Below are 72,089 nucleotides of genomic sequence, written 5' to 3' on the forward strand. Positions count from 1 at the left end.
AAACATGTAATCACATACTAGAATCTCATAAAAGAACTCAGTAGACAATTCTGTGGGTAGTTGATTCTGTGTGTAGTTTTCTAAAATCAGATTCTGACGAATCATTGGACGAAAAGAACTGGCCCTTACATGCCTGTGTACCGAAGGAATGCAAATAGTCAACAATATTTACATTTGTTATTGTCTTAAGAATACGCTTAATGAGTACCACGAATAGAACAGAAGATTACCTAGTAGGGCACTACGAAAATTTATTTCGAAAGCTTGAAAAGACGTCGAATCAAACCAATCTGCTTTCGCAAGGCAGGCATAAACACCACCCCCTAAACCATCAATCAATCAGCCTGATTACGAAGACTGCAGGCTAAACGACTAGAAATAGTGCCGTCTTAACAGACGGCTGCGATCATCCCGCGGTGCAATCTCATCCGCCCACAGCAAACCGGAAAACCACCCGGGCAAAAAGTCCGAAACCGACAGCAGCGGCGGAGCCACGGCCACCCCTGTTTCTGTTTCAGCAACTTTCTCCAAGAAAAAACAACCCTTCTTCTTTCCCCACTTGCACTCCAAGCTCCACCCTTAATTACTCGCCAATTCCTCCAGCGCCACGAGTATATATACAGGCCTCAGCCTCACCTTCGTTCCTCACCAAAATCCACATCCAACGAGCTGCAAAGCAGAAGCAGCAACAAAGGTCAAAAGAGCGATCTTTCTCTTTGAGTTCCCGCAGCGATCGAGTGTAAGTTAATGGCGACCGCCGGGAAGGTGATCAAGTGCAAAGGTTCGTCCACGAAAATTTGCTTGGTCAGCGAAGAAACTCTGGCAGTGCTGATTGGTTTGGTTCTTGGGTGACTGCAGCGGCGGTGGCATGGGAGGCCGGGAAGCCGCTCTCGATCGAGGAGGTGGAGGTGGCGCCGCCGCAGGCCATGGAGGTGCGAGTCAAGATCCTCTACACCGCCCTCTGCCACACTGACGTCTACTTCTGGGAAGCCAAGGTATGTCCGCGCGCGCATCAGGCATTCAGACCGTAGTTTTCAGGTTTTCAGGTTTCTCAAGTGTGTAACATGGGCCAGTGGCTAACTTGGCGTGGCTCTGCTTCTGTAGGGGCAAACTCCGGTTTTCCCAAGGATCTTAGGCCATGAGGCTGGAGGGTACGCATCTTCTCTGTCTCTATCTTATTCTGTTACCATTTTGCTGTTAATTTGGTGGGATCTTGAATCTTATATTATACCCCTTCCGATCCATATTACTCATACTAAATTGTACTAAAGCAGCGACACATAATATGGATCGAAGGGAATAGTTTATTCACGTTAGCTTTCTAGTAATTCTTATTTTTTAAACAAGATTAGCTTTCTCATTATGCCATCCTGGATCTTTATTTGTTAGTGGTAGCTAACTATATACAGCAAGTATCAGTATTTTATCGCCATGTTATAAAAACAACATCTTAATAATCATGGGACAGCTTTGTTACACAAACTCCCTCAAAGTGCTTTGCTTTGTAGAATATATATTTTTATTTTTATTTTCTACATATTTTATAGTTTATTTAGAGTGACTAATTTCCTTCGCTGCTGTCAGTTCACTCTTTAGTTGGCATTTTAATAATTAATACTGTCTTAGTCTTAACAATTAAAGTATTATTTTTTTCCAAAATTTACTTTTTCCTTACAGTATTGTTGAGAGCGTCGGAGAGGGCGTGACCGAGCTCGTGCCAGGTGACCATGTCCTGCCGGTGTTCACTGGCGAGTGCAAGGATTGTGCTCACTGCAAGTCAGAGGAGAGCAACCTCTGTGACCTCCTCAGGATCAATGTCGACCGGGGCGTGATGATCGGCGATGGGCAGTCCCGCTTCACCACCGGTGGGAAACCGATATTCCACTTCGTCGGAACCTCTACCTTCAGCGAGTACACCGTGATCCATGTTGGGTGCCTAGCGAAGATTAACCCCGAGGCGCCCCTTGACAAAGTTTGTGTTCTCAGCTGCGGTATCTCAACTGGTAAGGCATTGCTCTGATTGGTACTCTCTCTGTATTTTAGTCATCTAAACGCTTTTATATTAGTTTACAAAGAAAGTATTTCCCGATGAAGCGCCATATGCATATTGCCTCATTGATAAGTTACTGAAAAGTCATTTTTTTTCTTCAGGTCTTGGTGCGACTCTCAATGTCGCAAAACCGAAAAAGGGTTCGACGGTGGCAATTTTTGGTCTTGGAGCTGTAGGCCTTGCTGTAAGTGACGAAGGATATTTATCTTCCACAATGTACTAGTACTACAGGTTGATTAGAATTATTCCCTACCACCATGACTGATTGATGTATGTGTTCACTCGATCAGGCCATGGAAGGGGCCAAGATGGCTGGGGCATCAAGGATCATTGGTGTGGACTTGAACCCTGCAAAGTACGAACAAGGTACAGTCTGCTTCTATCTACAGAAAGAAAAACAAATCCATTTGGTGAATGTTGGTTTGTGGACAACACACTGAACTTTAGCAACATGTCAATTTTCAGCTAAGAAGTTTGGCTGCACAGACTTTGTAAACCCAAAGGACCACACCAAGCCAGTGCAAGAGGTCCATCAAGTTCTCTGCCTGAGCATACATCAGTCCCTTAATTTGTCCATGGGATGGAAAATCATTCGTCGAATGCTGACAATTGAATTGTTCTCCAGGTGCTTGTCGAGATGACAAACGGCGGAGTCGACAGAGCAGTGGAGTGTACGGGACACATTGACGCCATGATATCCGCCTTCGAATGCGTTCACGATGTATGCTCTCGATGGTAAAGCCGTAGATCGACTAGGCATAGATAGATCCGGTGAAACCTTTTACTCACCTAGTCCCGAGCCCGAGGAACTCCCTGCTCCGGCCATCAGTGCCGGTGTAGTCGTCGGTGGCGTGAGGGAAGAGGTGTGGTCGTGGGTGGTGCTTCCCGTGAGCACTGCGCTAACCCTAGATCGGAAGGGGATTTAGATGGGGAGTCTGGCGGCGTGGTGAACCTCTACCGTGCGCCCCGGTCCCCACCACTTTATATATAGCGCAGGTCACAGGGGGCCACCAACCATAACGGGTTGGGCGCCCCCGATCAGGGCGCATAGATCAAGGGCCCGGTGGACCGTTGGGCCCACGCGGAAGAGATCAACCTAACACTCGAGTCTCGACGCAAATATAGTTTGATCATTGTGAGCATTGATGTGTCTTTCTGCTTTAAACTGAAATTCTGAAATTTGAATGTAGGGGTGGGGCGTGGCCGTGCTGGTGGGCGTCCCGCACAAGGAGGCGGTGTTCAAGACACACCCGATGAACTTCCTCAACGAGAGGACCCTGAAGGGCACCTTCTTCGGCAACTACAAGCCGCGCACTGACCTCCCGGAAGTCGTCGAGATGTACATGAGGAAGGAGCTGGACCTGGAGAAGTTCATCACGCACAACGTGCCATTCTCGCAGATCAACACGGCGTTCGACCTCATGCTCAAGGGAGAGGGACTTCGCTGCGTCATGAGGATGGACGAGTAGATCGACTGATCGAGCTTCTTCGTCACATCCCTCGCTGCTTTCAGATTTGGTGCTCGAGAAAAACGAACAAAAAAAGTTTGTAAGATCTTACCTCCGGTAATAATGTATAGTGAGCATGTGTTGAGCTCTTTTTTGTCACAAAGAACCAACATGTATGTGTTTTGTCACAAGGAACCAACATGTATGGTTTGATCTTTATTTTCAGTGTGTCGCGATCGCGACGCGACCGTTTGAGCAATCTGTTTGGGCGTACATGAACATTTTCCACAGTGTAATAATTTGCAGTTTCCCACATCGGCATCTTCATTTTTAACTGCAAATCACCTTCTGATGTTTTATCTTCTTTGCAGAAAGTTATTTTTTTTTACTTATTGATGGTGAAAACACTAAATTATTTCAAGTCCAAATTCTACGGGAACAGTTATGATCATAAAGTAAAATTCAGCAAGCCTGCCGGATGAAGCTCTAGGCCACAAAGACCAAGAGGAACTTGGAATGAACTTGGATGCCTGTGTGTGCGCGGCGCTTTATTTGTAGAGAGAATTCCTTATTTAACTCTATGCTTAAATTTTATGCCCCATTTAACATCGACAAATTATTTCTTCCCTATATAACAATAAGTCTAAGTTTTATGTTTTTTATAACACTTTTGTTCATTTTAAGCATAAATAACATTTGAAAAGACCATTTTGCTCCTCATATGGTATGCTTGTGTGTGCGCTGCTGTATGTGCGTGTGCGTGCACACATGCTTGCTGCTGATGTTGCGTCTTTGCTGCTGCATGTTTGTGTGTGCGTGCGCGCGTGTGCTGTTGCATTGATATTGTGCGTGCTACTGTCCAGCACATACACATATCATATGAAGGGCAAAAGAGTCTTTTCATATGTCATTTTGGCTTAAAATGAACAAAAATGTCATTAAAGGGCATAAAATTTAAGCTAGTTGCTGTACAGGTAAGAAAAAAAAGTTCAGTATCAAATAAGGAAACGAAATTTAAGATAGTTTTAAATAAGGAATTGTTGCGGGACGAAAGCCATTTTTGATAGACCTCATTATAATAAGTATTTTGGATCCAAAACTCTCCCCTGGATAGAACAGAACTCTCATTTCTCGGAGGGCTTTGCGACAGTCAAACATAGATTTTTGAGTTTTGCTTCGGTACACCCCCTTAAAGGTGTGCACGAATTTTAAAGTTACTTTAAAAGGATATTGTCATATTAACCTGTAGATCAAACATTACTGAATACAATGATTTGGACAGGAAGTATTATTCAAGAGGTACATTTTAATCTCCGCCTTTAATCTGCAACAAAATCCGTACAAAAACAGGTTTGAAACATTATGTAGACCAGAAAATATTTGGAAAACGTTATCTTTCAGCCTGCTGATCCCGCTCCTGCGTTCGTTTGTAACTCTGATTAACACGTGGCCATGTGATTGTGAGTAAAACTGAGGAAAGGAAAGAGCAAAGGGACGCGACCTCGTGAGCGTGCTACGTGTCGTCGATTGCCATGGTACTCGCGAGAATCGGCCGGCTTGATGGTTTTAATTTCTTTTTTGCAGCAAGTACTCCATTGCAATGGCGGCCAACACCCGCTAGCCGCAATTTTTTGCAAAATGTTTCTGCAACAAGTGTCATGTTGCAAAAAAATACTACAACATTAACTCTATTGCAAGGCTTCTGCAACACGACCATTATTGCAAAGATGTGGACACGTAGAAAATATTCTTCAAATATTTCTGCAACATAATCTTTGTTGTAGAAAGTCTTCTATAAAAAATCTATTGCAAAAATAATAATTTTACAAATGTATCCGCAACACTATATTTGTTGGAGACAATATTCTATAACAAACTCTGCTGGAAAAAAAATACAGGTATTTCCGCAACATGATCTTTGTTGCAAAAAATATTACATAACAAATTTTGTTGTAAAAAATAATAATTTACAGACATTTTTACAATATGATCTATGTTACAAAAAAATCTGCAACATAATCTATGTTATAAAAGTTAAAATACCCTTTAGCCATTTAATGACACTAAATGCGGTTAGCGACCCGACCAATCTTTTAAAAAGATAGTTCGGCAAACGTGTAGGAGCGACCAAAATATTTACAGTTATTCCTTAAGACGGAGTTGCATAGACGACAAGTAACTCTGCTCACAACAGGGTTCCTAATTTCAATGAAATTTCATAATTTTTGATGTGATCCGAATACTTTTAACCCTGAAATTTTGATCCATATTCAAATGTATTTAAAAATAAATTTAAATTAGGTTATAATTAGTGAATTTTGAAAGTGAAAACCCCTAAATATTTTCCGAAATATGTGAATACGTTTTGTTCGACAATGTCTGACATTTCAGAAATTTCGGCAATGCCTGAGATTATTTTGTGTTCAAAAACCTTGGCTCGCGTGCTGACGGTGGATGCAAAAGGAAGATGACACTCATTTTTTTTCAAGGCTGTAATTTCTTATTCTTATATGGAAGTTTTCGTAGAGGCTGGTTTAATTTAACATATAGCCTTGGGTCTTTTCCGCAAAAGAAGGCAACAACTATGAAACGAGCATCCTTCTTCTTCTTTATTTCTAAGAGGAAAACGAGCATCCCTCTTTGTTCTTCGAGAGAACAATCTCAATCTAATAATAAAGCAAATATAGTTTCTGGTCGTCCGTCATGATATTTTTGTAAAAAAGTTTCTCCATTTTCAGTTAATCAACCCGCAATCCTTTTTTAAATGAGAAAAACGTTTCGTCGTGCCACTTTTACAAAAAAAAACCCCGACGTTTTCTGAAATCAACCCGCAGTCCGGATTTAAGTCAGAAAACGAATCTTTTTTGCATTGTTCCGAAACCCCCCTGATGTTTCAGGTAATCAACCCGTCCTCCGTATTTTAATGAAAAAAAACCTAACTTTTCAGTTAATCAATTCAAATTTTATCTAAAACAAAATTATCCATATCTTTTAAACCGTAGCTTCGATTTTAACATGTTATATCTGAAATTTGATTAAAAAAATATGTAGAATCTAAATAGAATGTTATTTTTAGCTGTTGAATACTTATTAAATATTATTTTTAGTGCAAACTTAATCTGTAGTGTACGGTCTTTTTTCCCTCTCTTTCCGACGACTACGAATTGCAATAAACATCCATTTAATTAAAACCAAATTGAAAGAAAAGAAAACATCGTTAACCACACATGCTCACCTTTGAAAAACCTCATGGGGAGAAACAACATATTTTTCATCTTATTCCTAATGATTGTACATTCAAACGGGTTTTCGTTGTGTGAGCACTAAAGCCGTCGTCGGCAACACAAATGTGATGCCATGTGAAAATATATTGCGTTTAAAGTGTGTGTTATCTTCTCTTCCGTTGCAACGCACGAGCTCTTCCACTGGTAAACTTAAAAAACGGACAGACGTCAATCCTATATACACTTTTGAATCTCCTGCGGGGGAGCAACTGAAAGTGAAAACCGACAGCCAGCAATCCAGCATGCATATGCTCCAATCCGGCAGATGTCGAGAACCACCGACAACATTTCAGCTGCCCATTTGGATCGCGGACTTGCAAAACGACGAGACGAGGTGGACGCCCTGCTGTTTTCGCAGTTGGTTTTCCGCCCCGGTTTTTCGTCACCAAGTCAGCCCTCTCCTGGCCTAATCGTCGGTTTTTTACTCTGTCCTGGCCGCCGTTGACCCGTAGCCCCTTGGTCGTCACGTCACTCCGATTTCGATATACCACACGGGGCCGAGGTTTGAAACCGGCGGAGACGCGCGCAGACAGGCGAACGGAGGCCGGACACCCCTGTTTCGGTCGCCCTGTCCAAGGAAAACAGCCCATCTTCTTTCCCCACTTGCACTCCAAGCTAGCCTAATTAGTTTCGTCTGATTTTGATTTTGGTTCATGTTTGAGGACGGGGATCTAAATTTGCATGGCTGGTTGCAGCGGTGGTGCCATGGGAGGCCGGGAAGCCGCTATCGGGCGAGGAGGTGGAGGTGGCGCCGCCGCAGGCCATGGAGGTGCGAGTCAGGATCCTCCACCGCACTCTGCCACACCGACGTCTACTTCTGGAAGGCCAAGGTATCCACACAGCTACACGATTGTATCTCATGGTCGGGTATGGCGACGAAGAGACACGGATCAATGGATAGATAATTAACTTTCGATCTTCTGCTTGGATTTGTGCAGGGGCAAACTCCGGTTTTCCCTAGGATCTTGGGCCATGAAGCTGGAGGGTATGCGTCCTCTCTGTCCCCGTCTTACTCTGTTTCAGCTTTGTTGCTTGGAGGAATCTTGGATCCTAAATCATAGTAGTTTATTCATATTGGCTTCTAGTTTTAGTCGTACTGATTCATGGTCTGTCAGTGATACTAGATTGATAACTATATACGGCAAGTGTCCATATTTTATTGCCATGGCATAAAACAGTATGACTAATTATAGTCATCCTGAATACTGATCTGTCAGTGGTACTAGATTGATAACTATATAAAGCAAGTATCCACATATTTTATTGCCAATGGGATTAAACATATGAAGAATCATGGGAAAACGTCATGCATGACACAAGCTCAAATTATAAAGTGATTTGTACAATCATATAGGTTTGAACTAGTTAATTTTCCCATGTCCTGTGTGCTCCTGCTCTCCTCATTATATCTTTATCACATTTAATTTCGCAGAAAAAAATTCGTGACATATTTTGAGTTGCTAATTTCCTTGCCAGTTATCAGTTTTATTAAAGTGGAATCTTTCTTCATTTTAATGAATAGTAGTATCCCTTGTGTTTTCTCTTTATAGTTTATCTTTGCTGGTATCTCTTTTCACAAATTGCTTCTTTGTCGCAGTATTGTCGAGAGCGTTCCGGAGGGTGTGACCGAGCTCGTGCCAGGTGACCATGTCCTCCCGGTGTTCACCGACGAGTGCAAGGAGTGTGCTCACTCCAAGTCAGACGAGAGCAACCTTTGCGACCTCCTCAGGATCAACGTGGATCGTGGTGTGATGATCGGCGATGGGGAGTCTCGCTTCAGCATTAATGGGAAACCGATCTTCCACTTTGTTGGGATCTCCACCTTCAGTGAGTACACTGTGATCCATGTTGTGTGCCTCGCAAAGATCAACCTGGAGACGCCCCTTGACAAAGTTTGTGTTCTCAGCTGTGGCATCTCAACCGGTAAGAGATGGCTCCTCATGCCATTGTTTCCAAATGAAACACAATGTTTAGGGTGCCTCCATTAGTTGCTGAATTGTCATTTTTTTTCTACAGGACTTGGTGCTACCCTTGTTAGGATACGAGTTGCATAGGATAAGGAAAGTGGTTTAAACTTGTTTCTATCTCTTCCTCTCTCTCTTATCTCATGTAACCTCTTGTGAGGATCTCGACTTGTATCTCAAGGCATTGCCCATATAAATATATTGCGGCCCGAGACAAAGGGTTCTACGATTCATCATATGGTCATCAGAGCCCTTCCTCTTGACGTCTAGCCACCGAGAAGAAACCAATCCCATCGATCGTGTAGAGAGGCAACCATGTCAGGCACCACGCTCTCCACCGCTGCATCCACCCCGCTCACACCCACCACGCCCACATCCACCTCCAGCAGCTCGCCCTCTCTCGGTCCACCTCCATCGAAGAAGCTCACAAGGACAAACTTCCTTCTCTGGAAGGCTGCCGTGCTACCCCAGATCAAGGGAGCATAGATGGAACACTTCCTCGACGCCGCAAGTCCGGCGCCCCCTGCCACCATCACCATCACCAAGGATGGGAAGGAAGAGCATGTCTTCAACTACGCCAGATCAATCTGGTATGCGCAGAAACAACAGGTACAAGGATACCTCATGGGATCTCTGTCTCGAGAGGTCCTTGCTCAAGTTGCAATGCTTCAGACGTCGGCCGAGGTATGAACCTCCATCCATGCCATGTTCACTGCGCAAACACAAGCTCAGAAGATCAACACAAGAATGGCGCTCACCAATCTGCAAAAAAGTAATCTAACCATGGCAGAATACCTTGGGAAAATTAAAACCCTTACAGATGAAGTTGCCTGCGCCGGTGCACCGCTCGGAGACGCTGAGATCATCTCCCACGCCATAGCCGGCCTCGACATCGACTACAATCCCGTGATCTCAGCTCTGGCTGCGCGGGTTGAACCTGTTACGGTTCAGGAGCTGTACAGCCAGCTTCTGAGCTTCGACGCCCGTCTCAGCATGCTGCAAGGAGCCAACCTGCGCCAGTCTTTTGTCAACGCCGCTTCACGCGGACGTGGCCGTGGGCGTGGACAGCAGGGGCGCGGACGCGGAAACAACAACGACGACGGGCGCGGTGGCAACCAGGGTCAGGCTCGCCCTGGTGGTGGTGACCGTGGCGGCGGTGATCGCGGCGGTGGCTACAACAACGACGGCTACAACAACAATCGTCGGCCTAGATGTCAGCTGTGCAAGAAACCGGGCCATGAAGTCATTGACTGCTGGCACTCGTATGATGAGGACTTCATGCCCGACACACGGCATGCTGCTGCAGCCACCCGAGAGCACGGTGGAGCTGACGATGAGACGGTATGGTACGCCGACTCTGGTGCTACAGATCATGTCACGAACGAGCTAGAGAAGCTTGCCCTCCGAGAGAGGTACCACAACAATGATCAGATTCACACCGCAAGCGGTGGAGGTATGGACATTCTTCACATTAGTCAATCCTCTATTAATTCCCCTAGCCTTAAACGTGATCTTGTCCTTAAAGATGTTCTTCATGTTCCTCAAGCCGATAAAAATCTAGCTTCCATGTCTCGTTTGACATCAGACAATAATATTTTCTTTGAAACTCATCCTACCTATTTTTTCATCAAGGATCGGGCAACAAGGGAGCTCATCCACCACGGTAGATGCATTGGAGGACTATACCCCATCACATCAAGAGTCTTTGATCGAAAGCGTCGTCATCAAGTTCATTCTGCCATTAAGCCCTCATTAGACAAATGGCACCAAAGATTAGGGCATCCTTCTTCAAATATAGTCAAGCAAGTGTCAATAAAGGCAACCTTGCGTTGTCACGTAGCTTCGAAAGTGAGTCAGTCTGTGAAGCTTGTCAATGTGCCAAGAGTCACCAACTTCCCTATCCTTTGTCAAACAGTGTGTCTCATGCTCCTTTAGAGCTTATTTTCAGTGATGTATGGGGTCATGCAAGAGATTCTTTTGGTAGAAAGAAATACTATGTCAGTTTTATTGATGATTATAGCAAATTCACATGGATATAGTTGCTTAAATTCAAGTCTGAAGTCTTTTCTGTTTTCCAAGAGTTCCAAAAACTTGTTGAAAGACAATTTGACAAAAAGATCCTTGCAGTCCAAAGTGACTGGGGAGGAGAGTATGAGAAACTCAACTCCTTCTTTCGTAGCATTGGCATTGTTCATCATGTCTCATGTTCCCATGCACATCAACAAAACGGTTCAGCCGAACGTAAACATCGTCATATTGTGGAAGTTGGCCTATCACTCCTAGCTCATGCATCAATGCCACTCAAATATTCGGATGAGGCTTTTATCACGGTCACCTATCTCATAAATCGCTTGCCTAGTCGAGTCATTAGCAACACTACTTCCTTGGAACGTTTGTTTCATCTAAAAACCAGACTATAGCTCTCTCAAAAATTTTGGGTGTCGTGGGTATACGTCTGACAGTAGATGTATGGGGTACGAAAGGATGGGCAGAGCCTTAGCTACGACGAGGATGTATGAGTTCAAGCCCCTCTACGGTGGAGGTAAAAGCCCTACGTCTCAGTGCTCTTGGGAGCTTAGTGTCGAGTGGATTATAGGATTACAGCAAGTGCCAACCCCTGCACCAGTGGGGAAGGGCGGCTTATATAGAGTGCGTTGCCCTTCATAATGGCCGGTGGACAGGGGTGGAATAGTGGCGAATAAATGCCTACGTTACAGGTAACGTAAGCCTTAAATGTTAATAATGCTGTATGAAAACGTATGACCGTTGCCCTCCTGGGAGGTTACGATGTATAGAGTGGAATCCAGTCGGTACGTTAAATATGCTCCGAGTGCTCGTCGCCGACTGGATGATGGAGGCGTCCTTAGTTCAGTCGAAACTGTCTAAGGGCCTTGCCCTCTATGAAGGGTAGTCCTTGGGTAGGACCTATAGGACAGGCCTATGACCCTACCCTGGGACTATAACCCCATCATTAGTCCCCGGATGGATAGGGGTTGGAACGATGAAGTGATGTCTGGAGTATGGAACCGACTGGTATGGAGGTGACTTTAGCGTTGTTTGCCTCGATCCATTCTATCCTTTCAACCAGTGATCCGAGTGAATATACCAGTGAAACGAACCGTCAGGGACCGAGTGCTTCCGCGGAATCTTTCGACGTGACTCGTCAAACTGACAACGCCAGATTTTCCTGGATCTTCAAATTTCGGTTGCCGCGCGCTCAGCGGGGATGACGACATCGCCATCGAGTAGGTTTTGCCTCCTCGATTACCGCGCCTTTATCTTCTCCACTAACCTCGCAGTAGCCGGTTGGGGGGATAAGATCTCGGGTCCACCTGTTAGTGACCCAGTCGGAAGCCTATTTAAGCCTCTCCGGCGGGATTTCCTGTTGCGCTGCTCATCTGCCTCGCATTAATCCCGCTCCTCCCGCAACTCTCTGCATGCCTCAAGCCTCCTCCTCTGCGGATCCGTCGCCTTCGCCATGACGAAGGGGCAGACCAGCAAACTCGAGTCGCAGAAGAAGAAGAAGAAGAAGAAGGGGGCGGCCCCTACTCAGCAGCGGCAGCGGGCGCTGCCGGCGGGTTGGATCCAGGGGGATTTACTCCCCTCCTCGGTGACGGAGGACGACTTGCTGGAGCTGGTGGAGCATGGCATGATCGTCAACAAGTCCTGGAGGCTGTCGGAAGGCGAGACGGAGCCGGCGTCGAAGGAGGGGAAGCGCGTTCTGCTGCTCAGCCACGTGTTCCGAGGCTTCTCCTTGCCTCCCCATCCTTTCTTTCGAGGTATCATGACTTACTTTGGGGTGCAGCTCCATCATTTTCCTCCGAACGCAATAGCCCACCTTGCTGCATTCGTCACCCTTTGCGAGTGCTTTATTGGATGCCCCCCCCACTGGGGGCTCTTCAAGTACGTCTTCTCCGCTAGATCCCAAACCGTCAAAAAGCTTAGCCAGTCGGACGATCAGAACCATATTCTCCAGCTCTGAGGGGGATTTAGGTTTCCAGAAGAAAACAAAGAGTACCTACCCCCCTCTCCAGTTGTCCGAGTCAGTTAGGAACTAGCAATCGTCCTGGTTTTATTGCCAGGATATTGCTTGTCCGAATGCTTCGAGTGGGTTGCCACCTTTTAGCCTAGACCATCCGGGCCCTCCCAGGAAGCTTGCGCTCTCTAAGGGGGAAAGGATCCAGATCCAGCCTTTGGTCGACGCGCTGATAGCCATCGTCCGCAAGGGAGTCACCGACACGGACCTGCTGGAGACTCTTCTGGGTCGGCGCATCCAGCCGCTGCAGGCCCGACACCACGCCATGTGGCACTACGCGGGGCCTTCGGATTCCACTCGGTCTCATCCAGAGTGTGTGAGCGGGGAGACTGTGCGTGCGTGGGTCAGCGGCATCACAGGCGCGTGCGATAACCTCGAAGGAGCCCGGCGGGTGAAGCCCTTCCGCGCCGACAATCCTCCTCCGAATGAGGTGAGCACATCTTGTCGAGTGCTTTTAATCTTCTTAGATTTATTTCTTTTCTTGTCCCGCCGACTGCGTTGCCGACTGTGTTTTGTGCAGGAGTGGACCAACTGGTATTCTACCATCTCGAACGGGAATCCAGCCGAGGAAGAGGAGGGCAGCCAGGAGGGCAGCATGGATAGCGCCGAGTACGTCTCCGACAGTGGGGAGACGGAGGGGGAGACGAAAGAGGAGGAGGAGGAGGAGGATGGGGAGCAGAGCTCGCCACCTTCACCACTAGAGCACCGAACTAAGTGCCGTCACGATCCCGCTGCTCCGCCGGCTCCTCCAGCGGCCCCGAGTGCTCCGCCAGCCCCTCCCGTGGCTCCGAGTGCTCGGAGTGTGAAGAGGACCAGGGACGCTGCTGCCGAGCCCATGAACCAGCCGTCTAAGGTGGCCAAACCTAGTGGGCCCAAGCCTCGGAAAGCTTTGCCTTGGATGAGGATCGCTGTTCCAGTCGCCTCAGCGTAAGTGTCTTGTTCTTCCATCTTCCTTCAGTATCCGATTGAACTCATGCTTATCCGTCGAGTGGATTTCACTCAACAGAGCTGCTACCTCCGCCACCTCTCTGCCGCGCTAGCACGATGATCCCATGGACACGGATAACGCCGCCACGTCCCAGCAAGGTACGTTGTCACGACTCTGAGAGCTGCATTACTGTTTGGTGAGTGCTGTCCTTGGTCTTGACCTTTTTCTGCAATTTCATTTTGTTCAGTCGGGCTTCCTTCGGAGGTGATCCATCTGGAGGACGACGACCAAAGGGGGTCGGAGCCCGTTTTGGTGCCTGTCCCTGGGGTTATCCCATCTACTGCCGCTCCCACCATGAACGTGCCACTGACTGAGACGGGGCCGCCGACTGAGACGGTGCCCCTCACGGCAGAACCGACTGGAGCGGAGCTCGGGATTCCCAGGGAGTCTTCTGCCATGCCCGCGCCGGGTCCATCGGCTGTTCAATATGACGCCCGACGCCTCCCCGAAGACCAGGTGGGGGCCGCCAAGGACGCCATGGTGCAGGTGGAGCTGATGGCGGGTGACGCCAAGGGAGCGTATTACTCCATCGCGTCTCTGTATAAGAAGAGCTTGGAGCTTCCGGACGACATCCGAGTAAGTGCGCTAGTAAGTGTTTATATTCCTCTTGGCACCCACTGGGGGTTTCAGCGATACGCTGGGATAAAGTAGGATGCTTTTGCAGTGGTTCAATCCGAGTGAACCCAGTGGGTGTAGTCCCCGAGACTTCTGTCGAGTGCTTGCACCGGCAGTTGTCTTTATATGTATTTTCCGTAATCTGAACAGATCAGAGCTGATCTGCCCGAATGGTACCAGTGGGGGCACTCCGAGTGCACCCACTGGGTGTAGTCCCCGAGAGTAGTGTTACTCGGGTCGAGTAATAGTAATCTCATAATGTTGTTTGTTTGCTATGGAGCTCGATAGGGCCGACCTGTTCGAGCTTCATACCAGTGGGGTCACTCTTAGTGAACCCACTGGGTGTAGTCCCCGAGACCGCTGTCGATTGCTTGCATCGGCAGGGGCCTGAAGAATTTTGGTCTTTGAATGTTTTGTCGTATCTGACGGGACTTTTTACTTGTTGAATGTGGCTGATCCTCCCTTTGTGTCTCTTTGGCAGAAGACTTGCGAAATGGGATCTGCGTACAATGCTCTGAAGGCTGAGAAGATTCAACTTGCTGTGGACTTGGAGGTGGCTGTGAATGACCTGGCTGGTGTGAAGGAGGCTCTTGCTGACCGAGAGAAATCTTTGGAGGAGTCTCGGGAGACGAACAAGGCATTGCTAGCCGAAGTTGAAAAAATGAAGAGTCAGAGATCTGAATGGATGGGCCAGCTGAAGGTGATGAACACTCGGTGCATGGCGCAGGAGAACTACATCAGCGACTGGGCAAGGAAGATGGTTGCACTGCTTGGTGGTAAGTTGCTGTTGAGTGCTTCTTGACTTTGGAGTTCACTCCACGCTTACTTTCTGCTTGTCTTTTCTTTGCAGACTTCTGTTGGGACGTTGAGACTGAAGCAGCCGACATTGAACGATCGCTTGTTCCGAACGTTCCACTCGGCGATGAAGCCAACCGGGACATGCTCCGAGCGCATATTCGCCTTAGCAGGGTGGGACCTTTGATTGACCGCCTGAGAAAAGTTGTTGGCCGAATCGACAAGGAGTTGTGGCCAGAAGACGACTCCCGGAGTGAAATAGATGGGCTGATGACTCGGCTGGAGGACGTCCCAAGCAGAGTGCAGGCATGGAAGAAGTCTGCCGCTCGTTGTGGTGCGGACGTGGCGCTATCTTTGGTCCGAGTGCACTGGAAGGAAGCTCGCGAAGAAAAGCTGAAGATGTTGCAGGTCGCCAACACCAAGAAGCTTCGATTCGAAGATTTCATGGAGACCTTCCTCGACACAGCCACCCGCATTGCAGACGGAATCGACCTTGACACCTTTGTGGAGTCTGCCAGTCCCGGCGACGCTTGAAAAACTTTATGGTGAACGCACATTTACCTCGGTATGCCGAGTTGTATCTGTATTAAACTTTGGCCACTTCTGTTGGCCGTCACATTCGTGGTTCGGTGTGGATAAGCTTGATTCACACCGAGCCGACTGATCGTAGTTCCAACTTTGAATTCGAAACGGATCTTTTGCTCTTCTTTTGCTAAGTTTTTTTTGACACGATTTTGGCTCGTGGTTTTTGTTTGGCGTCTCTTGGTGAAGCCAATGGCAAACATGCGGAGCATGTAGTTGTCAGTTGTCTTCACATCCACATGAGCCTCAATGAGGGTCTGCCAAGCCTCCGAGTGCGCACTCTGAGCGAGCTTTTACTTAGGCGACTCTGGATCGCGGCTAAGTCTCCGAGTGTGACTGTTAGTGTGCACTCGGAGCTAGTTGTTACTTAGGCGACTCTGGGTCGCGGCTAAGTCTCTGAGTGTGACTGTTAGTGCGCACTCGGAGCGAGTTGTTACTCATGTAGTTGTCAGTTGTCTTCACATCCACATGAGCCTCAATGAGGGTCTGCTAAGCCTCCGAGTGTATCTCGAGTATACACTCGGAGGAAGCTTTTTACTTAGGCGACTCTGAGTCGTAGCTAAGTCCCCGAGTGTGACTTTTCGTGCACACTCGGAGTGAGTTGTTACTCATGTAGTTGTCAGTTGTCTTCACATCCACATGAGTCTCAATGAGGGTCTGCTAAGCCTCCGAGTGTATCTCGAGTATACACTCGGAGGAAGCTTTTTACTTAGGCGACTCTGAGTCGCAGCTAAGTCCCCGAGTGTGACTTTTCGTGCACACTCGGAGTGAGTTGTTACTCATGTAGTTGTCAGTTGTCTTCACATCCACATGAGCCTCAATGAGGGTCTGCTAAGCCTCCGAGTGCATCTCGAGTATACATTCGGAGGAAGCTTTTTACTTAGGTGACTCTGAGTCGCAGCTAAGTCCCCGAGTGTGACTTTTCGTGCACACTCGGAGTGAGTTGGTACTTAGACGACTATGGGTCGCAGCTAAGTCTCCGAGTGCAACTTTTAGAGCACACCCGGAGCGAGTTTGTACTTAGGCGACTCTGGGTCGCAGCTAAGTCTCCGAGTGCGACTTTTAGAGCAGACTCAGAGCGAGTTTGCACTTAGGCGACTCTGGGTCACAGCTAAGTCTCCGAGTGCGACTTTTAGAGCACACTCGGAGCGAGTTTGTACTTAGGCGACTCTGGGTCGCAGCTAAGCCTCCGAGTGCGACTTTTAGAGCACACTCGGAGCGAGTTTGTACTTAGGCGACTCTGGGTCGCAGCTAAGTCTCCGAGTGCGACTTTTAGAGCACATTCGGAGCGAGTTTGTACTTAGGAGACTCTGGGTCGCAGCTAAGTCCCCGAGTGCGACTTTTAGCGCACACTCGGAATTAGTTTTTTAGACCGGAGTCTGCAAACGCGGAAGAATTTTGAGTCGGCAAGAAATCAATCTGCTTTGTATTACTTCAATGATACTTGTTCTTTACATTGTCCCCGTTGGCGGTTATGTGTAGAAGCGCTTCAGGAGATCTCCATTCCATGCTCGCGGCTCGTCCATTTCCCTGTCGAGGTTGTAGAGTCGATATGCTCCGTTGTTCAGCACCTTAGAGATGATGAAGGGTCCTTCCCAGGCGGGAGCCAACTTGTTTGGTCTCTGCTGATCCACTCGGAGCACCAGGTCGCCTGCTTGGAATGTGCGGCTCCTGACGTGCCGCGCGTGAAATCGCCGTAGATCTTGTTGATAAATTGTTGAACGGATCAGTGCCATCTCGCGCTCTTCTTCTAGAAGATCCACTCCGTCTTGCCTGGCTTGCTCTGCTTTGGCTTCAAAGAAGAGTTCGACTCGTGGAGAGTTGTGAAGCAAGTCACTCGGGAGGACTGCCTCTGCTCCATAAACGAGGAAGAACGGGGATCGCCCTGTAGATCTATTCGGAGTTGTGCGGAGGTCCCACAGCACCGAAGGCAGCTCGGTGACCCATGCGTCGGCGGCATGTCCAACTTCTCGCAGGAGTCGAGGCTTCAACCCTTGAAGAATAAGTCCATTCGCCCGCTCTGCTTGCCCGTTTGTTTGGGGGTGCGCCACGGATGCAAAATCCACTCGGATACCTTGGCATGTGCAAAAACCTTTGAACATGTCCGAGTCAAAGTTTGTGCCATTGTCGGTGATTATGCTGTGCGGAATCCCGTATCTGGCGATGATGTCTCTGATAAATTTGATGGCCGTAAGGGCATCAAGCTTCTTGATAGGCTTGGCTTCAATCCACTTGGTAAACTTGTCGACTGCTACCAGCAGATGGGTGAATCCTCCTTGACCTGTTCTGAATGGTCCGACTATATCTAATCCCCATACGGCGAATGGCCAAACAAGAGGAATTGTCTTCAGCGCAGACGTGGCTTGTGGGACTTGTTTGAATAGAACTGACAGCCTTCACAACGGTCGACCATATCTTTTGCCATTTCATTCGCCTGCAACCAGAAGAAACCAGCTCTGAATGCTTTGGCGACGATTGCCCTTGAAGAGGCATGATGACCGCAGGTTCCCAAGTGAATTTCTTCCAAGATTAACTGTCCCTCCTCAGGGGAGATACACCGCTGAAGGACGCCTGAAACACTTTCCCTGTACAACCGGCCATCAATGACGGTGAAGGACTTCGACCTGTGGACGATCTGCCTAGCTTGGACTTCGTCTTCTGGTAACTCTTGCCTCATGATGTATGCAATGAACGACACAGTCCATTCGGGGATGACAGCTAGAATCTCCATGATCAAATCAACCACAGCGGAGACCTCGACTTCAGTCAGATCTGTTGAGCTCTTCGGTTGTACTGGTTCTTCTGTAAAAGGATCTTCTTTCACCGAGGGGAGGTGTAGGTGCTCGAGGCAGACATCACTCGGGACCGGTCTCCGAGTGGATCCAAGCTTTGCCAATTCATCTGTTGCTTGGTTTTTCAGTCGGGGAACATGATGAAGTTCCAGACCTTCAAACTTCTTCTCGATCTTCCTTACTGCGTTGCAGTATGCAGTCATGGTGGGGTTCCTTACGTCCCATTCCTTCATCACTTGATTAACCACCAGATCTGAGTCGCCATAGACCATCAGGCGAGGGACGCCGAGTGTGATGGCCATGCGCAATCCGTAAAGGAGAGCTTCGTACTCTGCTTCATTGTTGGAAGAATCAAAATGTATCTGCAACACATACTTGAGTTTATCACCTTTTGGGGATGTGATCACTACGCCGACGCCGGAGCCATTCAACATCTTGGACCCATCAAAGAACATGGTCCAATGAGCCGAGTAGATGTGAGTCGGTTGCTGTTGTTCTACCCATTCTGCTATGAAGTCAGCCAGAGCTTGAGACTTTATAGCTTTCTTGGCTTCGAACTTGATGTCGCAGTATAGCATCTCCATTGCCCACTTTGCCACTCGGCCTAATGCGTCCCAATTGTGGAGAATTTCCAAAAACGGAGCATCAGATATGACAGACACCGAGTGGTCTTGGAAATAATGAGCCACCTTCTTTGCAGTCATGTAGATCCCATAAATAAGCTTCTGATAATGGGGATACCTCTGCTTGGAAGGAGTCAGGACTTCGGAGACATAATATACTGGCCGCTGAACCTTGTACGCTTTGCCTTCTTCTTCGCGTTCGACTGTCAGAACGGTGCTGACGACTTGATTTGTAGCCACGATGTACAGAAGAAGGGGTTCTTTACTGAGCGGGGCAGTAAGAACCGGCTGGGTGGAAAGCAGGGCTTTGAGGTCGTCGAATGCAATTTGGGCTTCGTCTGTCCACTCGAAGGTATCTGACTTCTTCATGAGTCGGTACAGAGGTAACGCCTTCTCACCGAGTCGAGCGATAAACCTGCTCAAAGCCGCTAGGCAACCTGTGAGGCTTTGAGCATCATGTATCCTTACCGGCCGCTCCATTCGGACAATGGTCCCGATCTTTTCGGGGTTGACATCGATCCCTCGTTCGGAAACGAAGAAACCGAGTAACTTCCCGCTGGGAACGCCAAATGAACACTTGGCTGGGTTGAGCTTGATATCATACCTACGCAGGTTGGCGAATGTTTGTGCCAAGTCAGTCAGCAGGTCGGAACCTTTGCGTGACTTGACTACGATATCGTCCATATATGCCTCCACATTTCGACCGATCTGGTCAAGGAGGCATTTTTGGATCATGTGCATAAAAGTTGCTCCTGCATTTTTCAAACCGAATGGCATAGTGATGTAACAGAAACACCCGAATGGGGTGATGAAGGCTGTTTTTAATTCATTCGGACCATACAGACGGATCTGATGATAGCCCGAATAGGCATCAAGGAATGATAAACGCTCACAACCCATAGTCGAATCAACAATTTGGTCAACGCGGGGGAGCGGGAAGTGATCTTTCGGACATACCTTATTGAGATGCTTGAAATCGATGGACATATGGAGAGACTTGTCCTTCTTGGGCACCATGACAACATTAGCAAGCCACTCGGAGTGGTGTACCTCGCGAATGAAGTTGGCTGCCAAAAGTTTAGCCACCTCCTCTCTGATTTCCTTCCTCTTGTGCGCGGCGGACCGACGCAGGTGTTCTCGGACGGGCCGAGCAGCAGGATCCACATGCACTCGATGCTCAGCCAACTCCCTGGGTACACCTGGCATGTCAGCGGGCTTCCATGCAAAAATGTCCCAGTTCTCACGGAGGAATTGGATGAGCTTGGCTTCCTATTTTGGATCAAGGGTGGTGGAGATGTTTGTGGGAGCAGCGGCGTCGTCCGTCGGGTGGATGCTGACTTTCTTCATGTCTCCCGCCGACTGGAGTGCGGACTCGGAAGCTGGCTTCTTCGAACGCATCAGGTCAGCGGGGTCGGCTGTCTTCTTGTACTCATCCAGCTCGAGAATAGCCATCTGCTGATCGGCAATCCTCGACCCGTGCTGCAGACACTCCTCGGCCCGCTGCCGATTGCCTGTGACCGTAATCACGCCCTTGGGACCTGGCATCTTGAGCTTCAAATAGACGTAACATGGACGGGCCATGAAACGCGCATATGCCGGACGGCCCAGAATCGCATGGTATGCACTCTGGAAGTCCACCACCTCGAATGTCAGCTTCTCCTTGCGGAAGTTCTTGTCAGAGCCGAAGACGACATCCAACGCGATCTGGCCGAGTGATTTGGCCTTTCGTCCTGGGACGACTCCGTGGAACTGCATACTGCTCTTGCTAAGTTTGGACATCGGAATGCCCATTCCCTTGAGAGTGTCGGCGTACATGATGTTCAAGCCGCTGCCGCCGTCCATGAGGACTTTGCGCAGCTGAAAGTGCATGCTATGCCCCTAATCGTCTTTTGGTGTTAATGACAACACATACATAGGAAACTAATCCTATTTGTTGAGTGTATCTCAGGACGGCAAGTACTTTAGTAGATTGAGATTTATGTGCCAAAGGTTGCCTGAAAAGATTGGTGATTTATATTTCGAGAAGGCTCGGGATTAAGAAGAGATGCTGTAGAGTAGTCTTTTGAGTTTACTGATATTGAGTATAGGGATCCCGCACTATTAAGAGGGGATCACAGGTTTTGCGATGAACTTGCTCATACCACATCTTTACTTTCATACCAAACACCACATACTCTCCTCTCTGTCTTCAATTCAAAACACGTACATTGCCTCGGACATCCGGCTCCCTCCGGACGTCTGAGGGCCGTACGTCCGGCTGGCTTCGGAAATCCGCAGCCCGTCACCAGTAGTTTGTGAGGCATATAACTCGGAAATCCGGCTCCCTCCGGACATCCGAGGGCCGGACGTCCGGCCAAGCTCCGGAAATCCGGAAGTCTACACCAGTAGAATTTGTGTTCTATATCTCGGAAATCCGGCTCCCTCCGGACGTCCGAGCGCCGGACGTCTGACCCCCATCGGAAATCCGGAAGCCACCACCACTAGAAATTGAACTGCATAAGACGGATTTCCGGTCCACTCCGGACGTCCGGACGCTGATAAATTCGAATAGGTTATGTCGTATCTACAGGCCTCGGACGACCGACCCCTGTCGGACGTCCGGTCGCTGATAAATTCAAAAGAGTTCCAGTCGTGCCTACAGGCCTCGGACGACCGACCACTGTCGGACGTCCGGCCCCTCGCGGACGCCCGGACTTCCGGCATGTGTCGGACGTCCGGACCCTGTGTGACTTAATGCACCTCCAACGGCTGGATTTCACTCCACACTATGTATACTCTTCTCCCACCTCGTGAAAGGGGGTTCAACACAGCTAGAATACATTCAAGAACACCTTTCCTCTCACTCACTCTTGTCTACACCAAATCCTAGATCCCAAGAGCATTTGTGAGTCCCTTTGAGTGTTGTTCCAATCAAAAGATAGATCGTCTCCCTCTCCTCCTTCCCACCAAAGTGATTTTTGATTTGAGCAAGTTTTGAGCAATCCACGTGATCTTGTTACTCTTGGAGGTTGGAGACTCCTAGGCGGTAGGAGTCTTCGGAGAGGAATCAAACCATTGTGATATCCCCCGGAAAGTTTGTGAAGGTTTGGAAGCCACCTCAAGGCTTACCACTAGTGGTTGAGAAATGCCTTCGTGGAGTTATCTCAAAGGGAGAATAGGGTGAGCCTTCATGGCGTTGGTGTGCCTTCATGGTAACATCCGCCCCTCTAACGGTGACGTAGCTTCCCTCCAAGGAAGTGAACATCGGGATACATCCTTGTCTCTCTCGGAGTTTCGGTTATTCCTAACCCTAACTCTCTACTTGTGTTAATCCTTAGTACATACTTGTATTTGATTATTGTTTACCGCTTGCCTTGCTTCACTCCTAATAGCTTACTCTTTGTCATAACAATTATTAGACTTACACTCATATTCCGCACTTTAGCCTAAAATTGCTAAGTAATTATTAAAATTTGGATTTGTACCTATTCACCTCCCCTCTAGGTCCATCTCGATCCTTTTCAATTGGTATCAGAGCCTCGTGCTCTATTTGTGTGGCTTAACCGCCCTAGAGCGAGATGGACGTGGATCCAGCTACGGTAGCTCCAGTGCAGAGGGACGGGACTTCCGCGGAAGTCAAGTCTTTCACCTCTGAGGACCTGGAACGGGCCCTTGCCAAGCAAAAAGAGGAGCATGATGCTTCTCTTGAGGCCATAATTCAAATGAGACTAGCATCACTAGCCACGGGGACAACCACGTCTCCGAGGGCCTCAGGGCCCCACGTGCACGGTACTTCATTTGGCCAACCTCCTCCGGAGAGGAACCAAACCAGTGTTCCATGGCTTTATGCTAGATCTCAAATTGAGAAACCTAAGTACAATCCTGGAGGAAAACCTCCCTTGCTTGATGACAATTCTGATTTTGCTTTGTGGAGAGTTGGTATGCAGGATCATCTTAGGTACGCCAATGATGAGATGCTGGACATCCTCGAGCATGGGTACAATCCTATTGATCCAAGATGCCTCACGCCCAGAGAAATTTATGACAAGCATCTCAATGACACTGTGATCATGTGCATAAGAAAAGGAATGAATGACAAGCAACGAAGACCTTACATTCACATCACAAGTGCCAAGGAATTGTGGGACAGCATCATAAGGACCAAGACCGGTACCTCCACTCTTCGGCTTGCTCAATATGAAATTGCCAAGGGGCAATTACAGAATTTCTGTATAGAAAAGGGTGAATCTCCCAAGCAACTACTAGAACGGCTCATGACTCTCGCCGCAGACATTGAGTCATGTGACTGTGACAAGACGCAAGATGGTTTCAATCTGACCAAGAGATTTCTTGTGGACAAGTTACTTCACGCTCTTGCTCCGTATCACCATCAAATGGTATGGGACATGAGGCAGCATCATGGTTTCAAAGAAATGACTCCGGATGACATCATATCCACCTTCCAATTATTTGAAGAGTCAAAGGCAAATGCAACAAAGCACCTAGCCATGCATGGCACTTCAACATCAAAGATCAATCTTGCTTTGAAAGCCAAGCATGAGTGTGACGAAGAAGAAAGTGAAGAAGAAGAGGGTGATGATGACTGCGAAGATGGTGATGATGTTGACTCTGATGAAAGCCCATATTTTGAGGACATTGCTCTCTTTGTAAAGAAGTTCAGTGCAGGGAAGTTCAAGGGAAGATTCCCAAAGAAGAAGGTAAGGAAATGCTATAACTGCGAGGAAACCAACCACTTCTCCAATGACTGCCCTTATGAGAAGAGAGAAGACAAACCAAGGTTTCCAAAGACCTTTGTAAAGAAGAAGTTGCCAAACCCTATGAACTCCAAGTTCAAGAGGACAGATGGAAGGGCAATGCTTGCACAAGAAGAATCAGATCTAGAAGATGTTGGTGGAGTTGCCGGAGTAGCTCAAGACACACAGAGCACCTTGAGGCTAGTCAACAAAAGTGGTGATGTTGTTCACTACAACTATATGAAGGACTACAAGGGAAACACTCACAAGTGTTTGATGGCAAAGACTGCCATGGGAGATGGGGAAGACCAAAGCTCCCATGATAAGGTTAAGGTAACCCCACGGTAAAACTCTTTCAGTCTAGTTTCTACTCCTTCTGATGAGTATCTTGATGCGGAAGATCACTATGAGGATAATGATCTAGATCATCCCATGTTTGCTAAAATAAACAAATTTATGTGCTCTCTTAAAGGAAAGAATCTCACTATGTTTCGCATACTTATGGAAATGGTGAGTAAGCACACTAATACCATCAAGGAACTCGAAACCCTCGTCACTGAGGAGAAGGAGAGAAACGAACTCCTTGAGAAGAAAGTCCTGTATGAGGAAGCACAAAATGATGCACTATGTTCAAAAGTAGGTGAAAACCTTGATAAACATGCTAATGATCTTGCCTCCTTTAAAAAGGCTGAAAATGTGTGCAGAGAATTACTAAATGATAAAGACCGACTTGTGAACTCTCATGCTTCTCTTTCTAAGGACTGTGAGCGTCTATCCTTTCTCTCAAAGACAAGGAAGAGAAACTCACTGTTCTTACAAAGAGCTTTGAGGCACTTAAGGTCACTTATCTTGATACTCTAGCTAAGGCCTACTCCTCACCTATTATCAATGTTGATACCTTCACTACTAACCCTAGTAGTGATCTGACATCTATCCTTGAGGAAAACTGTTCGTTAAAGGCACAGCTAGACAGAGGTCTCATGACATGTGCACAAGGACAAAAGACTCTCAATAAGATCTTAAGTCGACACAATGGAGGTTTCGCCAAGGAAGGGCCTGGGTTCAACCCAAGCACTGCCAAGAAAAGTGCATCTCCTCTCAAGTGTACCACTCCTCTTAAGGAAATATTTGTACGAGAGGGACACATGGAGAAAGGTAAGGTTGTGAGTGGATCGGCCACTAGGGGTTCGTCTACTCACAACAAGATAACCGAATTCATGCCTCCATCCTATGTACTACGCAAATCAAAGGAAGGAGAGGTCTATGCCAAATTCGTTGGTCCCCGTAATGCATTTTGATTCTATGCTATTTGGGTCCCTAAGACTCTTGTAACTAATGTGAAAGGCCCCATGACAAAATGGGTACCTCAAACCAAGTCTTAATTCGTTACAGGCTGTTTTCTCCGGTGGAGCCAAATGCGTGATCGACAGTGGATGCACCAATCATATGACCGGAGATAGTAACTTGCTCTATGACTTCATGCAAGCCATTTGACCATACATGAGCATTGTATTTGGTGGACGGTCGAAAGGGCAGGTAATTGGGTTGGGCAAGGTGGCAATCACTAATGACATGTCTATTGCAAATGTCATGCTTGTCCAATCCCTTCAATATCATTTACTTTCAGTTCGCCAATTGGCTTCCGTCGGTTATGACACATTATTTGGACTAACGGATGTGAAAGTCTTTAAGAGAGACACTCTTGAAGTGGCCTTTGTTGGAGAGTTGGATGACAACCTTTACACGGTTGATTTCTCGAAAGAGAGCACTTTCCATACAACTTGTCTAATGGCCAAGGCCGACATGGGATGGCTGTGTCATCGCCAGATCGCCCATGTTGGCATGAAAAATCTTCAAAATCTCTTAAACGGCAATCACATTCTTGGACTAACAAATGTATCTTTTAAGAAAGATCGTGTGTGCAGTGCATGCATAGCTGGGAAACAACATCAATCAAGACATCCACCCAAGAACATTGTATCCACTTCGAGGTCGTTAGAGCTCCTTCATGTGGATCTGTTTGGGCCTCCTTCATGGGCAAGTCTTGGAGGGAAAAAGTATGGCCTAGTCATTGTTGATGATTACTCAAGATATACATGGGTGTTCTTTCTCAAGTCCAAGGACGAGACGAAGGTCACTTTCATTGACTTTGCCAAACAAGCCCAGCGGAAGTTTGACAAGGACATCAAGGCAGTAAGAAGTGATAATGGCTCTGAGTTCAAGAACTACACCCTAGAAGAATTTCTTAGTGATGAGGGGATTGAACATCAGTACTCCGCACCTTACACCCCTCAACAAAATGGTGTGGCAGAGAGGAAGAACCGGACACTTGTGGAAATGGCAAGGTCCATGTTAGATGAATACAAGTCACCACATAGTTTTTGGGCTGAGGCCGTCAACACAGCATGTCATGCATCAAACCGGCTCTTCCTCCGATCAATATTGGAGAAAACTCCATATGAGCTCCTAACTGGGAACAAGCCCAATGTTAAGTACTTTCTTGTGTTTGGATGCAAATGCTTCATCCTCAACAAACGGGAACGGTTAGGGAAATTTCAATCCAAAACAACTGAAGGGATTTTTGTTGGCTATGGGTCAAACTCTCACGCCTACAGAGTCTACAACAAATCCACTGGATGTGTTATAGAAACCTGTGACGTGACGTTTGATGAATTTAACCGCTCCCATGGGGAGCAAGTTGATCTAAATGATGCAGGTGAAGAAGACTCCCCACAAGATATCTTAAACATGGGTGTAGGTGCACTTCTGCCTATGGAACAAAGACCCCATGATGATGATGAAGATGATGAGAGTATCTCGCATCCTCAAGATAGTTCACTGCCCGTACCTCCACAAGATATTAGCATACCCATCATGCCAGTTGTTGAGGATCAAGTGGGAGAACATGTCTCTCACCCTGATGACACTCAAGAACAAGTTGATCTTCAAGAGGTAGACCAAAGTATGGGTATGTTTGATGATGAACCTCAACAGGTGCAACGGGAAGAGGAATATCTACCTCCGCACATAAATGATCCATATGTTGAGGACGTTGATGATGGAAACGAGGTTGAACCTCGTGAAACCTTGACTTCCATCATGCCACGTGTGGCCGGTCGTGTTGATATAGATCAAATCCTCACAGGCGTGTCGGAAGGTAGAGTGACTCATAAACAATTAACAAACTTTTGTGTTCACTTTTCGTTTGTCTCTAGTACCGTGCCACACAGGGTTCAGGATGCATTATGTGACAATGACTGGCTACTTGCTATGCAAGAGGAGCTAAACAGTTTTACACACAACGAAGTATGGTCATTGGTAGAACGACCAACTGAGGAACATAATGTCATTGGAACTAAATGGATTTTCAAAAACAAGGAAGATGAGAACAGGACTGTCCTACGCAACAAGGCAAGGTTAGTAGCACAGGGGTACTCCAAAGTTGAAGGTTTGGACTTTGGTGAAACTTTCGCCCCTGTTGCTCGTCTTGAGTCCATTCACATTTTATTGGCCTATGCTGCTTTCAATGGTTTTACTTTGGATCAAATGGATGTGAAAAGTGCTTTTCTTAACGGTCCTCTACAAGAAGAGGTATATGTATCACAACCACCTGGGTTTGTTGACCCTGATCACAAAGACCATGTATATAAACTTCACAAGGCACTGTATGGTCTTAAACAAGCACCCCGTGCTTGGTACGATCATCTTAAGAAGTTCCTACTCGATGATGGCTTTGTGGTGGGGGTGATCGATCCCACTCTTTTTACGAAGAGGGAAAATGGTGATTTGATCTTATGCCAAATCTATGTAGATGACATCATTTTTGGTTCTCCTAACATCCATTTGTGCAAGAAGTTTGCGGCCTCCATGACCAAGACCTTTGAGATGTCACTCAACACGGACTTGAAGTTCTTTCTTGGTTTTCAAATACAACAATTTCAAGAAAGGATTTTCTTGTCTCAAACTAAGTACCTCAAGGACATTCTTGAGAAATTTGATATGACAAATGCTAAACCAATGAAGACACCCATGGCCACCGATGTAGTTCTAAATGAAGACTCAAACGGTATTCCTTTTGACCCATCTACTTACCGCTCCATGATTGGTTCGCTGCTTTATCTTTGCGCATCTAGACCGGACATCATGTTAAGTGTAGGAATATGTTCTAGATTTCAAGCTTCCCCTATGGAAAGTCATCACACGGCGGTTAAGCATATTCTTAGATACCTTGTTCACACCCCAAAGTTAGGCTTATGGTATCCTAAGGATGCAAGGTTTGATCTTATTGGGTATTCTGATGCGGATTGGGCTGGTGATAAAGTGGGACGGAAATCCACTTCCGGTGCATGTCAGTTTCTTGGACGCTCGTTGGTAAGTTGGTCCTCGAAGAAGCAGAACTGTGTTTCTCTCTCCACGGCCGAGGCCGAATATATTGCAGCCGCAAGCTGTGCTACTCAATTGCTATGGATGAGGCAAACACTAAAGGATTATGGTATCACGTATCGACACGTTCCTCTTCTCTGTGATAATGGAAGTGCCATAAAGATCTCCGTGAACCCCATTGATCACCCTCGCACAAAACATATTGATATTAGGTATCATTTCTTGAGAGACCATGTGCAAAAGGGTGACATTGATATTACCCATGTGGGTACCGACATGCAGTTAGCCGACATTTTCACCAAGCCACTTAGCGTAGCTAGGTTCTGTCAACTTAGGTGTGAACTTGGTATCTTGGATCTTGACAACATATCTTGAAACCTTGCACACATACATACACTCACATTATGGTTGTGTCTTGATGTGCGCATATATTTAGGGGGAGTGAGTCGTAATTCTATGTGTTTTTAAGCTTACAACGTACGCACAGATCATTTCATGCATGTAATGCTTCTAGGAAAATAGTGTTCGTATTTTTTTTGCGATACCATGCAAGTCATCATCATCAAAACAAAAATTACCAGAACTGGCCTCTCCCTTCTCCCCTTTCTCGGACGTCCGGCTCATCTTGGACGTCCGGCGGCAAAACCTCCTCCGGCCGGCCGACCAGTGTCGTCGTCCGACGCCAAAACAAACTCCGGACGTTCGACGCATCTTGGACGTCCGATGCCTCGGGGCCTCTATATAAAGCTGGGCGCGGGGCTGGGCTTTTGCCCTAACCCCCAGCGCCCCCTTTTCCCCCAGCTGCCGCCGCCAGCTGGAGGAGCTGCTCGAGGAGCTCCTGCCCAGCGCCGCCAACCTCGAGATCGGGCCGATCTCCTCTGCGGATCCCCCAATTCTTCATCCGTATTCTTCGCGGGATCCATCCTCAGGTCGCTCCTCCGTCTCCTTTCACGTTGGATTTGATTTCCCCTCCCATGTATCTCCATGTTCGTTCCTCATTTGGGGATTTTTCATCCGCGTAGCTGTTGAGCTTCATGGGCAAGACCAAGCACACCGCTCGGAAGACCGTGGCCGGCTCATCCTCTCGCACCCCTATGCACACGGGGTCGGACTCGGATGAGCAAATTCGTCCCTTCAAACGGACTGCCCGGCGTTCTCCGGCCCGGCATTCGCCGCCTCCCTCGTCGTCTGATGGTGCTGACCCCGACTTTGAGGAGGAGCTTGCCGCCGAGGAACTTCCTAAGCACGTCGCTCGACGGTCCAAGTCAAAGCTCGGGAGTCGCAGGGCGTACTACATGCCACCACCTCCTCCTACCGAGCCCGCAGGTGAAGCTCACCGCATCTCACTAGAGCCTCCTGCCACGTTAGGTCGTGATATCACAAATTTCACCACACTTGGCGCAGCTTCATATCTCACTTTCCGCCGTGACATAGATCAATACGAGGTCGGCCGTGACTCTACGGACTCACGTTTCCGCACAAACGTCCAGGCGGACATCTTTACCACAGTCATAGTTCCTAAGGGGTTATCTAATCATCTTTTTATTGATGTTGAGCACATTCGCATGCACCCGGCGAAATATCCGGGTGCCATTGAGGTTATTGAGGCATCGGGGCTTGCCGCCCCGTTTGCTTTTCATTGCGACTATAATGCTGCTGCCATTCACCAGTTCTATGCCACATGCCATTTTGGCTCCGACAACACTGTCAGCTGGATCACCTCTGACGTTCGCTTCAAAGCTTCTTATGCTACATTTGTTGCCGCACTGGGTTTCCCCAATTCCGGCTTCAAAATACATAAGGATGATCCTAACCATGCGCCTAAGACTATTGACGTGTGTGGACATCTTCTCAAGCCACTACGTGAGCTTGATGCGGATGAGCGCATGAAGGACCTTAACCAGGTATCCATCTGGCGCTCACCTTACTTTATTATTTTTCAGTGTCTCATCTGCACCATCTATCCCAAGATGGGTGATAAGGGTTCTTGCAGTGGCTATTGTATCGACATCATGTATCACTTGTTCGAGAACCCCAAGAGCAAAATCAATGTGCCCCATTTCCTCTGGCATGAGATTCGGCTTGCTAGCTTTCAGTACAAGCGAGCCTTTCCTCACGCTCCTTTCATCCAGGCACTTATTAACCACGTTGATGATTTCTCTGTGGCTGTCACTCACACCCATCGCAAGTGGGTCATTCCCGCTCACATGGCGGATGACTTTGCTCCCAAGAAAGCCCCTTCTTCCTCCACATCCACTCGCCGCACTGCTGCACGGGCCGCCACCCCCTCATCTAGCTCCGCTCCTCTCGGTCGCATTGCCAAATTCCTTGGCAAAGCTCACTCTGCCTTGATGAAGGCTGTCTCCTTTCAGTGTGGTCAAACCCATGATGTGGTTTCCCGCTTAGTCTCCTCCAAGAATGCCCTCAAGGCTCGTCTGAGAGCCTCGGGCGCTCTTGATGTGAGTGATGATGAGGCCTCTCCTGCTGCTCCTCCCACTGATTTTGGCTTCCCTTCTGGTCCTGAGCGGTCTGATTTCCTTGACGAGGCTGGGGGCAGTGGTTTGGCTGATGATGCTGATGATGATGTGATGAGCTTTGAGTTTGATTCGTGATGTTGATGGCTCCCTTATTGGTACTTGGTGCCAAACGGGGAGTAATGTATCGTAGTTAAGCTTTTATTATCGTCATTTTTAGTCTTTGGAGATTTAATGTAATGGATAAAACTCATGTATGGCTACTTATGAATGGTTGTGACTTGCTATGATATCATCATAGACTATTATTTCTTGCTTCCTTATTTCTACGATGATTTATTATCTTTACATGTTGATCCATTGGAGCTTCGATTTCTTTATCATGCATATCTTAAGGGGGAGCTCCGTACTAAATATCTCCTAGACTATAATGTATGTTAAATCTTTTTGAGACCTATGTATATGTTGTCATCAACTACCAAAAAGGGGGAGATTGAAAGTGCATGCTATGCCCCTAATCGTCTTTTGGTGTTAATGACAACACATACATAGGAAACTAATCCTATTTGTTGAGTGTATCTCAGGACAACAAGTACTTTAGTTGATTGAGATTTATGTGCCAAAGGTTGTCTGAAAAGATTGGTGATTTATATTTCGAGAAGGCTCGAGATTAAGAAGAGATGTTGTAGAGTAGTCTTTTGAGTTTACTGATATTGAGTATAGGGATCCCGCACTATTAAGAGGGGATCACAGGTTTTGTGATGAACTTTCTCATACCACATCTTTACTTTCATACCAAACACCACATACTCTCCTCTCTGTCTTCAATTCAAAACATGTCCATTGCCTCGGACATCCGGCTCCCTCCGGACGTCCGAGGGCCGGACGTCCGGCTGGCTTCGGAAATCCGCAGCCCGTCACCAGTAGTTTGTGAGGCATATAACTCGGAAATCCGGCTCCCTCTGGACATCCGAGGGCCGGACGTCCGGCCAAGCTCCGGAAATCCGGAAGTCTACACCAGTAGAATTTGTGTTCTATATCTCGGAAATCCGGCTCCCTCCGGACGTCCGAGCGCCGGACGTCCGACCCCCATCGGAAATCCGGAAGCCACCACCAGTAGAAATTGAACTGCATAACACGGATTTCCGGTCCACTCCGGACGTCCGGACGCTGATAAATTCGAATAGGTTCTGTCGTATCTACAGGCCTCGGACGACCGACCCCTATCGGATGTCCGGTCGCTGATAAATTCAAAAGAGTTCCAGTCGTGCCTACATGCCTCGGATGACCGACCACTGTCGGACGTCCGGCCCCTCGCGGACGCCCGGACTTCCCGGCAAGTGTCGGACGTCCGGACCCTGTGTGACTTAATGCACCTCCAACGGCTGGATTTCACTCCACACTATATATACTCTTCTCCCACCTCATGAAAGGGGGTTCAACACAGCTAGAATACATTCAAGAACACCTTTCCTCTCACTCACTCTTGTCTACACCAAATCCTAGATCCCAAGAGCATTTGTGAGTCCCTTTGAGTGTTGTTCCAATCAAAAGATAGATCGTCTCCCTCTCCTCCTTCCCACCAAAGTGATTTGTGATTTGAGCAAGTTTTGAGCAATCCCCGTGATCTTGTTACTCTTGGAGGTTGGAGACTCCTAGGCGGTAGGAGTCTTCGGAGAGGAATCAAACCATTGTGATATCCCCCGGAAAGTTTGTGAAGGTTTGGAATCCACCTCAAGGCTTACCACTAGTGGTTGAGAAACGCCTTTGTGGAGTTATCTCAAAGGGAGTATAGGGTGAGCCTTCGTGGCGTTGGTGTGCCTTCGTGGTAACATCCGCCCCTCTAACGGTGACGTAGCTTCCCTCCAAGGAAGTGAACATCGGGATACATCCCTGTCTCTCTCGGAGTTTCGGTTATTCCTAACCCTAACTCTCTACTTGTGTTAATCCTTATTACATACTTGTATTTGATTATTGTTTACCGCTTGCCTTGCTTCACTCCTAATAGCTTACTCTTTGTCATAGCAATTATTAGACTTACACTCATATTCCGCACTTTAGCCTAAATTTGCTAAGTAATTATTAAAATTTGGATTTGTACCTATTCACCCCCCTCTAGGTCCATCTCGATCCTTTTCAGCAACCTAACTCCTTCCACCACCGGGTCGACGACCAGAGCTTGCCTCCCTGGGGTGGGTACGTGTGCTGGATGGTCCGATTGATCAAAGGTGATCGCTGTCTGTGACCACTTGAGGAACGTGGGGGTGGTTGGGGTTGCCATGTTCACTTCCCTGTTAACCAGCTTTAGTCAGCTTTTGCTTTCCACATCAGCAAAAATCATCAACGTTGCATGGACTTGGGGGAACGGATCCTCCTTGTCCTCATCATCCAGCTCGGTGTCTTTTTCACTCGGTTGCCCTTCACCGAATCCTTGGATCAGGAGGCGACACTGCCGAGTGGTATGCTTCGGGAATATGGCATTGCCTTCTTCGTCCATCTTCGTGTGGATTGGACACGACTGATCCAGGATGGAATTTCCTGACTACCTCTTCTTGGGGGTGTACTGAGCTTTCCCCTTGCCTTTGAACTTGGCATTCGTAACGGCTGCTGCCTTTGCCTGCGGAGTGGATTGAGCTTTCTGCTTCTGCTTCCGACTGTTGTTCCCATATCCGTCGGTGACTGACTTATGCTTGCCGCTATGTATGCGGTCCTCCTCTTCGCCATTTTCATAGCGTGCGGCTATCTCCATCATCTTGCTCATGGCGATGTCGCCTGTCCGACCAAACTTCAGGTACAGATCTCTGTACCGCACGCCTGCCTTGAAGGCACAGACTGCTTGGTGTTCTGTGACGTTCTCCACCGTGTGGTAGAGTGTTGTCCAGCGCTGGATGAAATCGTGCAGGGGCTCGTTCTGCTTCTGGACACAGTGCTGGAGCTCTACGAGACCAGCAGGGCGCTTGCACGTACCCTCGAAGGTCTTGATGAAGACTCGGGACAGATCTGCCCAGTTGTAGATGCTTGACGGAGCTAACTGGTTCAGCCAAGCTCATGTTGAGCCGTCGAGCATCAGGGGGAGATGTTTCATGGCGACCTGGTCATCTCCGCCACCGATCTGGACCGCCACTCTGTAGTCGTCCAACCAAGTTTCTGGCTTGGACTCTCTTGTGAACTTGCTGATTCCCGTCGCCAATCGGAAGTTGGGAGGGATGTCAGCTGAGCAGATGGCCCGACTGAAGCACTCAGGACCAGAGACGACGGTCCTGCTTCCACTCGGACGGTCTCTATCGTGACCATCACGGTGGGCTCGACTTCTGTCGACCTTCTTCTGGGCAATGTATCCTCTTGCGTCGGGCCTTGGATCATGCGCGTCACCGACTGAACGCCGATCATCGTGATGCCGGGGCCCGTAAGGCCCACCCCGCGGAGGGGTGCGCGAACGGCGACGATCTTCGGTATTCCTGGAACGGCTGCCCCCTCTGCGTCGCTGATGAGAGTCGGGGCTGAAAACCGACCGATGCGTGTTCGCGTGAACAGAACTGTTGTGGATCCTGTTGTGCGACTCGGAGACCGCCAAATTTTGCTGCTGCGCCGTATGCAACAGGGCACGAATCTGCTCGATCCCTCTACCAGCCTCTGAATCAGTCGGCTGGAGAGAATCGGATATCCTAGAAGCCGCAGCCAGGTTGAGGATGGGTGTGCGGAACACCTCGACGTTGCTCTGGCGAGTGCGTCGACTGGCAGAACGATGGTGTTGATGACAAGCGTCAGATGATTCTCCGACCTCATGCTCGTTCCGACCAGTCCAGAGGGGACTTTCATGGGAATCGGCCATGAGAACTTCGGCTGCAGGCCCGCGACCCAGGTACTCGGAAGGTAGCTCAGTCGGAACTGAGTCCAAGCACTGGGATGGCGGCGCGACCACAACCGATTCGAGCACCGCCACTTGAGAGGACGCGCTCTGTCGCGCCTGGGCATGTCGCACCCAACGCTGGAGCCGCGGACGACGGGATCACTTGTTGCGGCGCGCGACGGGGGCGAAGATTGACACCGGGCCGATGGCTGGAGAAGAAGGACGCCATGGGAACCGGCACGAAAGTGCGTAGCCCCACGACTGGGGAGCGCCTCGACATGGAGGGGCGCATCCCGAAGCCATGCCGAATCGTCGACGATGAAGGAGAGTGCGCCGAAGAGGATCTCATGACCCATGCACAGATCTTTGCCGGATGACATGATAAAAAGATGAAATCGCAAACTCACCGGAAGTCGCTTAGACGCCTGCCCCACGGTGGGTGCCAACTATCGTGGGTATAAGTCTGACAGTAGATGTATGGGGTACGAAAGGATATGGAAAGCCTTAGCTACGGTGAGGATGTATGAGTTCAGGACCCTCTACGGTGGAGGTAAAAGCCCTACGTCTCACTGCTCTTGGGAGCTTAGTGTCGAGTGGATTATAGGATTACAACAAGTGCCAACCCCTGCACCAGTGGGGAAGGGCGGCTTATATAGAGTGCGCTGCCCTTCATAATTGCCCGGTGGACAGGGGTGGAATAGTGGCGAATAAATGCCTAAGTTACAGGTAACGTAAGCCTTAAATGTTAATAATGGTGTATGAAAACGTATGACCGTTGCCCTCCTGGGAGGTTACGATGTACAGAGTGGAATCCAGTCGGTACGTTAAATATGCTCCGAGTGCTCGTCGCCGACTGGATGATGGAGGCGTCCTTAGTTCAGTCGAAACTGTCTAAGGGCCTTGTTCTCTATGAAGGGTAGTCCTTGGGTAGGACCTATAGGACAGGCCTATGACCCTACCCTGGGACTATAACCCCATCATTGGGCGTGCTTGCTACCCAAATTTGCGTCTCTATAATCATCATAAACTTGAGTTTCGGTCCACACAATGTGTGTTTCTTGGCTATAGCAATCTACATAAAGGTTACAAGTGTCTAGAAATCTCATCCGGCCGTATTTATATTTCTCGTGATGTCATTTTTATGAGACTTTGTTTCCTTTTGCTAAACTCCATCCTAATGTGGGAGCTCTTTTGTGTGCCGAAATCTCCCTTCTTTCCGAGCCTATGTCATCTTCTAATCACAGGGGTGAATTATTTAGGACTTATCATGTGCAAAATTCCATGGAAAATTTTGAATCTGGTGTTGAATGTGCAGCAACAGGGTGTCATTTTATGTGCACAGATGCAGCCAAGACTGGTGCGGGATCCCAGGCAGATCCGCCGGCTGCTCGAGGCGCTGCAGGCGCGCGATCCGATGCTGATTATCAGCGCACTCTGCCGAACACGGGATCCCAGGAGGATCGCCTCGTGTCTCCCGCGCTAGCCGACAGCCTCGCACCAGGCGGCTGGGTGGCCGACAGCCCTCTAGGTGCGGAGCCCACCAGCGCCAGTGCCTCCTTCGATGGCTTCCGAGGCGCGGAGGCCATTGGCTCGCCTGACAGTGGGTCGGCCGGTGCCACGGCTCCCGACGCTGCTGGCGAGGGGGAGAGCCTGACCGGATCTTCTGCGGATGAAATTTCTGCTGTAGAATCAGATGCTTCAGGATCTTCTGTGGCCAAACCTGCACCAATGCCAGTTCCTCCTCGTCATACACGGTCTCGGTCAGGTGTTGTTAAGGAGAAGAAATATACGGATGGCACAATCAGGTATGACACACTTAAACGTGCTTTTCTCACAAGTACTAGTGAACCGATAAATTTGCATGATGCCCTTGCTCACAAGGATTGGAAGAAAGCTATGGATGCTGAATATGATGCACTGATTCAAAATAAAACTTGGCAGTTAGTTCCACCGAAGAGGGATGCCAATGTGATCGACTGCAAATGGGTATATAAAATTAAGAAGAGAGTTGATGGTAGTATAGACAGATACAAAGCTAGACTGGTTGCAAAAGGGTTTAAGCAAAGGTTTGGTATTGATTATGAGGATACCTTTAGTCCTGTTATTAAATCAGCCACTATTCAACTTGTATTGTCTATTGCTATTTCCAGAGGTTGGAGCCTACGACAGCTAGACGTCCAGAACGTGTTTCTTCATGGTGTTCTTGAGCAAGAAGTGTTCATGCGGAAACCACCAGGATATGAAAACAAAAACACACCATAGTATGTTTGTAAGTTGGACAAAGCTTTGTATGGGTTAAAACAGGCCCCAAGAGCCTGGTACTCAAGGCTAAGTACACAGTTACAAAAACTTGGGTTCACACCATCAAAGGCAGATACCTCATTATTCTTCTACAGTAAGAACAATGTTACTATATTTGTTCTTGTTTATGTTGATGATATAATTGTTTCCAGCTCAAGCCCAGATGCTACAACTTGTTTGCTTAAGGATTTAAAACTGGAGTTTGCTCTTAAAGATCTAGGAGATCTTCATTACTTCCTTGGAATTGAGGTCAAGAAGGTAAAGGATGGTATACTTCTTACACAAGAAATATATACCACTGATATTCTCAGGAGGATAGGTATGGAAAATGTAAGCCTGTTAGTACACCTATCTCTACTTCAGAAAAACTTACTGTTGAAAGTGGAGAAGCACTTGGGTCAGATGATGCAACAAATTATAGAAGCATTGTAGGTGCATTATAGTACTTGACTCTCACACGGCCTGATATTTCATACTCCGTTAACAAAGTATGTCAATACTTGCATGCTCCTACTACTTCTCATTGGACAACAATAAAAAGAATTTTGAGGTATCTCATGTTTACAGAAGGACTTGGTCTTCAAATTGTTATGTCTCCATCTATGCTTGTGTCAGCCTACTCTGATGTAGATTGGGAGGGTGTGTTGATGACAGAAGGTCAACAGGTGGTTTTGCTGTGTTTCTGGGAACAAACCTTGTGTCATGGAGTGCAAGAAAACAGGCAACAATCTCAAGGTCGAGCACTGAGGCTGAGTGCAAAGCTTTGGCAAATGCAACAACTGAGGTAATCTGGATTCAGACATTGTTACATGAACTTGGAGTCAAAGTTCCTCAGGCTGCAAGATTATGGTGTGACAACCTTGGTGCAACCTATCTTTCAGCTAATCCTGTTTTTCATGAACGGACAAAACATATTGAAGTTGATTTTCACTTTGTCAGAGAAAGAGTGACACGCAAGCTACTTGATATAAGGTTTATTCCAACAGGTGATCAACTTGTTGATGGATTCACCAAGCCTCTCACAATGAGAAGGTTAGATGATTTTAAGTACAATCTCAACCTTGTTAAATAGGGTTTAGATTGAGGGGGAGTGTTAGGATACGAGTTGTATAGGATAAGAAAAGTGGTTTAAACTTGTTTCTATCTCTTCCTCTCTCTCTCTCTTATCTCATGTAACCTCTTGAGAAGATCTCGACTTGTATCTCAAGGCATTGCCCATATAAATATATTGTGGCCCGACACAAAGGGTTCTACGCTTCATCATAACCCTCAATGTCGCAAAACTGAAGAACGGTTCGACGGTGGCCATTTTCGGTCTTGGAGCTGTAAGCCTTGCTGTGAGTGACGTTCAAAGATGTTTTCGTTCTACCACATATATTTTTTGCAGGCTCAAGAGAATTATGTGCTGCAACCATGACTAATTATTGTGTGCTTCTCACATGGCCAGGCCATGGAAGGGGCCAAGATGGCTGGGGCATCAAGGATCATCGGTGTGGATCTGAACCCTGCAAAACACGAACAAGGTATAATTTGGCTCAGGGAAAACAAGGATATCATAGTAAACATTTTTGGATGGAACACTGAACATCATGTTCCATCATTTTTCAGCTAAGAAATTTGGATGCACAGACTTTGTGAACCCCAAGGACCACACCAAGCCCGTGCAAGAGGTCCGTTCATGTTTCTCGGCACACATTTTCCCCTTTGTTCATTATTCATGACATGCACAAGACTGTGCCATAAAACTCACTGCTCAATGTTGCTCTCCAGGTGCTTGTCGAGATGACCCATGGCGGAGCCGACCGTGCGGTTGAGTGCACTGGCCACATCGACGCCATGATCGCCGCCTTCGAATGTGTCCATGATGTACATACACTAGTGGAAAACGGGCCTTTGGCCTAGACCCTTTAGTCCCGGTCTCCCTTTGGGCCGGGACCAAAGGCCCGGCCACGTCGCCCCAAATCACAATGCCGCCCACGAGGCTTTGGTCCCGGCCCGTAAGGAGCCTTTAGTCCCGGTTTGTGTCTCAAACCGGGACTAAAGGGCTACGCGGTGTGCAGCCCGCATGTGCGCCACCTTTAGTCCCGGTTTGTGTCTCAAACTCGGACTAAAGTCCTCTGCCTATATATAGCACAACCCCCCTCTCCCCTCTTCCTTGCATTTTTCTTGGATGGAAGAGTGTGGGTGTGTGCTAGCTCTCCATTTTTTTATGCACTAGAGGTGTTTGTTGAAATGTGTGTTAGAGCGATGCCGCTTCAGTTCACCGAACACAACTACGATATGAGATGCCCGTGCCATGCTTAAACCTCTTCCTCTTTATTTCCACTTATTCTAAAAGGTTAGCAACTATATTTTCTCGTTTAGACCGTGCGGTACTAATTTTTAGGATCGTGATTGTATTTGATATACTGTCGTATAACGCAGATGAGCCATCCATGGATGTACGATGATCGACGCACAGCCGCTTACAGAGAAGGCGTGCATTCTTTTCGAGATGCAGCCGATGCGAACAAGCATGGTGGTGGCTATATGTTTTGTCCATGTGTTGAATGTCGGAATGAGAAGGATTACACTTCCTCAAGAGTCATTCAGAGCCACCTGCTTCGGTCTGGTTTTATGTCGGGCTATAATGTTTGGACCAAGCACGGAGAAAGAGGGGTTATGATGGAAGACAACGATGAAGAAGAAGAGAACGATGATGACAACTACCGATCTATGTTCCCTGAGTATGCTGATACCGCAATGGAAGACAATGAAGAAGAAGATCAGGATGAAGAACGGGAACCAGATGAGCCCGCTGATGATCTTGGCCGGGTCATTTCTGATGCACGGCGAGGTTGCGACACAGAAAAGGAGAGGTTGCAGTTCGAGCAGATGTTACAGGACCACAACAAATTGTTGTACCCAACTTGTGAAGATGGCCAGAAGAAGCTGGGTAGCACACTGGAATTGCTGAAGTGGAAGGCAGAGACCGGTGTGACTGACTCATCATTCGAAAAGTTGCTGGTACTGATGAAGAAGATGCTTCCAAGAAAGAACGAATTGCCCGCCAGCACGTATGAAGCAAAGAAGCTTGTCTGTCCTCTAGGATTAGACGGGCAGAAGATACATGCATGCCCTAATGACTGCATCCTCTACCGCGGTGAGAAGTACGAGAATATGGATAAATGCCCGGTATGCACTGCATTGCGGTATAAGATCAGAAAAGATGACCCTGGTGATATTGAGGGCGAGCCACCCAGGAAGAGGGTTCCTGCCAAGGTGATGTGGTATGCTCCTATAATACCACGGTTGAAACGTCTGTTCAGAAATAAAGATCATGCGAAGTCGTTGCAATGGCACATGGAAGATCGTATGAAAGACGATAAGTTGAGGCACACCGCGGATGGTCGGCAGTGGAGAAAAATCGAGAGAGAGTTCCCGAGATTTGCAGCTGACGCAAGGAACTTATGGTTAGGTCTGAGTATAGATGGCATGAATCCTTTTGGGGAGCAGAGTTGCAGTCACGGCACCTGGCCCGTTACTGTATGTATCTACAACCTTCCTCCTTGGTTGTGCATGAAGCGGAAGTTCATTATGATGCCAGTGCTTATCCAAGGTCCAAAGCAACCCGGCAACGATATTGATGTGTACCTAAGGCCATTAGTTGATGAACATTTACAGCTATGGGCCGAACCAGGTGTACGTGTGTGGGACAAGCACAAACAAGAGGAATTTGACCTTCGAGCGTTGCTTTTTGTAACCATCAATGATTGGCCTGATCTTAGTAACATTTCAGGACAGTCAAACAAGGGATACAATGCATGCACACACTGTTTGAATTAGACAGAAAGTATATATCTGGACAAATGTAGGAAGAATGTGTACCCGTACAATCGTCGTTTTCTTCCGCCCAAACATCCCTTAAAGAAAAAAAGCAAGCATTTCAATGACAAGGCAGAACCCCGGGGGAAGCCTGTCATCCGTACTGGTGCTGAAGTATTTGATATGGTCAAAGATTTAAAAGTAATCTTTGGAAAGGGTCCTGGCAGCCAACCTGTTCCTAACGGCCCTGATAAGCGCGTACCCATGTGGAAGAAGAAATCTATATTTTGGGAGCTACCCTACTGGGAAGTCCATGAGGTCCGCTCGGAAATCGACGTGATGCACCTGACAAGAATCTCTGCGTGAATATTCTAGGCTTCTTGGGCTTGTATGGGAAGTCAAAAGATACACCGGAAGCACGGGAGGACCAGGAACGTCATAAAGGAAGAGATGGCATGCATCCAGGGCAGTTTCAAGGGCGTGCCAGCTACGCTCTTACTAAGGAAGAGAAGGAAATCTTCTTTGAAGTCCTTTTCAGTATCAAGATCCCGACTGGCTTCTCATCGAATATAAAGGGAATCGTAAATATGAAAGACAAAAAATTCCAAAACCTAATGTCTCATGACTGCCACGTGCTTATGACGCAATTGCTTCCGGTTGCATTGAGGGGAATTCTACCGGAAAATGTTCGCCTGGCAATTGTGAAGGTATGTGCATTCCTCAATGCAATTTCTCAGAAGGTAATCGATCGAGAAAGTCTATCAGGGTTTCAGATTGATGTGGTCCAATGTCTAGTCAGCTTTGAGTTGTTGTTCTCGCCATCCTTCTTCAATATAATGACACACCTCCTAGTTCACCTAGTCGAAGAGATTAGAATTCTCGATCCTGTGTTTCTACACAATATGTTCCCCTTCGAGAGGTTCATGGGAGTCTTAAAGAAATATGTTCGTAACCGTGCTAGGCCAGAAGGAAGCATATCCAAGGGCTATGGAACAGAGGAGGTCATTGAGTTTTGTGTGGACTTTCTTCCTGACCTTAAGCCGATTGGTGTTCCTGAATCTCGGTATGAGGGTAGGCTGACAGGAAAAGGCACACTAGGAAGGAAAGCAAAAGTATGTATGCACGGGCATTCTTTCTCTCAAGCACACTACACAGTTCTACACAATTCCACCGTGGTGGCTCCGTATATCGTGAGACACAAGAATATTCTACGCTCCGAAAACCCGGGGAAGGCTGACTCTTGGATTAAAGGGGAACACGAGAAGACTTTCGGCAGTTGGTTGCAGACACATCTCATGAATGACGACACCGTTGGAGATCAGCTATACTGTTTGGCCAGGCCACCATCTTCGACTATATGTACTTTCCAAGGGTATGAGATAAATGGGAATACATTTTACATGGTTGCCCAAGATAAAAAGAGCACCAACCAAAATAGTGGTGTCCGCTTTGATGCAACAGACGAGAATGGGCACTGTTTGGAAACATATTACGGGTACATAGAGGAGATATGGGAACTTGACTATGGAGCTACTTTTAAGATCCCTTTGTTTCGGTGCAAATGGGTGAAGCTGACAGGAGGCGGGGTAGTTGTAGACCAAAAGTACGGCATGACAACAGTGGATCTCAACAATCTTGCGTACATGGACGAACCATTTGTCTTAGCCAATGATGTCGCTCATGTTTTCTATGTGAAGGACATGTCTACAAAAACGAGAAAAAGAAATCAGCAAAAGAAGATATCGTCCGATGAGCAAAACGCCACATAGATGACAAGAAACATCGTGGGAGTAGATGACAAGACAAACATGTCAGTAGATTATAATAAGTTTCATGAAATTCCGCCCTTCAAAGTGAAAACTGACCCAAGCATCCTACTGAAAGATGAAGATTCTCCATGGCTACGACCCAGAAGAAAACAGAAATAATAGATAGGAATATTGGTGCAACAATGTAATAATGTCGTAGCCCTCTCCACTTTTTAACACATGCTATGTGGGTGAAATGATGATAGCATGCGAACTTTCAACATTTTCAGAGTTCATTTGTAGTGCTTTTCAATCTCAGGGTCAACTAGGTCAAAAAAAATAAGTAAATGCACGAAGAATACCAAATGAAGTCAGAAATTGTTGAAATTTTGTGATGTGCCTTTGAATGTTGCATTTTGAACACACAAAAAGTATGGAGTTCAAATAAGTTCAAAAAAATGAAATCCCTTTGTAAGAGATGAGTTCTCGTTCGACACCCTGATACTTCGAGAGAGATTGTCCGTTTTGTACACGAAGTGCATCCAGTTTTTGTCGTAGCCCTCTCAACTTTTTAACACGTGCTATGTGGGTGAAATGATGATAGCATGCCAACTTTCAACATTTTCAGAGTTCATTTGTAGTGCTTTTCAATTTCAGGGTCAACTAGCTCAAAAAAAATTAAGTAAATGCACGAAGAATACCAAATGAAGTCAGAAATTGTTGAAATTTTGTTGGAATTGAAAGGAGAAGAAAAGATCCTACTATATAAGTGGGAGTTGGAAATTTCCAACCCAAATCACCATTTCTCTTCTTCCTCAGACTCTCTCCTGCCCAGCGCGGCACGAACTCGCGCGACGCCGCCAGGCTGCCCGCCGTCCTCCTCGCCGCCGCCTGCCGTCCTCCTCGCCGTCGCCGTCCTCCTCCTCGCCGCCGCCGTCCTCCTCGCCGTCGTCGACGCCCTCCCTCCCACTTCGGCCGGTAAGCCCCCCGCCCCCTCCTCCCCAACACTCCGGTCGGTAGAAGAAAAGAAGAAAAAGGAGAAGAAAAGAAGAAAAAGGAGAAGAAAAGAAGAAAAAGGAGAAGAAAGAAGAAAAAGGAGAAGAAAAGAAGAAAAAGGGAAGAAAAGAAGAAAAAGGAGAAGAAAAGAAGAAAAAGGAGAAGAAAAGAAGAAAAAGGGAAGAAAAGAAGAAAAAGGAGAAGAAAAGAAGAAAAAGGAGAAGAAAAGAAGAAAAAGGAGAAGAAAAGATTTTTTTTGTCATTTAATTCCTATTGTTATTAGGTTTGTGCTAGATTATTAGGGTTAGTAATATTTAGAATTAGGTTAGGGTTACAAGAAGAAGAAAGATGAAAAAAATAAGAAAATAAGATTAGGAAAAAGGAAAATAAGAAGAGGAGGAGAAGAAAAGAAGAAAAAGGAGAATAAGAAGAGGAGGAGAGGAGAAGAAGAGGAAAAATAGAAGAAGAGGAGAAGTAGAAGAAGATAAGTAGAAGAAGAGAAGTTGAAGAAGAAGCGGAGAAGAAAATAAGAAAGAAGAAGAAGAAGAAGAAGAAGACATTTCTACGTATATAGATGCTTAATTAGTGTTTCTTAGATTATTGCTTAATTTTGCTATTGTATATGCTTAAGTGTTAATAGTTTATTTTACTATATATACAATTAGTTTATTTTTAGCAAGAAAATTAGTAGAACTAGTTTATTTTTTTAGTTCATTTTACGATGCCTATCCCGCATCCTCGTCGTCGACTCGGCGGAGGACACCTGCTTGATCAGAGGGGCCATGTCCAGGACTAGGCTCCGCCCGGCTGGTATTGGCAGGTGCTACCTTCCGGGGGGCGTAGGTTGGTGAGGAGCCAACCCGTTGTTGACCCGATCCTTGTTTGGTGGCGGTCGCGTGGGCCAGTGACGGTGTCGAGGCTTTCGGACACCGCGGAGGTGGTACGTCACTGTGTTAGCGAGGAGGATGAGCACGTCCGTCGCTACATGGTTGCGTTGGAGGGCAGGTTCGAGCATACCTGGCAGGTTCTTCAGGGATCTCACTGGAGCTATGATCCTGTGATGGTTCCTTCTCTTTGGGTGTCCACCGCCCGCGACGATACCCATCGGGCGCTACGGTTCTAGCTGTATCAGTGATGCTATATGTATGATAGTATTCGAGGAGTATTAGTGATAATATTCGACGATGTACGGACAAAAGAGATGATGTAATTTTGCTTATAATTGAATGCATGCTAATTTGAATACTACTTTATTTTACGATTTGGTTTTCCTTATTGAATGCTCAAATTGGAAAAGTACTCCTACTTTCAATACTATGCAGAAATCTAGGAGTCCCGGGTGGAGCCACGACCCGGGACTAAAGTTGTTTTGGAACGGAGTTCGTGATAGAATAATTCTTTTTTGGTACAAAGTTCAACAAAGTCCTTTGACACTAGACAATGTGACATATAGAAGGGTAGATGTGATCAGGAAAAATAGGATCATTTTCTACACATCTAGAATGTCACCATTTTGTTAAATCCTTAAAGGTTAAGAGAATCCGTTAGACATATTTTAGAGTTTAGGTTCTAGCCAAGACCCGGGACTAAAGGTCCTCCTATATAAAACGACACTTCGAAGTTTCCAAGCCCTCTTATATAGTTTGTTAGTTTATTAGTTAATCAAATGTCCGTTTTTGCAGAACTATGGATCCAGATATCAGGAACCTCGAAGAGGAAGAACTTCTCGAAGATATAATCAAAGACGGCCCCGACGTTGAACCAGCTGAATCTCCGTCATCATATCTAAACCCCTCCGGATATGGAATGGAGGTCGACCGACACGAAGATGAAGCCGATGGGGCAGGAGATAGGTCCAATGACGGAGAAGGTGATAGCTCCACTGATGGAGAAGCCGGTGGAGAAATAATAAAGTCCGACGAGGTATACATATGAAGTTCGACAATCACTTGTAATATGTGAAAAATATTGGAGATAGCTCTATATTGTATACATATACATTCATTTGACGAATGTTTCTCGCTCTTAGGCCTCCACATCGAGCAAAGCTACGAAACGAGGCCCGACTAGAAAGTTGAATGCACGGACGCATTACACCTTTGAGGTGATATTGCCTACGGGGGAACCCAAGCTTCCTAAGAATGCTGCTGACACATTCAAGAAGCAATGCGGAGTTCTCGTTAGGGATCACGTCCCAATCAGCGTTCGGGAGTGGAACAAGCGCAAAGGGGCAGCAGATAGTGACTATGTCGCCGAAAGGTACAAAGATAATCTTTGGAATGATCTCATGTCACATTTCAACCTGCCAGAATGTGAGAATGAAGAGGCCGCAAAAAAACTGAGGGCCAAAGTCAAGCAGTGGACTCTAAAGAAGATGGCCGAACTGTTTCGTAGCTCGAAGAAGAAGCTATGGAAAAACTATCTGAAGACAAAGAAAGTGACAGTATTCGAGGGGTATCTAGCCAAGCAGGTGAATCACTGGAAGGCATTTCAAGAGTACAAGGAGTCAGAAGATGCCCAAGCATTATCAGAAAAGAACAAGAAAAATGCCGACAAGAATAAATATCACCACAAGCTGGGGCCAGGGGGCTATGAGACTGCCATCCCAAAGTGGGATAAGAAAGAGCAAGATCTGCTAGCTAAAGGCATCATACCTGAACCACTCCGTGATGAGTCGGAATTGAGAGCAAGAAATTGGTTCCTTGCGCATGGTGGTTCGTACGACGAAGAAACAGGGGACCTCATCTGCAGTGACGGTCTTAGGATACCCAGGGAGAATTGGAAAAAGATAGTGAAAGAAATTAAGGAGGGAAAAAGACAGTTCACTGTAGATAGAGAGAAAGATTTGCTCACACTGGTCCTCGGCAATGATGAACATGGTGGACGAACGCGAGGCTTCGGTCCTTCTTACCCGTGGTGGCTTGGGTTTGCCAGAGACCAAGACACTTACAGAAGTCGAGCGAGAGCAAAGAAGCGACAGCAGGATGAGGAGAATGACAAGTTCAACCAGTTGCTTGCCAGGATTAACGAGCAACAGAAGCAGATTGATGAGCTTAGAGGAGTAGCGCGCCAGGAAGATCCTGCACTCGATATTACCGGCGCCCCATCTAAGCGGAAAAGAAGCGTGGCTGAATCTGAGGCCCCGCCCGACGATGCACGAAGAATGATAGAGGGCGGTCCCGGCTACCCCGTGGATGGAATCAAGGAGTAAACATCATGTGAACTCCATCAGAAATTCAAGAACATATCCATGAAGGTGGTCGTCGGACAAGCTTTACCTTCTGGCCCTGATGCACGCTGGCATGGCCGTGAGATTCCAGCTGGCTTTGCTAAAGTCGGGGTGGATGAAATCATGGCAGGGTTTCATGATATGGAGCTCGACATAGCTGGACCCGAAGGTGAGAGGACACTCGGAGAAGTATTGGGTGGAGTCATCCTATGAGACAAGAACTACATCAAGCTTCCAGGCTCGGCCCCAAGGAAAACACCGCCTCCGAGTCGTCGCAGGTCACCTACACCTCCATCACCTCCAAGCCCTCCACATGACGACGGCCAGCACAACACGAGTCCATCTCGATCACCGCCGCCGGACTTGGGTCGTCCGTCTCCGCCGCCGCCCGCTCGGGATACTAAGCGGAAGTGTGCCAGCAAGAACGCTCCACCGATGATTTCTAAGCGACGGAGCTCCCCAAAGCGCAAACTGTCGCCCCTCCCAAAGGTACCTCATGCTAATCTTCCTATCAGACCTTATGATCGTACCGCCGAGGAAAACGCCAGGATAGCAAAGGAACATCATGATGCGCAGATGAAAAAGAAGGAACCCGAGCCCCGCCCGAAATACACCGAGAAGCAAATAGCATTTGCAAAATACTTCATGAACCTTCCATCACAGTATGACTTACACCATAAGCCTGATGACTATACACGCACATTGCAGAAGTAAGTGAAAAAGAGCAGATCACGTGCAAGTGCAAGTGGGAGAAAATCAAGTTCAACTACAAGCAAAAAAAGATCAGACGTTCCTCAGCTTGGACAACAGGCCAAACAGTCGATCCCACCCCTCAGGGTGTTACCCGAGAATGTCCCCCCTCTGGTGTAGGGGCAAGATTTGGAATTAGCAAAGAAGTGGGTGGATGAATGGGGTATCCCGGTTGAAGACGTTCTGGCTTCCCAAGACGACAGGTTACCCAAGGCTGTGGTAGCCCCTAAGCCACAGTTTGTCACGGGAGCGCCTTTGGTCAGCAAAGATGATCTCCCAACAAATATGCGTTACTTGCATACATGGTACTTAAGTGAATCAAAGAATGGGAGAACGATGATCGTGGTGAGTGTCCCACAGGAGTACTACGGCCGCCCCGAAGAAATCCATATCGACTTTGATGAACTCTTCTAGATGTACAATGCCGACGCCCTCGACAAATCGCTTATGAGTTGCTGTTGTCTGTAAGTTTTTCAATTCGTTGTCTACATATAACTTGTTTAGTTATTTCAATTCATTGTCTACATATAACTTGTACTCTAGTATGCAGAATGAAGATTCTGGATTGTAAAAATAGGAACATCCTAAATATTGGGTTTATTGACCCAGATCAAATACATATAGCGATGCTGACTGATAAACCCAAGGAGACGGAGGAAAACCTTCTAAGGTTTCTAACAGATCAAAATTTCTGTGACCACATGCTGTTTCCAAACAACTTCAGGTGAGGGTCTTTACTCTGTTGTGTCCATTCACTTATAAGTGTAATTGATAAGTTACTGACATATATATATATATATATATATATATATACACATGTGCAGCTTCCATTGGATTCTGTTGGACATTCAAATTGATAAGGGAAGAGTTGATGCCTTCGACCCATTATCGAGACCCTTGGAACAGTTCCAAAGCCTGCCGGACATGCTCCAAGGGTAATTTCAATCATTCTTGCGCTCTATCGGTCTCTTTCGATGATTTTCTGATATATCAATTAATGAAAAACTTAGCAAATCATTTTCCTTGTCGGGCAGGGTTTGGAAGCGGTTCAAGTGCGTGACTCCCGGTATCGAGCCTGAGAAGCTGACCTTTAGAGCGGCTCAGGTAAGTAGTAGTATGATATACTTCTATTTTCAATACATTTATGATGCTAGATTATTATTTTGATTATATATATCCTATTCTCGTAAAGTGCGACCAGCAGCCACGGGGGACGCATCTATGCGGATACTATGTTTGCGAGACCATTCGCACGTTTACCTCTGAGCACAAGGATCACAGATACGACGTAAGCAATGAACATTCACATCTCTATTTTTACCCGTCATTCTTTGTTATCATGATTGATATTCATATTCATCTCCTCTTCTTATATAGTACACGGCCATGAGGGAGAAGTCCCTACCAGAGCAACGCGCGATTGCTGTTGCAGAGGAGCTTGCGACCTTTTTGAGGACGGAAGCTATAGATGACAAAGGACGATTTAGTGTAGCTAGGGGCCATTACTGATGTTGGTCCATGTAATCGAATAGACGGGCTCTAGTCCCGATAATTCAGATCTCCATATAATTGTATATATATGCTCGCTTGTAAGATAAGTTAATCTTATATATATATATGCATAATTATTTCTATTTAGAATTATATGAAAACTAATTCCGAACACGAAACGAGGCATCACGTTAATCTCCCGAACACCTAAACCTTAAAACCCTAAAACCCAAAAATAAACAAAATCTTCAGAAACTCTTTTGTCCCGGTCCGTGTTAAGACCCGGGACTAAAGGGCCTGCCCCTGAGGGCACTCCGAGGCGCCCACGTGGAGCACCTTTGGTCCCGGCTTGGAATAGGGCCGGGACTAAAGGTTAGGCCTTTAGTCCCGCCCCTTTAGTCCCGGTTGGTGAACCGGGACTAAAGCCCCTTACGGGCCGGGGCTATAGGCCCTGTCCCCACTAGTGGTAGCTCTCAACACACACATATGAATAATTTACACTCCAATGATAATTATTTGTAAGCTATTTTTAGAATTGAGACTGAATGTTGAGATCTTCTGGATGCAGGGGTGGGGCGTGGCAGTGCTGGCGGGCGTCCCGCACAAGGAGGCGGTGTTCAAGACACACCCGTTGAACTTCCTCAATGAGAAGACCCTGAAGGGCACCTTCTTCGGCAACTACAAGCCGCGCATCGACCTCCCGGAGGTCGTCGAGATGTACATGAGGAGGGAGCTGGACCTGGAGAAGTTCATCACGCACAGCGTGCCATTCTCGCAGATCAACACGGCGTTCGACCTCATGCTCAAGGGGGAGGGCCTGCGCTGCGTCATGAGGATGGACGAGTAGATCGCCTCATGTTCATTGTCTGTCTTACCGTTTTAAGAGCATCTCCAACGGCAGCACAAAAAATCCGCGCCCAATAAATTTTTTAGCGCGTCACTGTAGCAGTTTTGAAGCGCGGGGACCAGAGCATCTCCAATAGACGCGCGCTAGTGCGGCGTCCAATCCAGTCCGATCCAGCGGACCCATCTGCAGCAGCTCAGAGTTTGCTGCGCGCGATAGCATTTTTGAGCGCACGCCCAAAAGTTTTTAGCGCGCGCAGTGTTTTGCGGCTTTTGCTGGAGCAGTTCGGCGCCCAAAAAATGGATCTTTTAGCGCGCGGAGCTGTTTTTGGGCGCCTGTTGGAGATGCTCTAAGATTTGGTGCTTGATGAGAAGCAAAAGTCACAATCGAAAAAGTGACTGTAGAAAACTTGCCTCCGGAAATAATCATGTGTACGTAGTTAGTCGTGAGATGTGCATGTGTTCATATCTATGCTCTTTGTTTAGTGTTCACGGTTTTGGTCTTTGGTTTCAGCGTGTGTGTCGGCAGCTTTCACTTAGCATGTAAATTACTTTTGTTAATTGTGGCACAATATAATACTGTACATACTAGCGTAGCGTGCAACTTCTGTGTTAATATAGTTAGAACTCTGAATATTCACTATGTTCATTGAGTTACAGAGTACAATCATATATACACTCAAAGAGGAGAGAGCCCGCCGCAATAGTTGGCACGCAGGCGTGCGGGGCGGTTACGATCCTGACTAATAGGATCGGCCTAAGCTGGTGTAATGTACATGCGCTAACCCCCCCCCCCCCCTCTCCCCCTAGCCGGAACTCCGTCGGGATGGATGTTCAGGCTGAAGCGAAAATCGGTGAAGACCAGCGATGGCATGACCTTGGTGAAGATATCTGCGTACTGAGAGCTGGATGGGACATGCAGAACACGAACTTCACCAAGAGAGACATGATCACAAAAAAATGCAGGCCTATCTCAATGTGCTTGGTCCGCTGATGCTGCACGGGGTTTCTCGCAAGATATGAGGCACTGCCGTTGTTGCAATAGACGACAGTAGCACGAGTCGGTGGAACCTGGAGCTCGAACAGTAGCTGTCGTAACCAGCAGGACTCGGCGACACAATTTGCCACACCCCGATACTCTGCTTCGGCACTGGAACGCGGGATGGTGGGTTGACGCTTGGATGACCAGGAGACGAGGTTTGTGCCGAGGAAGACGTAGAAACTAAAGGTGGACTTGCGGGTGTCCGGAAAACCGGCCCATTCCACATCGGTATAGGCGATGAGATCCCTAGTGACGGACTTGTAAAGCTGGAGGCCATAGTGGGATGTGCCCTGCGGATACCTAAGGATGCGCTTCACAAGGATCAAGTGAATGTCGTGAGGGGCCTGCATGAAGATGCACGCTTGCTGAACCGCATAGGTAATGTCAGGGCGAGTTAGAGTGAGGTATTGGAGGGCTCCAGTGAGGCTGCGGTAGTGGGTGGGATTGGAGAGGAGCCGACCAATGGTGGAGGATAGTTTGGAGCTGGTGCCGACTCGTGTTGGAACATGTTTGCAATTTAGCATGTCGGCACGATCAAGAAGCTCTAGAATGTATTGCTGCTGATAGAGAAACATGTAGGAGGAATTGTGAGTGACATTGATGCCCAAGAAGTGGTGAAGGGGGCCAAGATCGGTCATGGCAAACTCCTTTTTCAAGGAGTTGATGATGTGGGAGAGCAAGGTAGGAGAGCTTGCGGTGAGGATGATATCATCAACGTAAACAAGTAGGTATGCAATTGAGGTACCATGGCGGAGGATGGAGAGAGATATATCACTCTTGGCGGCCCAAAACCCAAGGGAAAGGAGGAAGGTCTGAAATCGAAGGAACCAAGTACGAGGTGCTTGCTTCAAACCGTATAGGGACTTCTGGAGGAGACACACATGATCTGGCTTGGAAGGATCCACAAAGCCAGCAGGCTGAGAGCAATACACCATCTCTGCCAGTTCACCATGGAGGAATGCATTCTTTACATCGAGCTGGTGAATAGGCAAAGAGTTGGAGGTGGCAAGGATCAACACAACCCGAATGGTAGCAGGCCTCATGACAGGGCTGAAGGTCTCATCATAGTGGACTCCCTCTTGTTGCTTGAAGCCACGCACGACCCATCGTGCTTTGTAGCGAGCCAGGGAACCGTCCGTGTTGAACTTGTGGCGAAAGATCAACTTGCCCGTGACAACGTTTGCACCTGCAGGCTTAGGCACCAAAGACCAAGTGAAGTTCCTCATTAATGCAGTAAACTCATCGAGCATAGCCTCACGCCAATGGTGGTTCTTGAGTGCAGACTTATAGGTGGGAGGCAAGGGTGAGATGGTAGAATAAGCATCGGCGAGGAAGACGCGTGTAGGGACGAGGAACCCAGACTTGGCGCGAGTGCGCATGTGGTGGGAGTTGTGTAGTGGTGGAGCCAGTATTGCATGTGGGGGAAGCTGTTGAGATGGCGGGGTGGGTGGCGCGGAATCAGAGGACGATTCGTTGGGTCCCGTAGTGGAGCTGACATGGCTAGTGCACGGCAGATCCATGGATGGGGGCATAGACGCGGGAGAAATGGTCACGACAGTTGATGTCTACTACGCAACCTTCTCCTTGTAGACGTTGTTGGGCCTCCAAGCGCAGAGGTTTGTAGGACAGTAGCAATTTTCCCTCAAGTGGGTGACCTAAGGTTTATCAATCCGCGGGAGGCGTAGGATGAAGATGGTCTCTCTCAAGCAACCATGCAACCAAATAACAAAGAGTCTCTTGTGTCCCCAACACACCCAATACAATGGTAAGTTGTATAGGTGCACTAGTTCGGTGAAGAGATGGTGATACAAGTGCAATATGGATGGTAGATATAGGTTTTTGTAATCTGAAATTACAAAAACAGCAAGGTAACAAATGGTAAAAGTGAGCGCGAACGGTATTGCAATGCGTGGAAACAAGGCCTAGGGTTCATACTTTCACTAGTGAAGTTCTCTCAACAAAGATAACATAATTGGATCATATAACTAGCCCTCAACATGCAACAAAGAGTCACTCCAAAGTCACTAATAGCGGAGAACAAACGAAGAGATTATTGTCGGGTACGAAACCACCACAAAGTTATTCTTTCTCATCGATCTATTCAAGAGTCCGTAGTAAAATAGCACGAAGCTATTCTTTCCGTTCAATCTTTCATAGAGTTTGTACTAGAAAAACACCTTAAGATACTTATCAACCAAGACCCTAATGTCACCTAGATACTCCGTTGTCACCTCAAGTATCCGTGGGTATGATTATACGATATGCATCACACAATCTCAGAATCATCTTATTCAACCAACACATAGAACTTCAAAGATTGCCCCAAAGTTTCTACCAGAGAGTCAAAACGTGTGCCAACCCCTGTGCGTAGGTTCCCAATGTCACGAACCTGCAAGTTGATCACCAAAACATACATCAAGTACTCACATGAATCAAACGTGTGCCGACCCATATGCATAGGTTCCCAATGTCACAAACCCGCAAGTTGATCACCGCAGATAGACACGTGCAAGACATACATCACGTGTTCTCAAAGACTCAATCCGTTAAGATAACTTCAAAGGGGAAACTCAATTCATTACAAGAAGGGAGAGGGGGAAGAACATCATAAGATCCAACTATAGTAGCAAAGCCCACGGTACATCGAGATCAAGACATCTCAAGAACACGAGAGAGAGAGATCAAACACATAGCTACTGGTACATACCCTCAGCCCCGAGGGAGAACTACTCCCTCCTCGTCATGGAGATCGCCGGGATGATGAAGATGGCCACCGGAGATGGATTCCCCATCCGGGAGGATGCCGAAACGGGCTCCAGATTGGTTTTTGGTGGCTACAGAGGCTTGCGGCGGCAGAACTCCCGGTCTAGGTTTCTTTCTGGAGCTTTCTGGATTTATAGGACCAGATGGCGGTGGATTTGTGTCAAGTGGGCCCTTGAGGGGCCCACAATCTTGGTTGGTGCGGCCTTGGGAGCTTGCCAACAGGGCTTGTGGCTTCCTCGGGACCCCTCTCCGGTATCTTTTTCTTCCTGTATTTATGATATTTTCCATAAAAAATCATCGCAAAAGAATTATTCTGTTCGAACTCCGCGTGAAAAAGGGTCAAAACACGGAAAGAACAGGAACTGGCACTTGGCACTGAATTAATAGGTTAGTCCCAAAAAAGATATAAAAGGCATATAAAACATCCAAAGTTTGACAAGATAACAACATGAAACCATCAAAAATTATAGATACGTTGGAGACGTATCAAGCATCCCAAGCGTACCTCCTGCTCGTCCTCGAGTAGGGAAGTGATAAAGAATGAATTTTTGATGCTTTCATGCTACCTAGCATAGATGTCCTTTGTAACTCTTCTTATGTGACATGAATGTTCAGATTTGTTAGATTAAAAAAAATAGTTTGCTATTGGTGTGGAGACAATAATACTTCAAGAAAACTAGCAAGGTAATCATGAACTTTAAAAATAACAAGGCCAAAAGAAAGTTATCCCTACAAAATCATATAGTATGGCTATGCTCTATCATCCTTGCACAACGAATTTAAATCATGCACAACCTCGGTATTGGCCAAGTAATTGTTTTCACACCTTTACTTTCTCAAACTTTTTCAACTCTCACGCAATACATGAGCGTGAGCCATGGTTATAGCACTATAGGTGGAATGGAGTGGTGGAGGTTGTTAGACAATAAAGGAGAAGATGGTCACATTGACTAGGCATATCAATGAGCTATGGAGATGCTTATCAATAGATATCAATGTGAATGAGTAGGGATTGCCATGCAAGAGATGCACTAGAGCTATGAGTATGTGAAAGCTCTTAAGGAAAACTAGTGGGTGTGCATCCAACTTGCTTGCTCACGAAGACCTAGGGAAATTTTGAGGAAGCCCATCATTGGACTATACAAGACAAGTTATATAATGAAAATTTCCCACTAGCTATATGGTGGTGACAAAACGAGAGACTCTCAATCATGAAGATCATGGTGGTTAATATGAAGCACAAGCGTGGAAAGGAGATAGTAGCATTGTCCCTTCTCTCTTTTTCTCTCATTTTTTTGGTGGGCTCTTTGTCCTCTCTTTTTTGGTGGGCATCTTTGGCCTCTTTTATTTCCTCACATGGGACAATGCTCCATCAATGATGATCATCACACTTACAACTCAAAACTTAGAGCAACGCCGACTCTATATGGAATGCCTTCGGAAGTGTACCGTGACAATGATCTAGCATGGCATAGACATCAATGGAAACATCATGCTAGCTATCTTATGATCATGCAATGGAAATGTAGAAGTGGTGGCACATGTCATGGTGGTAGTTGCATGGCAATATATCTCGGAATGGCTTTGAAAAAGCCATAGTAGGTAGGTATGGTGGCTATTTTGAGGGAGGCTAATGGTGGTTTTATGCACCGGCTAAAGTTGCACGGAACTAAAGAAGATAGTGATGGTGGAAGGTGGAAGTGCATCTAACCCATGGACTCAACATTAGTCATGAAGAACTCATATACATGTTGCAAAAGTTTTAGTAGTAATCGAAACAAAGCATTCAACACATACTCCTAGGGGAAGGGTTGGTAGGTATAAACCATCGCGCGATCCCGACCGCTACACAAAGAATGACAATCAATAAACTAATCATGCTCAAACTTCATCACATAGCGGTTCACCATACGTGCATGCTACGGGAATCACTAACTTCAACACAAGTATCTCTAGATTCACAACACCATACTAACATAACTTAAATATTACCACAACCACATCTCAAAACTAATTGAGAGGAATCAAGCTTCTCTTTCTACTCAATGCACATGAAGATGAAAGTTTTCATAACCCTTTGGATAACTACCACTTTTGGGACTACTTTCATAGCATAAGCCAACTACCAAGCCACACACCGCTGTGCTCTAAAAGATATAAGTGAAGCACATCGAGCAAAATCAACTAGCTCTAAAGATATAAGTGAAACACATGTGAGCTCAATTGCCTAACTCAAAGGATATAAGTGAAGCTCGACAAAATCACGGTGAGTGCATGTCTCTCTCTCTAGGTGTGCAGCAAGGAAGATTGTGACACAACAAAAATAAAAGACTCCTACGATACAAGACGCTCCAAGAAAAACACATATCATGTGGTGAATAAAAATATAGCTCCAAGTAACATTACCGATGGATTGAAGACGAAAGAGGGGATGCCTTCCCGAGGCATCCCCAAGCTTAGGCTTTTTCGGCATCCTTGAATCAACTTGGGGTGACTTGGGCATCCTCAAGCTTGAGCTCTTGCTACTTTTTATCTCTTTGTCCATAAGAACTTCACCCAGAACTTGAAAACTTCACAACACAAAACTTAAATAGAAACTCGTGATATCATTAGTATAAGAAAGCAAATCACCACTTCCTTAGGTACTGTAGCAAACTTAAATTCTACTTATTTTGGTGTTGGGTTGATGTATTTTCACTTTTCCATGGCTAGTAACCTCCGATACTATCCATAGTTTCATCAAAATAAGCAACCAACTCAACAAAAACAGAATCTGTTAACAGCAGACCAGTCTGTAGCAATCTGTATACTTCGTATACTTATGGTACTTAAAAAAATCTGAAAAATTACGACAGTCTGAAGAAATTGTATAGAAATCAGAAGCAAAAAGAATCAACTCAAAAGCTCTTACATAATAAAAACTAAAATTCTTTTCGTGACCAGAAAGTTTCTGTCTTTTTCCAGCATGATCAAACAATCATCACCAAGACTAATCATAACGGTTTTCCTTGGCACAAACACAAAAAGAAACACAAAAGACACAATCATAACATAATTATGATGGTGTGGATAAAACAAAACAGGAAGTAAAAAAGCAAAGAAAAATTTATTCATTGGGTTGCCTCCCAACAAGCGCTATCGTTTAACGCCCTTAGCTAGGCATTGATTTCAATGATGCTCACATAAAAGGTAAGGATTGAAACACAACCAGAGCATCATGGAGCAAATGGCTAGCACATTTAAGTCTAACCCACTTCCTATGCATAGAGATTTTGTGATCAAACAATTTATTGGAGCAAGAATCAACTAGCATAGGAAGGCAAAACAAGCATAGCTTCAAAAATTTCAACACATGGAGAGGAAGCTTGATACTATTGCAATAAGTAGAAGATTATGATCCTCTCTCATAGTAATTTTCAGTAGCATCATGAATGAATTCAACAATATAACCAGAACCTAAAGCATTCTTATCATGATCTACAAGCATAGAAATTTTACTACTCTCCACATAAGGAAATCTATTCTCAAGAATAGTAGTGGGAGTATCGTAAAAGACTTGAGCACTACAAATTGTGTCCACAATGAAAAAGCAAGGTTTAGCAAAGGGGTTCTCTAGAGTATGAATTTTTTTATCATCCCTCTTCTTTAAAGCATAAGTATCCTCACAATAATCATCATAGATAGGGGGCATGCTTTCATCAAAATGATTTTGATCATTCGAAGTGGAAGAACTAAAAAGATCACCTTTATCAAATATAGCATCCCCAAGCTTGTGGCTTTGCGTATCATTAGCATCATGGGTATTCAAAGAATTCATGCTAAGAACATTGCAATCATGCTCATCATTCACATATTCTATGCCAAGCATTCTATGTAATTCTTCTTTCAGCACTTGAGCACAATTTTCCTTCCCATCATGCTCACGAAAGACATTGAAAAGATAGAGCATATGAGGCATCCTCAATTCCATTTTTTGTAGATTTCTACCGGAAGAACAAGAAACAAAAAGATTCGATTGCAATATCTAAAGATATACCTTCAAGCGCTAACCTCCCCGGCAACGGCGCCAGAAAAGAGCTTGATGTCTACTACGCAACCTTCTCCTTGTAGACGTTGTTGGGCCTCCAAGCGCAGAGGTTTGTAGGACAGTAGCAATTTTCCCTCAAGTGGGTGACCTAAGGTTTATCAATCCGCGGGAGGCGTAGGATGAAGATGGTCTCTCTCAAGCAACCCTGCAACCAAATAACAAAGAGTCTCTTGTGTCCCCAACACACCCAATACAATGGTAAGTTATATAGGTGCACTAGTTCGGCGAAGAGATGGTGATACAAGTGCAATATGGATGGTAGATATAGGTTTTTGTAATCTGAAATTACAAAAACAGCAAGGTAACAAATGGTAAAAGTGAGCACGAACGGTATTGCAATGCGTGGAAACAAGGCCTAGGATTCATATTTTCACTAGTGAAGTTCTCTCAACAAAGATAACATAATTGGATCATATAACTAGCCCTCAACATGCAACAAAGAGCCACTCCAAAGTCACTAATAGCGGAGAACAAACGAAGATATTATTGTCGAGTATGAAACCACCACAAAGTTATTCTTTCTGATCGATCTATTCAAGAGTCCGTAGTAAAATAGCACAAAGCTATTCTTTCCGTTAAATCTTTCATAGAGTTCGTACTAGAATAACACCTTAAGATACTTATCAACCAAGACCCTAATGTCACCTAGATACTCCATTGTCACCTCAAGTATTCGTGGGTATGATTATACGATATGCATCACACAATCTCAAAATCATCTTATTCAACCAACACATAGAACTTCAAAGAGTGCCCCAAAGTTTCTACCAGATAGTCAAAACGTGTGCCAACCCCTGTGCATAGGTTCCCAATGTCACGAACTCGCAAGTTGATCACCAAAACATACATCAAGTACTCACATGAATCAAACGTGTGCCAATCCATATGCATAGGTTCCCAATGTCACAAACCCGCAAGTTGATCACCGCAGATAGACACGTGCAAGACATACATCAAGTGTTCTCAAAGATTCAATCCGATAAGATAACTTCAAAGGGGAAACTCAATTCATTACGAGAAGGGAGAGGGGGAAGAACATCATAAGATCCAACTATAGTAGCAAAGCCCACGGTACATCGAGATCAAGACATCTCAAGAACACGAGAGAGAGAGAGATCAAACACATAGCTACTGGTACATACCCTCAGCCCCGAGGAAGAACTACTCCCTCCTCGTCATGGAGATCGTCGGGATGATGAAGATGGCCACCGGAGATGGATCCCCCCTCCGGGAGGATGCCGGAACGGGCTCCAGATTGGTTTTTGGTGGCTACAGAGGCTTGCGGCGGCGGAACTCCCGATCTAGGTTTCTTTCTGGAGGTTTCTGGATTTATAGGACCAGATGGTGGTGGAGTTGCGTCAAGTGGGCCCCTGAGGGGCCCACAAGCTTGGTTGGTGCGGCCTGGGGGGGCGACCTGGCTTGTGGCTTCCTCAGGGCCCCTCTCCAGTATCTTTTTCTTCCGGTATTTTTGATATTTTCCATAAAAAAATCACCGCAAAAGAATTATTCCATTCGGACTCCGCGTGAAAAAGGGTCAAAAACACGGAAAGAACAGGAACTGGAACTTGGCACTAAATTAATAGGTTAGTCCCAAAAAAGATATAAAAGGCATATAAAACATCCAAAGTTTGACAAGATAACAACATGAAACCATAAAAAATTATAGATATGTTGGAGACGTATCAGCAGTCGAGGAGGATAGCGTTGGGGACCGCGTGACATGGGAGGAAGCGGGCGATGCGGCAGCAGGTGGTTGGGCGGGCGAGCGGGGTGGATCTGCGGGTGGATAGTGGTGGGGTCCGTCCGAGGTAGGTGGGGAAGGGACCGAGAGATCCTGTGTGGGGGCATGGTGTGCATGGGGATCGGATGTGGACGTGGTGGTGGTGTGGCCTGGTGTGGCAGGACGGTACGGGAAAACCGTTTTGTCAAAAACGACGTGACGAGTGATGATGACGCGGCGTGAATGGAGATCATAGCAACGATATCATTTGTGTTCAAGAGGTTAGCCAAGGAACACGCAGAGGGAGGAGTGAAGGGCGAGCTTGTGATCCATGGTGGCATGAAGGTTCGGGAAGCAAAGGCAGCGGAAAACACAAAGATGGTCGTAGGTAGGTGCGACACCATGGAGGAGGAAGAATGGCGTGTTAGGAGCAGTGGCACGGGAGGGACAGGGCCGACCCTGAGGGGGGCAGAGGGTGCGGCCGCCCCGGGCCCCCGAGTATGAAGGGCCCCCGATGGCTTGTTTCTTCTATATACGTACGTGATGGGTATCCCATGTAACTGATGGATTGATTCTAAAAAAATAAAAAAGATGGTAAGAGATTGACTAATTCTTGGCTTGCCGCACGCGCGTGATCTACTCGGGTTCTACTTTTTCTCTTCCCCAATTAGCAACAATCAGCCATGCCAAGGTCAACCGCCTCTCGTTCGCGTTGGCTAATTGTGATTTTTGGCTGCTGGGTGTACTTAGTGCATGAAGGTAATGTGATTTTCCCGATTACATGAACCTCCTCATCAACGTAAATCCCATCTGTTTGTAGTCTTGTTAGATTGTTCACTTCGTGAAGTTAATCCTAATTACGTATCTCCTTATCACACTTCAATTTCTTGTATTGATTGGGATTAGGAAAGGAAAACCAAATCTTTTGCTCGTGACTTGTAAGCTGCAGCAAAATCTCGCAATTTCTAATTTCTTAGCCACCCAGGTACCTCTGTTTCATGCCTTTCTTAAAAAAAATTCATTTAACTAGTTGTGTTCGTAATTTTTCTCGTCTTGTGTCATATATTTGTGTGCTAATTATCAAGATTACTATTAATTTGGCAAGAGTATTCATCCGACAATGAGAAGAAAAAAACATGCATATGAGTTGATCGAGCCTGTTGGAGGAGCTATTGACAATTATTCAGAACACATACAAGTAGTACTTTTACAGCTTAGAAATTTTGTGGAATTAGTTTCTTTGCTGGTAGAATTAGTTTTAGTTACTGTTGAAGAACAACTTAGTGAAGGATTATATGATGTTAAAATTTTGAGTAAGCACGGAAGTGTTACTAATTCACCTAACAAAAATAATATAAGTGTCAGATTGACAAGAGGGACCAACTTTTACGGTGAATGTTTATGACCCTATTTTCTTTAAATTGCTTAGCTGACAAGACAACATAAATTTGAGTGTACCCAGTTTATTCGCAAATGAAATAGTAAAAATTATGCATATGATTATGTGGCTTTAGGGACCCAGGGCTCTTTTGTGTTGTCTTCGCCCTGGGCCCCCGCATTCTCAGGACCGGCCCTGGGGAGGGACGACAATTGAGAAAGTAGGTAACGGTGTGGAGGGCCTCAACCCAAAAGGGAGGGGTGAGGTTAGCTTGGAGAAGGAGAGTGCGGACAATGTCGTTGGTGGTTTGAATGAGGCGTTCCGCTTTGCCATTTTGCGGAGATGTGTGGGGGCAGGAGAAGCGATAGGCAACACCGGTGGAAGAGAAGAAGGTGCGAAGGGATGCGTTGATGAATTCACCACCATTGTCGCATTGCATGCTCTTGATGATGACATTGTATTGGGTGTGAATGTAGGAGAAAAAACGTCGTAGTACGGTGGAAGTGTCAGACTTATTTCGAAGCGGAAACGTCCATGAAAAATGAGTGAAGTCATCTAACACCACAAGATAATATTGGAAACCTGAAAAGCTTACAACTGGGGATGTCCATAAATCACAATGAATGAGATCGAAGGGGGCATAAGTTTTGCTGGAGGAGGATGGAAAGGGTAGCCGTGGCTGACGGTCAAGTTGGCATGCACTACATGGGGAGTGAGGAGCCTTATTACAATCACTAAGAAAGTCTCGAGAAATCGCCGAAAGGGTGTTGGTGCCGACGTGTCCAAGCCGGCGATGCCACAAGTCCGAGGCGGTGGAGGCAAGAAGAGCGGACGTGGGGTTGGTTTATTGCCGATGAAGGGGTAAAGATCGCCATTGCTAACAGATACCATGAGAACTTTCCGAGTGCGTAGATCCTTCACAAGAAAACCACACAGGTAAAATTCAATAGAGCAAGAGTTATCTTTAGTGAATTTGCGAACGGAAATAAGGCTAGTGACGACAGTGGGAGAAACAAGGATGTTAGTGAGGCGGAAGTCGTAGGGTGGGAGAGTGGTGGAACCAGTGGCGGTGACGGGAAGGTGTTGCCAATTGCCGACAAGTATACTGGAGGATAAGTGCATTAACGGGGAATTAGACGAAGTCAGGGTACCTTGAGTGTTGGTAACATGAGAAGATGCGCTGCTGTCGAGGTACCACTCGGGTGGAGGAGCGGAGGGGAGACCACCATTGTTGTAGGCATCGTTGAGCATGGCGACATGATCCCACGAGGACTGGGGGGCAGTTAGGTCGGAACGGCGGGTGGTGTAGGTGGTACGTACATTGGGTAGGCGTGGGCGTGAGAGCCCGGAGGGGGGCCGAGCACCCCGGCCACGTTTGGTGGGATCCAGCCAGGGCACGGGGCAGGTAGCTCCATCTCGTATGGTGCAAAGTAGCCGGTGAATGGGGGCGGGTTGTTGCTGGTGGTTGCTGCGTCCACGTCCACGGCCGCGGCCACGGCCATGTCCGTGGTCACCGCTATCACCAGAGCGATCACCACGGCCACGACCAGAGGGCGGAGACGATGAGGGGATCGGGCCGGAGGAGCGATTGGCGGAGCGATTAGGCGGAGGATGGTCGGCCGCACTGGTGGAGCCACCTGAGGTGCCCGCGCCGGAGAGAGCTGATACGTCCCAAACATATCTATAATTTATGTTTGTTCCATGATCTTTTGGGTGACATTCTTATATGTTTTGCTACACTTTTATATCATTTTACACATATTTGGACTAACCTACTAACTCAGTGTACCCAGTGCCAATTTCTATCTGCCGGTGTCTATTTTGCACGGGCTTTTACCCAATTTTCCGAAGCCCGAAAAAATCCAGAAAAAATATATAAAAAATAAGCGAAATAGAAGCTTCCGGATCACCAAAGGAGGGCCAGAGGGGAGCCAGGGGCCTCCCAGGCGGCCTACTGGCGCGGCTAGGCCCTAGGCTGCGCCAGGAGGTCGCATGGGTGGGTCCCACCTCCTCCGGTGCCCTCCTTTGGCCTATATTTAGAGTCCCTAGAGGAAACCCTCGCAGACTTTCTGGAATCGCGAATTTCTCCATCGTTCCGCTGCCGCAGCGCTTCCGAGATCGGGAGCGTGAGGAGACCTCTTCCTGGCACCCTGCCGGAGGGAGGATTGACCTCCGGGAGCTTCTCCACCGCCATGTACGCTTCCCGGACGTTCCGTGAGTAGTCCTCCTTGGACCATGAGTCCATGACCACTAGCTATGTGATGTCTTCTCTCCAATCTTGAGCTTCAATGGTTAGTCCTCGTGAGCTGCCCTACATGATCAAGGCATCTATGTAATTCTGTTGCTATTGCTATGCTCAGTTTGTTGGGATCCAATGGATTATGAGATTATGTTCTGATTGTTATGAGTTATATATTTCATTATCCTTTTATATTATGTTCCTTAGTGATTCATGCATGTTCTCCGTTGCTTTTTATTGCTTTGGCCAAGTAGTAGATCGTAACTCCAAGAGGGAGCATTATGAATGTTTGTGGGTTCGGGCCCCTTGATGTCTAGCTTGAGTGACAGAAACATGAGACTAGGGGATGTGCTTGTTGCCACCAGGGAGAAAACAACGGTGCTTGTGACCACGGTTGCAAGGATTGTTTACCTTACACATAGTTCGTTAATGCAGTTGTCCGTTGCTTTGAGTTTACACTTTGGGTGGGGCTCGTAACTTAATACCGGAGATATGTTCTGGATAGATATCTCAAGGTGGATGATTAGTAAGTAGATGTTGATGAATAAACGGACTAATTGTCTTGGCGTACTGCCCATTACTATTGAACCTCAAACTAACAAGAAGCATAATTAGCATTGCAGTGCGATCATAATTCTCTCAATTGCCCAACTGTGATTTGTTTACCCTAGCATAGTTGTTTATCGTCTTTTGTGAGAGAGACATCACTAGTGAACATCATGTGACTCCAGTCCATATCACCATAATTGTTTACACCTCCATCATTTACCGCTTTCGTTTACTTTTCCGTTGCAATCACTATTACCTTCCCGCTTGTGTTTTGATCCTTTGCAAACTACAAGGCCGGAGAGATTGACAACCTCTATGTACTTGTTGGGAGCAAAGTTATTTGTTGTGTGTGCAGGTCCATGTCTTCTGCTGACCAGGATAGGAGACACCTACTTGTTGAGCCTAGGAGTCCTCCTGGTTCGATAAACCTTACAGTCTCTGTGTAAGGGAAATCTGCTAATGACTACATCTCCACCTTCCACTTGGGGTAACAAACGAGGGGCGAGAAGTATATCCATCAACTTGTCATCAAGCGAATTTCTGGCGCCGTTGCCGGGGACTCCAGTCTTCAAGATAGGGGAGTTGCACACTATCTTTTACCTTTGCTTTTTAGTCTCGTTAGCTTGCTTTTTAGTTTTTGCTTTAGAGTCTTACACCAAAAACCACAAAAAAATAGTTGCTTTGTTCTTGCTTGTTGCTGCTGCTATGGGTTCCATTGAGAACATCAAGTTGTGTGACTTCACTAGTCACAATAACAATTACTTTATCTGCACTCCTATTGCCGCTCCTGCCACTGAGGCCACATCCTATGAGATTAAACCTGCTTTACTGAACCTTGTTATGAAAGATCAATTCTTCGGTGCTGGAGATGATGATGCCTTGCACTTGAACAATTTTGTTGAACTTTGTGATATGCAAAAATATAAAGAGGTAGATGGTGATACTATTAAACTTAAGCTTTTTTCCTTTCTCCTTGAGAGGAGGAGCTAAAGTGTGGCTTCAATCTTTGCCTAGGAATAGCATAGATTCTTGGGATAAGTGCAAAGATGCTTATATTGGGAAGTATTACCCGCCTGCTAAGATTATCCAGTTGAGGAGTAACATTATGAATTTTAGGCAATTGGATAATAAACATGTTGCTCAAGCTTGGGAACGTATGAAATCTCTTGTTAAGAATTGCCCTACTCATGGTTTGACTAGTTGGATGGTTATCCAAACTTTTTATGGAGGATTGAACTTTACCTCACGGAATCTGTTAGACTCGGCCGCGGGAGGAACCTTTATGTCAACTACACTTGGTGCTGCCACAAAGCTATTGGATGAGATGATGAAAAATTATTCTCAATGGCACACCAAGAGAGCTCCAACAGGTAGGAAGGTAAACTCTGTTGAGGAGATCTCCTCCCTTAATGATAAGGTTGACATGATCATGACTCTACTTACTAAGAAAGCTCCTATTGATCCTCATGATGTTCCTTTAAATTCTTTGGTTTCTCAAGAAAGAGAGGAAGTGGATGTTAATTTTATTTCTAGGAACAACTTCAATAACAATGCTTATAGGAGTAATTTTGGTAGCAATCCTAGACCATTCCCATCCAACAATTATGGGAACAACAACAATTATCCTAGCACCAAAAATCCACATTTTAATTAGAGAGCATGCTTAAAGATTTTATCTCCTCTCAAAAAGCCATCAACAAGAGTGTAGAAGAGAAACTAAAGAAGTTAGATAGTCTCTCTTTGAAGGTGGACAACATAGCTCATAATGTAGAGATGCTTAAAATTAGAACTTTCCCACTTGAGGAAAGGAACACCACACCCATGAATGCTATCCAAGTCCAAATTAATGAGAACATAAGAATGCTAGCCAAACTTAAAGAGAGATGGGCTAGAGAAAAGGAAGAGGAAGAGAGAATTAAAAGCCTTCCTACACACACTACCATTGCTATTGTACAAGTTGTTGAGGATCTCAAAACTTTTAGCACCCATCGCACTCCTAGTCCCAATGGACCTATTAATGGTGATGCTAATGCTAATACCCCAACTATAGGACAAGAAGGTCCTATGAATTTAGAGACTACCAAAAAAATGAGCTTAGATGACATCACTACCACTTTAATTAATGGTAGTAACCTTGATTTTGACAATTGTAGTCTCTCTGAAGTCATCACCTTTTTGCAAAGAATGGATAAAGACCCCCACACTAGTACCCGCAATATTGCCTTCACTGAGCATATTACCAATGCTCTTATCAAAGCTAGGGAGGAGAAGCTCAAGCTAGAGACTTCTATTCCTAGAACACTAGAATATGGTTGGGATCCTATGGTCAAAATTAAATTGAATAATATATCTTGCTTTGCTTTGTGTGATGTTGGAGCTAGTGTCTCCGTTATGCCTAAAAGAATGTATGATATGCTTGATTGGAAGCCTTATGATCCATGTTCTTTTGGTGTTCGTCTTGTTGATTCTTCCATAAAGAAACCTTTAGGGAGAATTGATGATGTTCGTATTATTGTCAATGATAATTATGTGCCCGTTGATTTTCTTATTATGAACATTGAATGTGATCCTTCATGTCCAATTATTTTGGGACGTCCTTTTCTCCGCACCTTTGGTGCTATCATTGACATGAAAGAGAGAATTATTAAATTCCAATTTCCTCTTAAAAAGGGAATGGAACACTTCCCTAGAAATAACATTAAGTTACCTTATGAGTCCGTTACTCTGGCAAGTTATTCTTTTTGAGTTGATAATACTTGGTCTTCTTGCATTGTGCCTAGCTCAAAGGCATAAAAGAAAGCGCTTGTTGGGAGGCAAATCAATTTGTTATTACTTTCTGTTTTAGTGGGCTTGATGTGTGTTACTACTGTAGCAACATCATTGTATCTTTATTTTTAAGCTTTGTGCCAAGTTATAGCCTCTGATTGCAAGAAAGTTTAAAAATTGTGACATGTTGTCCAGAAACAGATTTTGTCTGCTTGACGGAAAAATTTGCCAAAAATCACCAGGTCATCTTTTTGATATGAATTTTCTTAAAATCATTCTCTATATAATTTTCTTTCTGGCATCTGTTCTGATTTTTTCGATTTGAGTTGCACAAGTTCCCCGAAAAAATTATTTACTACCTGTTGTTCTGTTTTTCCCAGATTCTGCCATGTTTTGTGTTTTCATTGTTTTGCGAATCCTGGGCTTGCTCTTTATTTGCAAAAACCTTTTGGCAATCATGATAAGCATTATATTTTCATTAAAATCTTTATTTCCAGCAGGTATTGAATTATTTTATTAAGGGAACTAACCACTCTAATCATCTTATGATGAGTTTTGTAGGAAGGGAGTTTTCAAGTATGCGATGCGAGAGATGATGAAAGAATATACAAGAGTGTCAAACGCTCAAGCTTGGGGATGCCCCCATGCATCCCAAGACATATTCAAGGAGACTCAAGCATCTAAGCTTGGGGATGCCCCCGTGCATCCCCTTCTCTATCAACAATCATCAGTTCGTCCATCTCCATGCTATATTTTTGTCACTTCATATGATATGTGCTATGCTTGGAGCGTCTCGCTCTTTAATTTTTAGTTTGTTTTAATTTTTCTTGCTGTTCATAACAATTCGTAACCTAGCCTACCTTGTTTGGGAGACAAACACGCTCCATTCCACTCTAGAACACAACATAGTTTTTCATGCTTATCCTTTTCGTGGCCACTGTCATGCTTAGCTCTTAGTTTTCATGCTTAATCTTTTAAGAGCTATTATTTAGGTTTATTTTGGAACTCTCTTGAGTTATCATGCTTATCTTGTTTAGAGAGTTGGCTTGTTGCGCTGAGTTGTGTGTCTTGCATGAGTAGGTAACTAAGATTCTATTTAAGTATAGTAGTAACCTGCAATAGTTTTGAGGTATTGATTTGAGTAATGTTTGGACTATTGGTGCCAAGAGCTTGAGCCTATTTGTGATAGGTGTCGTATTTTGGGAAATCCGTGTGTTTTTCAAAAACTAAAAATTAGTTGAGAACTCTAGCTACTAAATTGATCGCTAACCTCTGGAGGGGTTGGAATATATAGAGTACCATCACGTTACCATGAGTTGAGGATGCGCGAGGATAACCAAATCCCCAAACACTCCTCCTCGGGGTAATATAAATTGGTAAATAATTACTCATAAAGTATCCTAGAATGAAAATATAATAACATGGAACAATCTAAAATTATAGATATGTTGGAGACATAACTTGGGAGGTGATCCTAAGGTCACCAAGGTTCCCACCCAACATGCAAGTTTCTAGGAATAGAGACTTCTAGCTCAAGTTTCTCATCATAGGGATTTACCATAGCTTCTACTATATGTTGGGTAAACGCTTTATTTTGTTCATAAGCATTGGGTGAGCTAATGATGGATTGTAGCAAGGACATACATTCTACTAAAGAGCAATTATCATAATGAAAATCCTTGTCATCCAAGATAATGGGCGCATCACTAGTTAAAGTTTTAACCTCTTCAACCCCACTTTTTCAGTTTTGTCACTATAGTCATGACCCTGCAAGCAATTGGGACGCTCTCTAGAAAGATTTAACTCATCTCTAGTCCCTTTATCATTAATTTTAAGATTAGTAAACATAGATTTAATAGGAGAAGTACCAATCACTTTAAGATCTTCATCATGATTGTGGTAAAAACCGGGTGGAAGAGCCTTTTCTAGGAATTCCCGCGTAGCCTTCAACTTAGCGGTCCTCTCCCTACTCTCATTGATAGATATTTGGATAAATTTAATAGTCTCATTAAATTCATGCTTTGGTGGCAAAGTTCTACTTTTAAGAGTTTCTACATCAAGAGCAATCATGTGCATGTTCGTAGACAAATCATCAATTTTAAGCAACTTTTCCTCTGCCATAGTATTGAAAACTTTATGAGAACTAATGAATTCTTTAATGGTGTTCTAAAGATCAGATGATAACTCATTATTATTGGTAGAGTAGTTACATAAGAATTGCCATAAGAGTTGCCATAACTATTAAAGGAGTTACCAGCATATGGCCTAGCATTGAAATTACCCCTATAGGCATTGCTATTAAAATTGTTTCGCAAGATAAAATTCACAACAATGGAATTAACATTTTGCTCCATCATAGTAGACAAGGGCATTCCATTACAATCAATGTGAGCATTTTCACTAGCTACCAAATTCATAAGAGCATCAGCTTTTTCACTCAAAGTAGCGATTTCCTCGACAAAGTTTACCTTCTTAACAGTTGGAGTTCTTTCGGTATGCAATTAAGAGTAGTTTGTCATGATGTTGTACAGAGGTTTGGTGGCCTCTCCTAAGGTCACCTTTATGAAGGTACCACCTGTATCAGAATCTAGAAGATTTCTAGACATAAAATTTAGTCCAACATAGAAATTTTGAATAATCATCCACAAGTTTAAACCATGAGTAGGGCAATTTCTAATCATTGATTTCATCATCTTCAAAGCTTGTGCAACATGTTCTTGGTCATGTTGTTTAAAATTCATAATTTGATTTCTATGGGAGATGATCTTAGTAGGAGGAAAATACTTGGTAATAAAAGCTTCTTTACACTTATTTGAGAAGTCGCACAACTTAGCAGTATCAAGGTTTATTGAACCAATAGGAGTAACAAACAACGCTCGTCTTCAGTGACTGCACATAAAGAAGCAAACACTTGCAACCAATGCGGACAAGAGGGTTGTCAATCCCCTTGGACTCATTATTTGCAAGCAAGTAAAGTGTGTATGTGAAAGTTGATAATTGCAAAGGAAATAAAAATAAATAGAGTTATGAAGGTAATTGTAGCATTTCTAAACTTATAAGTGAATAGACCCGTGGGCTGTAGTTTTCCCTAATGGCATCTCTCGTGTAGTAGGCATACGGTGGGTAAACAAATTACTGTTGGGCAATTGATAGAAAAGCGCATAGTTATGTGATATTCATGACAATGATCATGTATATATAGACATCGCGTCCATAAGCAAATAGGCTGACTCCTGCGTGCACCTATTACTATTACTCCACACATCGACCGCTATGCAGCATGCATCTAGAGTACTAAGTAAAAGAGATTAATGCTTGGAGAACAATGACATGATGTTGAGAAAGAGAACTCAACCTATATGAATTAACCCCATCGTTTTATCCTTAGTGGAAACAATACAAAGACATGTCCTTGTCCCTTTTTGTCACTGGGATATAGAACTCCGTCACATTGAACCCAGTACAACGCACCCCTCTCACTGAAAAAATATCAATCTAGTTGGCCAAACTATTTCAATAGATCAGAGAGATTTACGGAGCTATAATAATAATGAAAATAAAAATCATAATAGAATTCATAGAAGACTCAAATCTTTATCATGAATAATTAAACATAAATCCACAATTCATCAGATCCCAACAAACACACTGCACAAAAGAATTACATCAGATAGGTCAAAGCAAAGATGCGATGATCATTGTATTGAATATCAAGAGAGAGAGAGAGAGATAGAGATAGCCATCTACGTACTAACTATGCAATCGTAGGTATATGGTAAACTACTAATACATTACCATGGGAGCAACAAGGTTGATGTAGAGGCCCTCCGTAATCGATCCCCCTCGAACAGTGCACCAAAATAGGGCTCCATATGGCCACATGGTGGAACAGACTTGCGGTGGCGCAAAAAGTGCTTCTAAAGGATCCCGTAGGGTTTTGGGATATTTTAGAATTTATAGGCCAATGAGGGACGTCACGAGGCACCTGAGTGGCCACCCCACAACAGGGTGTGAGCACCCCCCCCTGGGCGTGCCCTGATGTGTGGTGCCTCCCTCACGAGGCCTTCGGTATCCTCCCGAAGCTTCCACGTCTTCTTTTGGTCCAGAAAAAATCATAGAGAAGTTTTGTGTAAATTGGACTCTGTTTGTTACTATAAACAGAAAATCCAAAAGCATGCGGAAAATAGCAACTCGCACTGGGCACTAGATTAATAGGTTAGTACTCAAAACTAGTATTAATTGCTAAATAAATACCCAAAAGGTATCCTAGAATGATAATATTATAGCACGGAACAATCAAAAATTATAGATGCGTTGGAGACGTATCACATACCCAGTCCGACACCTACACACAGTTGGGTGCAACCTCTTGATCTTGCGTTGGTTTTTCCCTTGAAGAGGAAAGGGTGATGCAACACAGTAGAAATAAGTATTTCTCCCAGTTTGAGAACCAAAGTATCAATCCAGTAGGAGTATCATGATGAGGCACCAATGTACCTACGCAAAAACAAACAAACTTGCACCCAACGCTATAAAGGGTTGTCAATCCCTTCACGATTATTTGCAAGGTGAGACCTGAAGATGAAAAGTGCAACAAAGTAATTTTGTAGATCTGAATATATGATGTCAAGTATACCCGGGGGCCATAGTGTTCCCTAGAGGCTTCTCTCATGATAGCAAGTATTACGGTGGGTGAACGAATTACTGTCAAGCAATTGATAGAATCACGCAAAGTCATGACGATATCTAAGGCAATGATCATACATATAGGCATCACGTCCGAGACAAGTCGACCGATACTTTCTGCTTCTACTACTATTAGTCCACACATCGACCGCTATCCAGCATGCATCTAGTGTATTGAGTTCATAACAAACAGAGTAACGCTTTAAGCAAGATGACATGATGTAGAGGGATAAATTCATGCAATATGATATAAACCCCATCTTTTTACCCTTGATGGCAACAACACGATGCGTGCCTCACTACCCCTTCTGTCACTAGGTGAGGACACCACACGGTATGAACCCAAAACCAAGCACTTCTCCCATTGCAAGAATTATAGATCAAGTTGGTCAAACGAAACCCATAACTCGAAGAGAATTACAAGGATACGAAATCATGCATATAAGAGATCAGAGGAGACTCAAATAATATTCATAGATAATCTGATCATAAATCCACAATTCATCGGATCTCGACAAACACACCGCAAAAGAAAGTTACATCGGATAGATCTCCATGAAGATCATGGAGAACTTTGTATTGAAGATCCAAGAGAGAAAAGAAGCCATCTAGCTACTAGCTATGGATCCGAAGGTCTGTGGTGAACTACTCACGCATCATTGGAGAGGCAATGGCGGTTATGAAGAACCCCTCCGTGTCCGAATCCCCCTCCGGTAGGGCACCAGAATGGTCCCGAGATGGGATCTTGCGAAGACAGAAGCTTGCGGTGGCGGAAAAGTATTTTCGTGGCTCTCTTCTTTGGTTTCGGGATTTTAGAGAATTTATAGGCGAAAGAGGTAGGGCAAAGGAGCCACGTGGGGCCCACAAGCCTGTCAAGCGCGCCCCCAGGCCGCGGCTAGGGGGCTTGTGACTTCCCCCGAGGTCTCCTCCCTTGGTTCTCAAGTCCCCTGCGTATCTTCTGTTATGGAAAAAATCACCCTGCAGGTTTTATTCCGTTTGGACTCCATTTAATATTCTTCTCTGGAAAAGGTCAAAAACACAGAAAAACAGAAACTGGCACTTGGCACTAAGTTAATATGT

General features: G+C 45.9%; 2 protein-coding genes and 1 non-coding gene across 4 annotated transcripts; all 3 read left to right on the forward strand.

Annotated features, from left to right (window-relative positions):
- The first annotated feature begins 492 nt into the window (after positions 1–492).
- Positions 493–3,811, forward strand: LOC123447885 (alcohol dehydrogenase 3-like). Of its 2 annotated transcripts, none has more exons than XM_045124600.1 (9): positions 493–781; positions 859–995; positions 1,105–1,151; positions 1,678–2,003; positions 2,152–2,234; positions 2,341–2,416; positions 2,516–2,577; positions 2,676–2,785; positions 3,241–3,811. In XM_045124600.1, the coding sequence occupies exons 1-9, from the start codon at positions 748–750 to the stop codon at positions 3,305–3,307; spliced, it is 942 nt and encodes a 313-aa protein (XP_044980535.1). In that variant the 5' UTR covers positions 493–747; the 3' UTR covers positions 3,308–3,811. The 2 variants fall into 2 exon arrangements, with proteins under 2 accessions (XP_044980535.1, XP_044980534.1); XM_045124599.1 differs by having other exon boundaries at positions 2,676–2,771.
- Positions 3,812–7,095: 3,284 nt separating this feature from the next.
- Positions 7,096–49,783, forward strand: LOC123447886 (alcohol dehydrogenase 3-like). Its single transcript, XM_045124601.1, has 9 exons — positions 7,096–7,612; positions 7,721–7,767; positions 8,380–8,705; positions 8,799–8,808; positions 38,183–38,255; positions 38,366–38,441; positions 38,527–38,588; positions 38,689–38,784; positions 49,505–49,783. Exons 1-9 carry the CDS (start codon positions 7,436–7,438, stop codon positions 49,781–49,783), a joined length of 1,146 nt encoding a protein of 381 aa, XP_044980536.1. The 5' UTR covers positions 7,096–7,435.
- On the forward strand, positions 9,590–9,728 carry LOC123451578. Its single transcript, XR_006632418.1, has one exon. It is a non-coding gene; the product is annotated as a small nucleolar RNA Z247 (small nucleolar RNA).
- Positions 49,784–72,089: the final 22,306 nt, after the last annotated feature.

This window comes from Hordeum vulgare, chromosome 4H (assembly GCF_904849725.1).
Source record: "Hordeum vulgare subsp. vulgare chromosome 4H, MorexV3_pseudomolecules_assembly, whole genome shotgun sequence".
Classification (NCBI taxonomy): domain Eukaryota; kingdom Viridiplantae; phylum Streptophyta; class Magnoliopsida; order Poales; family Poaceae; genus Hordeum; species Hordeum vulgare.

What these genes read in the sequence shown, in the direction of transcription:
- LOC123447885 (XM_045124599.1), top strand. Translation starts at nt 748, where the DNA reads ATGGCGACCGCCGGGAAGGTGATCAAGTGCAAAG. An exon ending in GAAGGTGATCAAGTGCAAAG is followed by an intron (nt 782 to 858) that starts GTTCGTCCACGA and finishes GGGTGACTGCAG; the next exon opens with CGGCGGTGGCATGGGAGGCC. An exon ending in CCTTCGAATGCGTTCACGAT is followed by an intron (nt 2,772 to 3,240) that starts GTATGCTCTCGA and finishes ATTTGAATGTAG; the next exon opens with GGGTGGGGCGTGGCCGTGCT.
- LOC123447886 (XM_045124601.1), top strand. Translation starts at nt 7,436, where the DNA reads ATGTTTGAGGACGGGGATCTAAATTTGCATGGCTGGTTGCAGCGGTGG. An exon ending in TTGGGCCATGAAGCTGGAGG is followed by an intron (nt 7,768 to 8,379) that starts GTATGCGTCCTC and finishes TCTTTGTCGCAG; the next exon opens with TATTGTCGAGAGCGTTCCGG. An exon ending in ACACCAAGCCCGTGCAAGAG is followed by an intron (nt 38,589 to 38,688) that starts GTCCGTTCATGT and finishes GTTGCTCTCCAG; the next exon opens with GTGCTTGTCGAGATGACCCA.